Source organism: Diceros bicornis, chromosome 16, assembly GCF_020826845.1.
Source record: "Diceros bicornis minor isolate mBicDic1 chromosome 16, mDicBic1.mat.cur, whole genome shotgun sequence".
NCBI lineage: Eukaryota > Metazoa > Chordata > Mammalia > Perissodactyla > Rhinocerotidae > Diceros > Diceros bicornis.
This window is the reverse complement of record NC_080755.1, coordinates 19,857,225-19,929,313: the sequence shown is the minus strand read 5'-3', so window position 1 is coordinate 19,929,313 and position 72,089 is coordinate 19,857,225. Positions and strand designations below refer to the sequence as shown.

Below are 72,089 nucleotides of genomic sequence, written 5' to 3'. Positions count from 1 at the left end.
CCTCAATTCACAAAGGATCTCAGGCAACTTACAAATGTGTATACGTTACTAAAGAATAAAATAGATGAAGGAATTGGGGCAAAGGTAAATGAGGGTAGAAAGTTAGAAAAAGCCAGAATTATGATCAAAATGCAGACGTGCATAGCATGGGACACTGTCTGGTTGCAAGAAGTGAGCCCAGAGTGTGACTTCAAGCTTCCTAGTGACCACATCAAGGACAGAAAGACGATCAGTTGTGAGATTGAAAGCAAACTGTTCAAGAGTGGCTTTGTTGGATGTCAAGTCCTGAGAGTAATCCCTCTGAGGACCCCTCCTAAGGAGGCCATATCAGCCTGAGACCTCAACGGCTCCCGAATTCATTTTTTTCATCTTCTTAACTTTTATCAGGGCAACACCTAAGCCCTTCCAAGTAGGACGTTGGTGGTTCTCATTGTTAAAAATAATTGCTAGGGAGGGAAACTTGGAGACACTATCTAGTGACTCATAGCTCTGTTAACATTTTTCCTTCTTACTCCTTGTGTCTTATAGTTTTATTACATGCCTTCTTGTCTCCTTTCTGCAGCCTGCTCCCTAACTCCCCCATCATATAGATGAAGACATAACCACCCTACAGACCCACCCTTTGAAAGTTGTCTATGTATATTATGTCAGAGCACCAGCCTCCAAAATGAATAAGGCTTTATATGAATCAGGACTCTCAATGTTATAAAAACACATTTTGCTCTAAAATACACCCTACTAATTTCCATGGAAAATCTGGATTGTTTTTACTTATAACTTCCTATTACACCTATGTCCAACCTAAACTAATTTGCCTTCAGTAAAACCATTTTTTTAAGGGGGGAGGTATATCATGGGAAAAAGCAGGCAGCATAGAGTAATAATGAATATTACATGCTCTTGTAAAGAATGTCTTCAAAGGAGAGGAGGCTTGCTAGCGTTACTGAGTAACGATCTTTGAACAAGGCATTAAAGTCGGAGCATGAAGGAAGGGAGATAAAATATTTAGTGACATCTTAATATTCCCAGCTCTTGCAAAAAGCCAAGAACTGGTCACAGTTTATCAGTGGCTGTACATTTTAATACCATTAGACAACAATTTTTTCCAATCAGAGTTGTAGAGTTACCAAAATCATGGGGTGGTAGAAAGGAAGGGAAATAAAGTGGGCTATAAACTGCTTGGAAATCCTGTCTTTTCCAACCGACTTTTAATACGATGTGGAAACTGGGCTTGACAATCAATTGGCTCACTTGGTTAACAGCTTGGCCAGAGCCTCAATAAATATTGAGGATGTTTCTACAAAATAACCTTTGACTAACATATTCAGGACAAGTCCTCCAAAACCCCACTTGCCTCCTGAGGCACAAGTGTGGTCAGAAGTCATTTTGGGGTCTAGTATGTCATTGCCCCCAAATCTTCCAAGCCTTCCTATGTGCTTCAGTTCAAGGAGAATTATACATCTAGAACTTTGCACCAGGCAAACAGGTGCTTAATGGGGGTGGGGTGGAGGAGAAGATAAGGCAAGGAAACTCATTCCATCATAAGGAGAAAAACAGGCAGGAGTGAAAAAACTAAGGTGGGGAAACAGAAAGCAGACTATAGAAGGATAATTTCCTGAGATATCAATTTGCCAGAGTTCTCACCACATCTTCCTCTCCTCCTCCACTCTACCACTCCTTCCAAAAGCAAGATCCTTACTATTTTCTTGCCACAGAAATTTGAGAGAAAAAACAGAAGCAACTTAAAGCCTATGGTTCTTCATTCTTTTGTAAAAGCCTTAGTGGATTGAAAAAAGGATACCAAGTGTATTAGTCAGCTCGGGAAACCATAACAAAGGACCACAGACTGGGAGGTGGGGAGGGAGGTGCTTAAACGACAGAAATTTATTTTCTCACAGTTCTGGAGGCTTGAAAACCAAATTCGGTGTCAGCAGGCAGGGTTGGTTTCTTCTGAGGCCTCTCTCCTTGGCTTGTAAATGGCAGCCTTCTCCTCCCTGTGTCTTCACACGGTCTTCCCTCTGGGTGTGTCTGTGTCCTAATCTCATCTTCTTACAAGGACACCAGTCACATTGGATTAGGACCCACCTTATTTTAACTTAATTACCTCTTTAAAGGCCCTATCTCCAAATGCAGTCACCTTGTCACATGCTGGAGGTTAGGACTTCAACATACAAATTTTGAGGGGGACACAACTCAGCCCGTAACACAGAGAAATATATTTTTGGAAATGGAAAGAGAGGTGTGTGAGTTGTATGGGCAAGAAGGTGATAAGACCTAGGAGGAGTCACTCTGAGGGACACCTAGGGAGGACAGACCTAAGTCCAGGGGTCCCTCAGGCTCCTCCAGGATTCCTCTGCTGTAAGCACTGCACTCGAGTAACAGAGCCTCTCAGTCTGAAGACCAGGACACTAAGAGTTTCTGCGGTCAGAGGAACAGACGGGTGGCCAACGACCAGATGGTCTTCCCTGATGTCCAGGCTCTAAGGCCCAAAGCCCTTGCACAATTCAGAGCAGGGAGCCCACAGAGAGACTTAGTAGTGACTGATATTGAATTTCCAGACACCTTGTGGAATAGGGGCTCAGCGGTGGATTTATATTGATTTAAAAGAAATATAGAATGTGATATTTCATGTTGTTTGTGGACTGAGTTCATGCCTACTGGAATTAGGTCAGGCTGTATATAAAGTTCGGGAAAGAATAAAACAAAACAGAAACCAGCTCCACATCTATATGGTACAGAAGCAGAGCAGAGCTCCAACTAAGAGGTCTTGAGTTACAAAGCAATTTATTTGGACATCAGAGGCAAGAGCAAGTCAAGTCTCCTACCCTACTCCAACAATACAGTGGTTTCCTCCATGAATGATAGTAATAGTAGTTAATGGGAACTATCTACCCCATCCAATCATGCCAGCATTCCCATTTCAACTTGAAATCCTTCCTGTAGATCTCCCACATATCTTGATATTTTAGCATTGTTTGTGATTTTGTGTATCTTTTGTTTACTCAGTCATCTTACTTAAATGATAAATTTCATGACAGCAAGATCTCTGTTTTCTATGTCCTTTGGACTGCCTCACAGCACCTAGAGAAAATTTGCCTAGTTCATCATGGGTCACGTTCATGACTGAGAAGTCTTTCTATTCCTCCCTCCACAAGCATTAAAAGAACCATGTGCATCTTTGTGCTCTTGAGACAGAATGGGAAAACGGATGAGATCTCTCTGTTTTTCCATTAACACAGGTTAAGAATATTTTCAGAAAAAAATTTCTTGCAGGTAGCTAAGTTCTAGAAAGGCCACTGGGAGAAAAAAGAGGTCTGGCATTGAGAAAGACAAAAGAAACCAGACGAGAGGCAAATTCCAGAGAAAAAACACGGAAACAAGATGAACTAAGCTTGGGGTAATACTAGTACTTGAAAGTCCTAACCCTACCCCCCCAACCCTAGCCAAATACACACCTTTCCCAAGACTGGAGTTCTGAACCAATTAAGAAATAAAACGGAGGAGTAAAGTAAAGAAGAGATCAAAACGTCCCCACTGTTTCAAATAAGATTGATATTATAGAACATGGTGCAGACCTGTGGGCAAGTGGAATTTCTAATATGGAGCCTCTGAATTAGAGCCTCCTCCCCACCTTGGGAGGACTGGGTGCCCTTTGGCCGCTCTGAGAGGTGGCAGGCCTTTGCCATTAAGCTGCCTGCAGGTCAAGAGTGATCGGGAGCACATGCTGTCTGAGAACTGCTCACCGGTCAGGGGCGTTTCTCCCTCCAAAGTAGAGAGGGAGTGGAGAGAGGCTAGAAGTGTTATGCTGATGGGAATGACTGCCCGTGGAAGAAAACATCAGGAGCAAAGAATAAGTGTTCTCCCTCTAGTGGATACATTGAGCATAAGGTTCCATAGATCTCAGTGGACCATCCCACAGGGGGCTACAGAGAAAAAGGAAGGGGATGTTCAGGAGAGAGGTCTGGGCTGGAATGTGCATTTGGATGTCACCTATGTATGGGAGTGGTTGAAATCATGAACAGAGATGAGATTCCTCAGAAAGAGGATGCAGAGCATGAGGAAAGGGGAGTAGGAATAGAGCCCTTGGGAAGACAAGCATTTAAGGGTAGAGCAGACAAAGAGAAGCCAGGGAAGAAGTGACAAAGGAAACGTCCAAGAATGGTGTCACAAAAGTCAGGAAAATGAGAGCAGCAAGAAGAAAAGAGTGGGCGATAACATCAAATGCCACTAAGCTGTCAAGTAGCTGAGGATCGGATACGGATACGGGGTATGGCAGTTAGGTGGCCTTTGGGGCATGTCTGCCCTTCTGCAGAGTAGTTTCCAGGAGTTGGTGGTGAGAAGCCACATTGCAGTGGGTTGAGAAATGAATAGGAGTTGTGAAAGACCTGTTCTCTGCCCTCAAGGAAGCGGCTATTGATAATTAAATAGGCAATTGCAAAAGGCCGGGTTGTTATCTTGGATCCATAAATGTGCTTCCAAAAGGTCCAACAAAGTCATGTGCCAAACTGTGTGTGCTTTATGTGTCTGTGCATTTTTCTGGGGAGAGATTTATATAGCTTTCATAAAATCCAATTGCCCAGCGTTAGGAGCCAAGAAAACAGATTATTAAATGGAGAAGGGTCAGGGTTCCAAACCCTCATAAGGCCAAGTGTGTAGTTAAAGCGATAGGCCTTGGGGTCCAAGTGGGGTAGGAAAAGAACTAAACCAAGAAGGGAAGGCTTCCAGAAGTGTTTCACCTGGGAGACACTTGAGGGGTCAGTTGAGGAGATCTTGGTAAAGAACAGGAGAAACAAAAGCAAGCATGAGAGAGCTGGAAGGCCAGAATTGCCATCCATTCATTTCACAAATATTCAATAAGTGCCTGCTATGTCCCAGGTGCACTGCTAGGGTCTGGGGACACCCCCTAAGGGAATTTGTGTTTAGAAAGTGAGAGACTGAAACTTGAGATTTTGTGGGTGAAAACTGTTCTTTCACTACCTCAGGGTAGGTTTGCTCAGTTATTTCATTCTTAAGTCACAATGTTCACATTTGGAGATAAAAAGAAAGAAAGCAAAACCTTGCATGGTGAACTAACCCACCAAGCTGCCAAGAGCAATCTCCTGTTCACGCAACTGGGTCATGGGGGAAGAAGGAAAAATCAGGATGACAATAACAAAAGAGAGAGAATTAATATGTTAAAACTTTGCCTTTCAACTTTGAGCTGACATTGTGGTGAGGCTCTTTCCTGCTGCTCTGTCTGGCCATGTCAAAAAGTGACCATGATTTATGGTGCCACCTCCCCAATTTCAATGCTCTTGATCTCCCACTGGAAGCAGTGACAAGCAAGGTTAACTGCTGTGTACAGAGACAGTATGAGTAATGCGGCATGCACAGAGTCGGCCCGGATCTGCAGCACGAGCTGGGGGAAACGGAGATGTTAGCCACTGGTTAAATCCCTTCCAAACTGCAACCTCTCAAATGCCCTCTCACCTTTTGGAACAATCAGTGCTTGTATGGAAAAACGCCCTGAATTGTGTTAGAAACTGTTTCCTTGTCCTTGTTCACAAACATGCAAACAGCCAAATTTGCTCACATTTGCATTTTGTAATAGCTAACATTAAGCGTCCATATACCATGCCAGCCCTGTCTACATGCTTTATATTTGTTATTTCCACTAAGCTTCGTCTTTTCATCCCCTAATATCATCCTCCTATACAGACAAGAAGAATGAGGCACAGAAGGTTAAACCGCTCATCAAAGAGTAGGAAGCGAAGCCAGGATGTGAGCCCAGGTCATCTAACTACACAGCCCTGCTATACTACTCCTCTGTTAGCCCATTCTTGTTCATCTAATTCGATCAACTTATTCTAACTTGTATTTTTTCTTTAACCAGCTTATACACATTTCTAAAGGACTACTTGCTCTGGACTATTTGCTACTGCCACTCAGTAAAGCAGAGTGTGCATCACCATAGAAACTTTTTTTTAATCTTCCAAAATCATAGCTAGTCTAGGTAAAAAGAGTCTACATCAGAAGTTTTTGTATCTGCAAATATTCTATTAATGTTAATCACTTTTTCATATGTTTATATCTCATTTCCCCCAAATAAAGGAAAAAGAGGAAAGAAAAACCAGCATTGATCAAACACCTACTTCATTCTAAACATTATGTCAGGTGCATTAAGCTTTACAATGACCCCATGAGGTAAATATAATTACGCCCATTTTATAAATTGGCAAATGGAAGCTCAAGAAAGTCAAGGACATTTCTCCAGGTCTAACTGTGTGAGAGGTAGAAGTGGGCTCAAAGGCCTCTGCAGATCCACTGCACCAGGACTGGACACATGCTGGACACATGTGTTTGTCTTGGTAATTCGGTGTCTTATATTCTATTATTCATACAGATAAGGAGAAATCAAAGGGGAAAGAGAAAGGCAGGAAGGGAGAAGATTGAGGAGTACAGTGAGAATTGGCTTCAGAGCTTCGATATCCCTGAAACACTGGAGAAATGGCTTCTCTGCATCCCAGATTTCCTCAAGGTCTGTCTAAACTATTGTCAAAGACTTTAGATTACAGTTGTCTGGACGGCAACCTTGAGATGCTGCACTCAAAGTTTCTTCTCTGGCAAAAAGCCAACTCCCTCCATCTTCTGGCAAATGCACAGTACCTGTGTGAAGTCTTCTGCTTTCCAAAATGCCTGAGGACAAGGTCAAGGATGCGCTGCTATTGGGATCTCATCCCCCACAGTGACTCGGCTGGTAGATACTGGGTTCTGGGAAAAGGAGATAGGGGCCTAGCCTCCTCTCATCACACGAATATCATCTTAATCTCATCTTCTCAACTGTTTCCCTTCACTGAAGAGTTCTTGAAAGTCAGTTCAAATCTCACTTCAAAGTTTTCACCTAAAGAAAAAAAAATGCCGTTGTTTTTGTCTGATGGAAGTACTGTGCTGTGACTGGATTTATAACAGCAGTGTGTCAAAATGTCAAAAAAGTGTGTCAAAAATAACATTTAAAAAAAACTCAGGGGAGACATGTTACAATCCTAAATGAGCATCTTTATTTCTCTGTGTTGAAATTTGTTAGTCTCCTCTCAAGGGTCTTAATAAACCTCAAAGAAACACACAACCCTTAATGAACACAATTTAAGGGCCAATTCAGCCCTTGATACTCCCATTACTGTCAAAACATCTCTCACTTGTATTTGTGAGTTCTCCTCTTCCAAGTTTTACTATTCAATTTCTTCTTCAATGGATGTTTATTTTCCCAAGATCCTTAACCTCCAAAGTATATGCATATTTCCATGAAGTTAATCAACAAAAAAGAATTAATTTCTATTTATTTTCTTTATCATTGTTGAGGAAAACATCACAAAGTATTTCCTGACACATAACAGTCAAATTCATGGCAATCCCATGTTACCGAGGGTCTATGTATTTAATTTAGCGGGCTTTTAAATAATATTCAAGTACATCGATAGGCAGGATGCTAGCCTCCCATGACCTGGCTGAGAGAAGATAAGCATGTTAAAATTTCAGAGCCTATTCAGATAATGCAAACTATTACAGTGTCTTTTTGCATAACTTGAAAAGGAAATATTTATTTCCATCAAGACACAGGGTGAAGATCTGATCTAATGCCAGAAAGCTCTTTGAATTTCCTGTCTCCACCACCCCAACAGCCATCTACTGCTTTGCTTCCCTACTGCAGAGGCAAATGCATCACCCAGACAGACAACTCAAAATCAAAATGTCCCCATTTCCTGGGCAAAGTGACTGGAAAACATGTGGATCTATGACATAACAGGGCCATAGTTATTTTGCAAGAATTATTTTGATACTAGGAGGGAAAATGTGTCTCTTCTTGGTTCAAGAACAGTAAAGGGTCATGTAAGGCTAGAACAGCAGTGACCATTTTTGCTGTCATGTGGAAAATGTCTTTTTAAGCATGAAGTCAACAAAGGTAGCCAAGAGCCAAGAAGTGAACCATCTCAATAATAGTGTTTGAACCCTTGGATCCAGCTATACCTAAAGTCAGATCCACCCTCTTAGATTTCCAAGTTACATGAGGCAATGTATTTCTTTTTGTGCTCATGTTAGCTGGATTTTGTTTCCCTGCATTCCTGAATAATATACCTGATTCTTCCCATAGGTACCCAAAACAGCGTTTCATAAGCCAGAGGCATCATGGTTCAACGTGGGTGGGTTTTGAACATTTCTGTTGCTATAGCTGTGTACTGCAAAGATGTGGGGGGCTTATACCCAGATAGATTTTCCCCAGAAAAGGACTAAGGTTGAACATCTGCTCACACCTCATCTCTTTAGTGGGAACTTTTCACTGCAGACTACTGATCACCTTGCCAACACTGTTTGCTAGGTGCTGGGATACATCTATGGTGGGATTATAACTCAGTACAATCTTTCTACACTGCAGTTCAGCAGTGGGGATCAAGATCTTTGAGTGGTTGCCAGAGTGGGGGAAGGGGGGTGGATGAAATGGGTTAAGGAAGTCAAAAGGTACAAAATTCCAGTTATGAAATAAATAAGTCAGGGGATGTAATGTACAGCATGGTGACTATAGTTAATAATATGGTATTGCATATTTGAAAGTTGCTAAGAAAATACATCTTAAAAGTTCTCATCACAAGAAAAAAAATATTTGTAACTATGTATGGCAATGGACGTTAACTAGATTTATTTTGGTGATCATTTTGCAGTATATACAAATATTGAATCATGTTGTATACCTGAAACTAATATAATGTTATATGTCACTTATACCTCAATAAAAAATAAATCAAAAAGAGCCTTAGATATCCTTATCATTTGGATTATTCCAAAAACACTAAGAAATTCATTAATTGATCAAAAGTGAAGATTCTTACAATTGTCTCTATACATGTTGAAAGGATAATTCAAATTTTCACTATCTACTTTTTATTTTTTTAATCTTAACAAATAGGGAAAGATGAATACTTCCTTAGTGAGATAAAATATGTCTATCTCAACCCACAAACCCCCATCATACTTAATAGGGAAAAACTACACATAGTCTCAGTAAAAGTGAAACAAGACAGGGGCAGCCCCGGTGGCCTAGTGGTTAAGATCCGCGCGCTCTGCTTCGGCGGCCTGGGCTCAGACCCACTCTGCTCTGTTAGCGGCCATGCTATGCTGGCAGCCCACATACTAGAAAATAGAGGAAGATTGGCAAGGATGTTAGCTCAGGGCAAACCTTCCTCAGCTAAAAAAAATAAAAAGTAAAATAATAATAAAAGAGAAACAAGACAAAGACATTCATTATATCAACTACTAGTTAACATTATTTTGGAAGTATCAGCCAATATAACAAAACAAGAAAAAGAAATGAGGCATAAAAATGAGAAAAGAAGAGGTAAAATTATCATTATTTGAAGTAGTCTAATAGTTTATCAAGAAAAGCCAAAAGAATCAATTGCAAAACTGTTGTTAATACTAACAACGAGTCATAGTATGACTAGCAAAAAAATTACTGCATAAATTTAATAGTCATCATACATTTGGTGTAGAAACAACTACCAATTATTGTAAAATATAAAAAGTTTCATTTGCAATAGCAAAAAAAAAAAGATTTTAAAATATTTAGGAATTCACTTAGCAAGAAATGTGCAAAATCTATATAAATTAAACTTTAAAATGCTACTAAAGGGCAAAAAGACAATAAACAAATGGAATGACAACTCTTTTCCAAACAGAGAAAATCAAATTGTAAAGATGTCATTTCTCCCCAAATTAATCAATGAATTTTAAACAATCCTAATGAAAAAATTTATAGAATTAAGAAAAAAAAAAGCAAGTGAAGCAATTCTAATCTTCCCACAGAAAAAATAAATGGACAAGAGAGTCCAAAAAAAAAAAAATCTGAAGAAGAATAGTAAAGAAAGGAGACTAGCTATGCTAGATATTGAAATACATTATAAAGCTAGACTAATTTTTAAAGTATAGTACAGTTCATGAAAAAAAACACATCAATAGAATAAAATAGAAAAACTGAGAAATAGACCCAATATATGGGAATTTAATATATGATAATGCTAGCATTTTAAAATAGTGGGGAAAAGATAGATTATACAACAAATGGTATTAGTTAGCAATACAAAAACTATTAAGTTATATCCCTATCTCACATGTTACACAAAAATAAATTTTAGGTTGAGCAAAAATGTGTCTAAAATATAGGCTCATAAAAGTACCAAAGGAAAATAGAATAATATATTTAGAATGCCCAAGAGGAGAAAGGCTTTCTATGTGACAAAATTCAGGATCCATAAAATAAAAATATTGATAAATACAACCATATGTATAAAAAATTTCTGAATAGCAAACAAACATAGACAACTGAAAAGATAATCTGGACCAAAAATACTTGCAAATGATATCACAACCAAAGAGCTAAAATTTCATCAATGTAAAAAGATTGCCTACAAATTAATAAGGGAAAAACTAAGAACTCAAAAGAAAACACCTCCCAAAAAATGAAATAATAAGTGGCTACTAAAAAATGCCCAACCTCACTCAAAAGAAAAGAAGTTAACATTATAACAAAATAAAATTTCAACCTCTTAAATTGGCAGAAATCAAAATATTTTGTAATATTTTGCATAGATGGGGGGAATAAGAAAACAAACTCTCCTCTCCCATATTACTGATAGAAATATAAATTGATATAACCTCTATGGAAATAAATTTTGTAATACCTATCAAAATGTTAGATGTTCATATCTTTTAACCCAATAATTCCACTCCTAGGATGTTATACTGTGGGAAATACTAAGATCTATACAGTGATGGTCAGTACAGTACTGTTTATAGCAGGAAAAGATGAGGATCTATGTAAGTGTCCATTAACAAGAGACATGCACTCAAATATCACACAGCTATTAAAAATAAAAATCTCCTTATGTAGGGACAAGGAATGATCTCCTGGATATATGTGCTCATAATATAAAGGATTTCTCTGAAAGGAAAAGCAAGAAACTGAGGCTGAACTGAGATGGCTGGGAGACAGAAATGGGAAGACTTGATCTTACTGCACAACCTTTTGTATCTTTTGAATTTGTATCTTATACGTATTTGTATTACTTATTAAAAATTACTAAAATAATTAAAAAATTTTAAACTATTTTTAATATGATAAAAATAGCATATCCATACTTTAATACAGTAAGATCATTTCTAAAACTCTATTTTAAGAAAATAATCTGAAATGCAGACCAAAGTACATGCACAAATATATTTGTGAAGAGGGTTTTTTGTTTGTTTGTTTGTCTTGTTTTGTTTTAATAATTAGGAAATAGGAACAACCTAACTAACCAATTTTAAGGGAACAGTTAAGGAAATAATATTACATTCATAAAATGGAATATTATGCAGCCATTAAAATGATGTTTATGAAGAGCTTTTAACAACATGAGAATATGCTTATATGATATGGTTTAATGAAAAAGGCAAGCCAGAGAATTTTTACACACTGTGATCTCAACTAAGTAAAAACACAGAAAACATGTTAAAATATTAATAATTCTCTCTGAGCAATGGGATTATAGGAAATCCTTTTTCCTTTGTACATTTCATAGTTTCCAATTTTTCCAAAATAGTAATGTATTTTTACTATAGTAATCAGAAAAATGTTTAATAAAAATGAAAATCTGTGTGCCCTTGTTCACAATCTCTGGTCCCCTTACTTACTAATGACTGACTCAGAGACACATGCCTTCTGGGACTTCATCTTACACTGCATGTAATATTGTTTTCTGCTTTCCAGTAGGAGCCTAGCATAAGTGATTTCATTTTATGCCTGCACTGCAGAGATCAGTGCCCACCTCTTCATCATCACACCCTCTGCATGAGACTGGGAGTCCAGCAGCATGACGGTGTCTGGAGTCAGTTTCTTTGGATACACATCCCAATTCCATCACTTTCTATTTAATTTACCTGTGCCTCCATGGCGATGCAAGAGATTCACCAAGTAATGGTGCTGTGGGGATTAAATGAGATAATTCACACGGAGTGCATAGCTCACAGTGCCTGGCACACAGTCAATTCTTAATCAATATTAGACATTTTGCACAAGAGAAATCTGCTTTTCGATTCAACACTATAACTTTAAAATGTGAAGATAAACTCTTCTAGTAACACCCATCAGTTTATCTGTTTTTGTTGTTTCCCAACAGTTTGAGGTTCTGTCACGTGCCTTGAGGTTTTCTTTCTCACTCTCCCTGCATTAATTTCACATTGACTCTGCTGCCTTTGAAACCCACACCAGCAGGAAGCCTCAGGGACTTCACAAAGACTTTAGTGCTGATGCCCTAGGAGGGCTGTCTGTCTTAGGAACGTGGGAATGAGTTGGGGGAGGGAAGGGTCAGAGGGAGCCCACGACCAACAGGCCTCCACCAGATTTGTATATATTCCTGAAGCCAGGGTGATGGTTTGAATTCTTTATGCAGAGCAAGAATTCAAGATTTCTCATTGACCAGAAGTAGATTGATTGCATGGCCACACCAAAAAGAAAGTTTGGAACCAAGATCGTGATTTCTGAACACTCTTCTCCACTAAAAGGAACCAAGAGCTCCTTAAAAGAAAGTCTGGTTCCAGGACTTGGGCAGGGCAAGTAAAAGATGCTCCTGGAATATTTTTTTGTACCAGAAAGTAAGGAAGTGCTCAAAGAATGATGAGGATATGTCAAATGAACACAGAATCCTACTCGAAAGGGTTTCCACTGGTCAAATCTGGGACAATTTGAGCATCAAAATAAATAATGATGGTAATAGATGATAACTCTTTAAATAAAATAAAATTCCAAAAGTACATATTGATGAAGGAAGGAAGGGAGGAGGGGAGGAAGGGAGGAAGGGAGAAAGGGAGAAAGGGAGGAAGGAAGATAGGAGAAAAGTCTCATCCTTATGGAAGAAGGCCAGCTAATAAATATAGAAGAAATAATGGGGTTAGGAAAGCATCAACGATGCAGGGAATAGGGGCATTAGCAAGGGTGGGTGAAAATCCTGCACGGAGGGTTTCAGGAGGGGACATCGGGTCACAGTGGTGATGGCAGCGTGGAGCAGCAGGCCGTCTCCCTGCAGCTGCAAGCACAGCCCAGAGCTGAGGAGCAGCCAGCAACAGAAACAGCAGACCAGACAGTCACCGAAACAAGCCAATTGCAACCTGCCTCTGGATATGAGATAATTTTGCTTATTGGAAGATAATTATGAAAGGGCAGAGTTAGTTTCTGGTACTGAGGACACCAGAACCTTCCTGTACACTCTTTTTTTGTTCTTTTTTAATTATGGTAAAAACACATAACATAAAATTTACCATTTTAACCACTTTTAAGTGTACAATTCAGTGGCATTAGGTACATTCATGTTGTTGTGCAACCGTCACCACCATCCATCTCCAGAACATTTTCATCTTCCAAAACTGAAACTCTGTACCCATTAAACACCAACTCCCCATTCCTCCATCCCCTCAGCCCCTGGCAACAGAACTACTTTCTGTCTCTATGAATTTATCTACTCTAGGTACCTTATGTAAGTGGAATTATACAGTATTTTTCTTTTTGTGACTGGCTTATTTCACTTAGCATGTTTTCAAGGTTCATCCATGTTGTAGCATGTGTCAGAATTTCATTTCTTTTTAAGTCTGAATAATATTCCATTGTATGTATATACATTTTACCCATTCATCTGTTGATGGACATTTGGGTTGTTTCCACCTTTGGCTATTGTGAATAATGCTGCAATGAACATGAGTGTGCAAATATCTGTTCAAAGCCCTGCTTTCAATTCCTTTGGGTGTATACTCAGAGGTGAAATTGCTGGATCATATGGTATTTCTATTTTTAATTTCTTAACAAACTACCATACTGTTTTCCTTTGTGTCTGCACCATTTTGCATTCCCACCAGCAGTATACAAAGGTTCCATTTTTTCCACATCCTCGTCAACACTTGTTATTTTCTGTGTGTGTGTGTATGTGTGTTTTATAATAGCCATCCTAATGGGTATGAGGTGGTATCTCATTGTAGTTTTGATTTGCCTTTCCCTAATGATTAGTGATAGTGAGGTTTTTTTCATGTGTTTTCTGACCATTTGTATATCTTCTTTGGAGAATAGTCAAGCTCTTTGCCAGTTTTTGAATTAGATTGCTTTCTTGTAATTGAGTTACAGGAGTTCTTTATATATTCTGGATATTAACCCGTTATCAGCTATATAATTTGCAAATATTTTCCCCTAGTCTGAGAATTGCCTTGTCATTTTGTTGATAGTATCTTTTGAGGCACAAAAGTTTTTAATTTTGATGTAATCCAATTTATCTATTTTTGTTGTTCTTGCCTGTGCTTTTCACATCATATCCATCCCACACACTCCAAAGTTGTGTCACAATTCAGAGATCATTAAAGGGGCACTTATTTGACTTAGTTGATGTTCTTGCCCTATCACTTACTACTCAACCACAGGCAGTGATGTGGAACTCCTCAACACCCACAGCAGTGGCAGTATCTCCACTATAGGGTGGAAAAGGGGTGAAGACCAACCCCCCAGATTATCAGCTTGTGACTACAAACTCATCTGGGAGAAGAAGGCTAAATTTATTTTATCAGTGATTCACATCCTCATGAGGTCCTGTCATCAACCAATAACCAGCTGATAAGCTCAGAAGAGATAAAGCCTGCACCAGGGACACTCATCCTTATCCTACCTCGGTCTTTGCTAGGGGAGGGAAACTCTAAAGGCAGCCTGATAGCCTGGTGACATAGGATAGATAAACATTTTGAACTCTATTTCCTAGGCAGCATATGATTCTGTGATATGCTAGACACAATTTTAAAGCACATATTATCACATTTAATCCTCCCGAAAACTCTATGGGGTAGATACTGTTATTATCATCCCCATTTTATCCATGAGGAAACTAAGTCACAGAGAGTTTTAGTAACTCATCCCAGGTCACAAAGCTTAGAGGGGAAAGCTAGAATTTGCACGTCGGCTGTCCAGTTTCAGGACTGTGATCTTAATCATGACAATCTACTGTCTCTGGATTTACAATTACATACACACTTATATTTTTATACATATAAATATCTTCATCGATAATTACCCAAAACACTCCTCTTTCAAGAAATTTCAGTAGGTGGGAAGACTAAATAAATTGGCAGGTCATCTGTCATTCTCTGTAGTCTGAGCAGTATGTGCCACGCCTGTGAGATTCCCCAACACAGACTCAGTTTATGATGGAATGTCAATATCCCCTCCAAACTGGCTGGGATCTAAGTCTTTGGTTCAATGAACAAAATTTCTATTGTGGAATTTTAGGCAGACTCAAGTATCTTGGAAAATCTAAAGAGGGAGAAGGCTCTAGTCAAGAAAGCTTTGCTGGCACTCCAAATTGCTCTGGTTGGCAGCCGTCTTTGCTCTGGATGTGTTGGGCTGGCCCCACCTGAGATCTCCTGCCACCCAAAGCCCCCCTTCCAGTTATTTCAGTGGGTTTTTTCCCTCAATTCCACATTTGCTTCTTTATGCCTCAATTTCTTTATCTATAAAATAGGCTAATTAAAGAACCTATATAATAGGCTCATAGTGAGAATTAAATAAGATAACATATGTAAATCTCTTAGAATGGCTAGTGTAGAGTGTTTGATAAGTGTCCATTGTTATTCTCATTATCAACCCTACTCAAGATCTATTTTCTCCCTTGTTTTGTATTTTGTGTGATGATTCCAAGCTTCCGTTCTCTTCCTGTGGGCTATTCTACCCATCTCATGACAGCTTCATAGACAACTTCAGTCACTGATTATTGTGAATTGATTCTGTCCCCCAAAAAGATATGTTGAAGTCCCCCAGAACCTGTGAATGTGGCCTTGTTTGGAAATAGGGTCTCTGCAGAGGTAATCAAGTTAAGATGAGGCCATGCTGAATTAGGAAGGACCCTAATCCAATATAATTAGTGTCCTAATTAAAAGAAAAGACACACATACAGGGAGAATGACACGTGACAACGGAGGCAGAGATTGGAGGGATGTGTCCCCAGCAAAAGAATGCCAAGGATTGCCAGCAACCACCAGAAGCTGGGAAGAAGCAAGGAAGAATCCTCTCCTAGAGCCTTCAGAGAGAGCATGGCCCTGCAGACACCTTGATCTCAGACTTCTAGCCTCCAGAGCTGTGAAAGAATAAATTTCTGTTGTGCAATAAATTTCTAAGCCACTCAGTTTGTGGTAATTTGTCACATCAGCCCTAGGAAGCCAATATACTGATCTTTGCTTTTCACATTCATTCTATAGGTTTTCCTTCTCTGATTTCCCTCCCCAACCCGTGTCTTTCATAGGATTCCCATTCATGTTTGTGTGCATGAACTTCCTCTCATCTTATGGAATCTCTGAGGAAATGTTCAGTCACAGTTGCCTGTGTCAGCAACTGCCCTGTTCTCTAGGGTTGTTTTCTTTTTAATTTGTTATACATTAATTCTTTCCCTATCACAAAATATGACAGTGCATCAAAAGGATATGACACAGAACACTAAATTTCTTTTATTTAACTCTGTCAGAGTTGGGAACAATCTGTTATCATTGGAATCAGAAGCCAATCTTGTCCTGCTGGGTTACCATGAATCTTCATTTGGCTCTGGCCATTCGTAATCTTGATGTCCTAATATTCTTTCAACTGGGAGATTGACAGAAAAACCACTGTCATTTCACCGACTGATTATTCAATTCCATATTCCTAAATCTCATTTTTTTTCCAGCTTCTCTGAGTTAAACATTACATTTTATTTCAGCTAAATCACCCCTTGTAATAGGCTGAATCTTATTCTGTTAGAGATTTTGATGACTTCTCCATTGATGGAACATAAAACAGTGTCTAGCATATATACATTTTTACAGTTTAATTCTAGGCTCCCAAAAGATAAATTGTGAACCAAATGGGGAAAGAGACATGAATAAATAATACTAGCTGAACAGACTAAAACATGTAGGAAAAGTTAAGCCCCTCTCAGTAAATGTCAAGTATGAAATTGTTTTATATAATTTTATTCATTGGACCTAAGCTTCTCCCACAAGGTTTCATCTGATTTTCAGAGATTGATACCGTTATGTTCTGCATTCCAAGTATGAGATCAAAACATTTCCGGCGCCAGACTACAGTTCCCTGCACTGTGATGCAGAACTTGCTCTAACAATGGTGCATTCCCTGGATCACAGTGAAGTCTATGGGTCAGCTAGACTCTACTCAACTACCCACTGCGGACTGGTACGCGTGGGTAAGCACTGAGTGAGCACAGGGCTGAAAAATGAGTCTCCTCTACTACAGCTGATCAGAGCAAGGAAGCTTAGTGCAAGCACAGAGGAATCATCCCAATTTTCAACTGCTACTGCCCCACCTGGGGCTGATTGGAGAGAGCACAGCAGCCGAGCTGACCACACAAGTAGACAGATGCGGCAGAAACTGTTCACCAAATCATTTGCCTTTTCCTCCTAGACACACAGCTAGACTACGTATCCTAGCCTACCTCGTGCTGAGCTGTGGCCAGGTGACTGAGTTCTGGACAGCGGAATGTGGATCAATGCGGCATACTCCACCTTCAGGAATGGGCTACCAAACCTCCCAGGCAATTCTCTCTGTTCTTTCTCTTCCTTCACCTGCCAGCCAGACTTAGAAAATTCAGGAGAAAACTCCAGGCCCTGGGGCAGAAGCTAACACACCTTTTCTATAAAAGGCCAGAGAGCAAATATTTTGGGTTTTGTGGGCTGTCCAGTCTCTGTCGTGACTACAAAACTCTGCTCTTACAGCAGGACAGCAGCCATCGACAATATGTAGATGAATGAATGCACCTGTGTTCCAACAAAACTTTATTTATAAAAACAGATTGGATTTGGCCCACAGGCCATAGTTTTCTAAACCCTGCTCCAGGGGGACCCCGTGGTGGAAGGACCTTGGGTTCCTGAATAACTGTGTGGATTAGACCACCCCCTCCCATGTGTTGATCTCATTGACTGGGACATGAGTTACAGGTTCACATGGGGGTTCTGCCCATGATAGTCACACAGGAATCCAGGCCAACAGAGGCATCATCTTAGCACGCACTTGCACAGTCCCTCTACTGTTGAAAGGGAGTACAGATCTTGCTTGACTTACAATGAGGTTACGTCCCAACAAACCCTTCATAAGCTGAAAATGCGTTTAATACACCTAACCTACCAAACATCATAGCTTAACCTAGCCAACCTTAAATGTGCTCAGAACACTTACACTAGACTACAGTTGGGCAAAATAATTTAACACGAAGTGTTGAATATCTCATGTAATTTATTGAAAACTGTACTGAAAGTGAAAAATAGAATGGTTGTAGGCGTATTGGTTGTTCACCCTCACGATCACGTGGCTGACTTGGGGCTGCGGCTCACTGCTGCTGCCAAGCATCACGAGAGAATATTGTACCCCATATCACTAACACAGGAAAAGATCGAAATTCAAAATTCAAAGTATAGTTTCTACTGAATGCGTATCGCTTTCGCACCATCGTAAAGTAAAAAAAATCGTAAGTCAAACCATCATAAATCGAGACCGCCTGTACTGAAAATTGTACCCTTCATAAAGCTTCCTCCTAGAAGTGGCATGTGCCATTTCCATTCACATTTTATTGGCTAAGTTAATGCATATGACTACATCTAACTTGAAAAGGAGAGCCAAAAAGAACAAAATGGAGAGGTAACCCAACCATATGCCCAAGAGAATCTGATTATTTGTGAATGGCACTAATGATACTACAGAATGTTAAAGTTATCAGTCATTCACATCCTAAGTGCAAGAAAAGCTTAATCAGACTGCTGTCCCTAAGGCTGAAGATTGACCTACTAAGAAGTGAAAGGTGATTTTAGAACTCGGGCCTCTATTGTGGAGCAGGCTTGAATTAGATGACAGGGTCAGGATTTTCAGAAAGCAGCACGATGAAACAGGCAAGTGGTAATGGGGGATCTATGGATAGAGGAAGGGGAGACTAGACTAGGGGCGTAAATCAGCAACCTAGATACAATGGTGCTTCCAATCCATCCTGTTCTCTTCCCTTAACAGTTATGGCAGAATTAAACTGGCTCATTTTCAAATGATTCTCACTTAGGTTGAGCCATATGAGATTACCAAAACTTGACCATTTTTTCGCTATGAAAACAAGTTTCATATGGTCAAACCTAATATCTTATATATTAAATATCACTAACATTTACTTTGAAAATAGAATAGCATAAAATAGTTACATTATGTTCATAGAGTTGGAGGGTTCGATCCAAAAATGTGCTCAGAAAATAAAATAGTCCCTAGACTGTGTAACCAGAGCTCATCCTTGAACATACTCATAAAAGGAGCAAGGCTGACTATATTCCTATCTTGACACCATTTCTTCTAAAGTATCAATCATCTCACTTCTAAACCAAGGAAGGGAGAACTAATATACATTGAGCTCCAACTATGTGAGGGGCTTAGAGCCAAGGTCACAATTGAGCTGAAATGGGGATTAAGCGTCTGGCTGGCCCCCAAGCAGCCCCCAGGATCTCTTTGCCTAGAGGAATAGAGCCTGTAGCCAAGCAGAAGTGGAGAGAAGCTGAAATGAATGTGGCAATATAGGGTTGGCTCTGAGCCCAACCTGTGGGACCAGGTCTGGGCCCTACTACACTAAGAGGCTTAGGCAGAAGCTGTTTTCTTGAGGGATTTTGTGAGATATAAGACTTACATGAGGAGTCTTCAGGGCTATTGGGACTTTGTGCCTTCTAGGCAGTGGAAACAGGGCAAGAGCCCCTGCAGTACAGTCTTGGTGTGCCAGACAGCAGACAGTAACAAGTAGGGGCTGTGAGGAGATTGTTCATAAGTACAATGAGATAACCCCCTCGGGAAGCTCAAAAATAATGGAGAAAGGCTAAGGAAATGTGGGAAGGCTGATGTCCCAGAGTTGTGCAGATGGGGGTAATTGATCATAGAAATTTGTGCATTTCTTACAAAGTGTGTTAGTTGGGGTTCTCCAGAGAAACAGAACCAATAGGGTGTGTGTGTGTGTGTGTGTGTGTGTGTGTGTGTATAAAGAGATTTATTATAAGGACTTGCCTCACACAATTATGGAGGCTGGCAAGTCCCAAGATCTGCAGGGTGAGTCAGCAAGCTAATGACCCAAGAAGGTCATTGGTGTAGTTCTAGCCCAAAGGCAGGCAGGCTTGAGATGCAGGAAGAGCCAATGCTTCAATTCCAGTCCTAAGGAAGCAAAAAACCAATGTCCCAGTTCAAAGGCCATCACGCAGGAAGAATTCTCTCTTACTCGGTGGAAGGTCAGCCTTTTTGTTCTATTCAGGCCTTCAACTGATTGGTCAAGACCCACCCACATTAGGGAGGGCAATCTGCTTTACTCAGTCTACAAATTTAAATGTTAATCTCATCCAAAATACCCTCACAGAAACAGCCAGGATAATGTTTGACCAAATATCTGGGCACCATGTGGCCCAATTAAGTTGACACATAAAATTAATTATCACACAAAATAACCTCATTATTCACACAGACTGATGATTTTGCATTTCACAGAATCTTCCCAACAACTTCTTCTTAAGTATTACTAAGGCAAGTGAAAACATTAAATGAATTGTTTGAGGTCACAGCTAGTGAAGGAGCCAGGATTTGAACCCATCACTTCCTGCATCAGTTGTTTCTAATAGTTTCCAGCATAAAGATTCCTTTTTAATAGCAACAAAATACCATAACTTCTTTTAGATCTTGATTCAAAATAACAAACTATTAATAAAAAATTCTTACACAAGTAGAAAAAACTGAATATGATCTAGGTTTTAGATGATATTAAGAAATTATTGTAAATATTTTTAGGAGCAATATGACAAGGTTATGTAAAAATAAAAATCGTGGATATACCGTTACATGATAGTGTTTTTGTTTGAGATGATATATCATAAATAAAGCTTTTTTTTTTAAAGCTGTGAGTTCCTCCAGGCAGAACCCCAGTACAGCATACAAGCTGCTGTCTTTTCTGATTGATTGGTGTCCATGGCATACCCTCACCAGATACTGAATATTGACCCCCAATGTGTTGACTTCATTCTGAGCCAGGCTTTCCCCACATGATGACAAGATGGCTGCAGAAGCCATAGCCCTCACAGTTTCTCGGCTTTATGAGCAGCAGGGAAGAAAATGTTCTACTTCCTTTACAATTTCCCCAAAGCCCTGGGCCTTCCTCTCATTGGGCCTAAGTAGGTCACTTGCCTTTATCCAAACCAATCAACTATAGTGAAGAGGTTTAACCCTGGAGCTAAAAATAGAGCCAATCCCATGCTATATTACACAGGCTAATATTGGGGAAGAGGTGTTTGCCCAAATAAATGTGGGGTGCTGTTAGGAAGGCAGAATAGATGATGAATAGCCAAAATTCAGCAATTTTTCCCTCCCACATCCTCCTAAATAGGATTGACTCTGGGTGTGCTAGTGTTGAGTTTTCAGGTGACAAGGAAAATTAGCCCTTCATGGATGGAATGTTTCCTACGGACATGGGCGTCTTCTAAGAAATTGGCTCAGGACAGTTGTCCAATCTTATATTCCACTACTCTCTTACTCTAGACAATTTACTGTTTCCTTTACAGGCCTGAGACTTTCTTGTCTTTTCTTTTATTAAGTCCCCCACCTGAAATGCCCTCCCTCCCACCCTCTCTCATCTTGTAAAATCCCTACTTACCTTTGATATCCAGCTCAGATGCCACTTTCTTCACAGAGGTTTCTCTGAGCTTCTCCTCTCACAGCCCTCCTTATCCAGACTGATCTAACATTTTCGGAACCTCCACAGTGCTGCCTACCTCTCTTATGACACCTCTACTCTTCCTGTGAATCCATGGGATGCAGAGCTAATTGTGTTGTCATTTTATTCTCCCTTCCAGACTATAAACTCTCTGAGGCGAGCCTGTTTGTATTCATCTTTATATGACCCAGCACCAACTCACTGTCAGCACAACATTTATTAAATTCCATTCCACTCAGCATCCAGAGAGATGTCAATTCTCACAATGATTTCAAGCACCATTAAAACAAATCAAGATGTTCTATTTCCTCATCTGGGCAGTGGGTGCAAGAGTGTCATTTTTCTATAATTATTATTATTGTTATTCACTCTTTAATATGTGTGATATACAATTTTTTTTAAAAGCAAATAAGAAAAATAGAGCCTGAGTTCTCATGGAGTCTCCATCATCTACACATCACTTGCATACATGACGAGCTGCTGAAATTGTAGAGGGCTCTAGGTAGACCATGCCCTGGCTTTAATTCTACTCTCGATCCCTCGTATGCTTCTTAGAGCTCGGTCACTGCTACCTTAAGAAAGCATTAGTTGAAACTTGATGCCTATAATTCCTAATTACAATTGCATTGCTGGCTTTATGTGCATCTCTGCTCATTTAAACTCAATGCTGACCGACAAATTGTACTCATCCGCCTATTCGACAGTAATTTAGTCAGGCAAGCTGCAGCTTGCACCAGATTGATGAGCAGCTGTTTGATCTGTTTGGGGCTGTATTGTTGTTTTCTTGGTGTAGGCTGCTTTGTGCTGCTGCTGAATGGATGGATGGTTTTGTCTCCTCCAGTGACATTGTGGACACTCTGGATGGCCTCTCCTGTAACTCCAAATGCACATTTCAAAAACCTCTAGCACCCTCCATCTCAGACATAGCACCACACAGAACAGCAACACGAAATGGCTCACCAGACTCACATTGCTGCTTTTCAGGCCAGGGAAAGCTCAGGTTGATAACCAAAAGGTAGCTGTCCTTCAACCACAAACGAAAACCCATTTAATTGTTACACATGGTGACTTCTCTCTAAAGAGCTTGATGCTTGTAAAAGTTGTCTTTTATAGAATAACCCTACCCACAACAATACAAAATACAATATAATACAGATACCATTCTGAATCACGCACTCTTCCTCTCCCATATCCCCTGGCCTTGAGCTTCTTAAGCATGGCAAGTTTCTGAGTTAATTATCTGAATCTCCTCAAGCTGTGAAGTGATCTCCCTCCCCCATGAGTCTCATTTTATTATTTTTCCAATTCAGGTTTTTCATGGTCCCTGTGGCCTGAGTGCAGTTAAGAAAAAGTGTCCCAAAGGTATAAGCAACTACTTTATTGAGGTATAACTCACATACCAGGCAGTTCACCCATTTTAAGTGTACAAGCCAATGGTTTGTGGTATATTACCGTATTAATTTCTTAAAGTTGTAGTAAAATACATATATAATGTAAAACGTGCTATTTTAACCATTTTTTAGTATACAGTGGCATTAATTACATTTATAATGTTATGCAACCATCAACACTATTTCCAAAACTTTTTCATCATCCCAACAGAAACTCCGTAACCGTTAAGCAATAACACCCCATTCCCCACCCCTCTCGCACCTCAGTCTCTGGTAACCACTATTCTAGTTTCTGTCTCTATGAATTTGCCTATTCTAGGTACCTCATATAAGTGAAATCATAACCATAATGTTTTCAAGGTTCATTCATGCTGTAGCATGTATCAGAATTTCTGAGGCTGAATAATACTCCATTGTATGCATATACCACATTTTATTTATCCATTTATCTGTTGGTAGACATTTGGGTTGTTTCCACTTTTTAGCTGTTGTGAATAATGCTGCAGTGAACACTGGTGTACAAGAACCTGTTTGAGTCCCTGCTTTCAATTCCTTTGGGTAGACACCCGGGAATGGAATTGCTGAGTCATAAGGTAATTCTACGTTTAGCTTTTTGAGGAACCACCAAACTGTTTTCACAAGGTGTGCACCATTTTACATTCCCACCAGTGGTGCACGAGAGTTCCAATTTCTTCACATCCTCACCAACACTTATTTCCCGCTTTTTGTTTTTATAGTGATCCTAGTAGGTGTGCCCAGCACCATTTTGATCCTTAGAGTCAGGGGTAGCAGTTTTCACAAGTAGTAGTAGAAAAGAAGAAAGAGATTGTCTAATTTGGGTTTGAACATATGCTGACACCGCCACACTTTAAGAAACGTAATCTAGCTCAGCTTTAATTACAGATATTTTCTGGTGGTCACATTTTATGTCCTGTGATATTGAGGGAGGGCACTAAGGGCACATAGGTCCTCCCTACTCCCAAACATGCTAATCGGTTCCTGTTAAGGGACAACATCAAGTGAGCTGGGAGTCACCCATGGGTGACAATAAAGCATATGCACATAATATATCTTATATCCATGTGTAAGGAAGTCTCCAAAAGTTGAAGGCAGCTATCAGGGGAAAAAAATTCAACCTCTGAAACTGAAGCTAGTAAGAATCAAATATATGTACTTTTTCAAACTCCCAATCTGCATACCAACCTAACATCATAGCCAATAATGTTGATTCCCACTTTACTGAGAAAATTAAAGCAATTAATCTGGGCTCCTCAAATCTCTCTTCCCACGAAAATGTGTCTTTATCTACACTTACCATCTTTGTCTCCTTTCCTGTTGTCTCCTCTTCAAGACTGTTTCCCCTCACTGCTTGCCTCCATCCCCTCAGTTGTACCAGGATCTTTTCTTATAACGCCCCCATCAGCTTTGTTATCCTTTTTCTGCTCTCGTCCCTCTGAAGTCACAAATATATTTAAGCATATTTACCCTGCTCCTCTCCTCAACCTACTATCCGTTATCTTCACCACACAAGTTCTTGACACAGTGGTTTAAATTCACCCTTTCCAGTTGCCCATCTCAGACTTCTTCAACCCTTGCAGTCCGGTGTTTCCACTACCTGTCCCCTGACATGGCAAACATGGATCGAAAGAGGACCGCCCAGGGCTGAAGAATGTCTGGAATCCAAGAAGGAAGACCAGTGAAGCAGCAAATTCAAAGGGGGCAGGCAGAAAGGCGATGATGGAGCTGGAGGCGAAGACGCAACAAAATGGAGAAGGGAATTTAGGCAGGTACACGGGAAACAGAACCTGGAGCCCTTTTCGTAACAGAGCCTTTTATAGGGCTCCTGTCGTCTTGCTCAGGAGTGAAAAGGGGGCTAAGAGCACTGAGCTCTTTGGGATGCTGCAGTGAGTTCACTAATGACATCCTTCCATTCGGGTCATTTTAGAGTTGTCAGAGTTAGCAAACAAAAATACAAGATGTCCAGTTAAATTTAATTTCAGGTAAACAATTTTTATTCATTATTCTATTTCGTTTGTAAGCATTTATTCATAAGTATGTCCAGTGCAATATTTGGATGCCCCTAATATAAGTATGTCCCCAACACTGCACGGATACACTTATACTAGAAATTTTTTCATTGTTTACCCGAAATTCAAATTTAACTGTACATCCTGTATTTTACCTGGCAATCCTAGACATACTTCACCTCCGTGGAGGATTTTGACCGACCTCTTCCTGAAGCCTCCTCCTCACTTGGTTCCAGAGCACTATTCCCTCTCAGTTTCTGGCAGTGGGTTCTCTTCCTCACCCTGATCCTTGAGTTTAGAGATTTCCCAGAGTTTGAGCTGCAAGCCAGTTCCTGCCTCACTCTGTGTCTCTCCCCACTTAGTCTACTCCCCTCCTATTTCTTCCTTATACTGAACTTATGGCTGATGAATCCTCAGTCTATATCATCAGCCCTCACTCATCAGAATTCTCTGAATTACTTCTACCTTTCTTTAAACATCTTCACTTAGAATTTCCAACCCTTACCTTAAATCCATCACATATAAAACTGAACACACCGTCTACCTCCAAAACCTGCCTCCACTTTCCTTATCTAAGGATGATGTCAACATCCTCCTCACCATCCATTCAAGAAATGTCAGACCTAAATTCCCGATCCTTTCTATTTCATTGCTTGCATCCAGTCACCAAATCCTTTCCATTCTATCTCGAACACCTGTCATCTCTGTCACCAGAGCCTCACCTTTTGTCATCTCTTTCCTGAACGTTGTAAATGTTCTCCCAGACGCCCATCCCTCATCTCTCCAGTTCTTTCTTCACACTACTGCCACACAATATCTATTTCCATACTTTCCGATCACATCATTCCCCTCCTTGAAGGTCTGCATGGTTTCCACTGGCTAAGAATAAACTGTGCTTGGGCCTCACTTCCATCCCTGAAGGAGCCTTCTCTAGTGTTCTGAACAAAAGTCTAAGGGCATTATGAGAGTTGGCCTTTTCTCAATTACACTGTAAACATACATTTCTTTTTTTTTTCTGTGACTTGCAGATAATTTGAAAATACAGAAGAGCATAGTAACAAAATTAAATCATATTTTTTAAAAGAATGAACTTTTAACCCCATAGTATGTTGTTGAAAGTTTAAATAATCTGACCCAAATAATACCTACAGGCCCATCTCCCAGCATATCCTTCCCAATATCTGAAACTAAGCCTTGGGGTTTACTCATTATTTCCCAAATACATCAGCCCCTTTCATGTCCATGTGACGTTTTCAAGCTTGAAATTCCCTTTTGCTCATTCCCTACCTACTCAACTTTCAAAAACAACTCTTCTGTGAGACCATCCCTGACACCTCACCTTTCCCCCCATCAGAATTCATTCCTTTCTTCTAAATTCTCACGACATCTTGTACCTTTTTTTAGCACTTATTTATTCTATTCACCCTTCCACTAATTTCTTGAACAAACATGCATTGACTGGCTCAGTTACCGTGACAGGCACTGGGAAGGGCAAGATCTGGTAAAGACAGCAAGACAAATGTGACTTGGGTGGGTATGTGGGCTCAGGCAGCGAGTAGTGAAGTTAGAACACCTGGGTTCACAGGGGGCTTCCCCACTTACTGGCTGCAGGGTGCCCCGCCCAGATCCCCTTGGTAGGAGCACCACCTGTGGCCTTCTCTGAAGTCTTGGCTGACAGCAGCTGTCTTGGCCTAAGAGCTGGGAAAGTGACACTTTCCACGGCCCCTCCCCCTTTGTTAGTGACTGATTCCGGGGTAAAAAGCTGGACTCCCTTACCTCACTGGGACAACTTTCCAGTCAAATTTAGGCTCCGGAAGACCTCTCCTCAGCTCTCTACCCTCCGCAGGCCAAGGCTATATTTGACCTGAGACCACACTTCGTTCGGCTCCTTCTGGTCTCTCTCCTGCTTCCTTCACTCTCTTCGGTTTTCCTAAAGAGCTCGCTCCCAATAAATCACACTCACTCAAAGGCCTGGCTCATAATTTGGCCTTGTGTCAAGTGTGTGTTCTCTCTGGGACCTGTTCTCCTCATCTCTGAAATGGGGATGAAGTTACCTCCCAGGGCTGTGAAGGAAGACTTGTGGCAGCACTTAGCTGGCTGCCTGGGAATTAGCAAGCACCCCTTAAATGTTGTTGGAATCTGAACTTTATCCCTTAAGGAACACAGTCCCCAGGGACAGACAGGAAATAATCACTGTGGTGAATGCTCTGGTGGGGGCAAGGGTGAGGTGCTCTGCCTGGAAGGGTGGGGAGAGTTTCACAGTGATAGCGACTCAATCTCAGACAGCCCTGTTCCACTCTGCCTGACCTCAGTGACTAATCATTATTCTACCCTTACTATTTCTTGTGAATGTATATCTCTTGATTCACTCATAAATTATTTCTAGTTATTCCTATGTGACCCCCAAGAAACTAGGACTGGTAGGCACCCCATGGTTGGCCAATAAGCGATGATTTAATCAACATTAAAATAAATCATCTGGTAAGGGAAACACCGGCCTAGTTTCAACGTGCATGGTCATGCAAGAGGAAGACGGTGTGCAGTCTGATAAAACAGACGCAGTGCAGAGGAGAAGGGGGTGCTACCCTGGGCATTTAGGGCCCAGGAGGAGAGAGTCAGGGGATGGCTCACATAAGGTGATGGAGTACATTTTCCCGTTTGTTTCATGGTATACTAACTGTTCTCCAGCCCTGCACGTGCAGCTGTGACTTATGGGTCCACCCAGTCTTTGTCTACTTTATGTTGTAGTCCTTAAGCACTGAGGATTCTGCTCACTTAGAATTAAAAGTCCTGCCCAGAATGTTTCAATTTGAAAGTAGGTAAAACATCTTCTTATAGATCTACCAAGAGCATTTCGTCTTTCCTTCCTGTGACCTCCACCCTGAAGTATATGGATGATTCAAGAAGAGACATAATAGTTGTGAAGTCAAACATTACCAGATGGTTTTTCATCCCGGCTGTCTAAATACCATGTCATCTGTGTTACATAATTCTTACAGCAAGCACGCTGCTTTAGTTGTGCAGCACAGATCATGACAGATTGCTCAGTTTTTTGACATCATTTCTTTGGTGTTTTCCCTGCTCTGAGTGCAGGGAAACTAATTATGTCCAGGTGGGGTCCAGGTGCAAGTATGTGTGCTAACTCCAGAGGGCCTGCTTACATATAAAATGGTTTTGTTGGAGTGTTCTAGCTTTGAAAACTTGCTCTCTTGGCCCTGTTTAATAAGTGCTCATTTCTCTCTAAATGTTCCTCCTTCCCCATGCTGACTTGCGACTAATTGAAGTTCTATGAGGATGGAACAGGCCCTGGGAAGGAAGAGAGCATTCCCGGGCTCCATTGCAGATCGTGGGCTGTCATTCTTTACAGTCTCTCCAGAAACCTATCTTTACAGCACAGTTTAATTCCTTAAATTATCGTCATCAAATACAGTGCTAAGATGATTTAGCTTCACTTCAAATTTGGAATAGAAAATTGTACTTGTTAAGAAGATATATTTCCTGTTATCAAAAGTAACTGGAATTCTGAAGATGGATGGTGGTGATAGTTAAACAACAATGTGAATGTACTTAATGTCGCTGAACTGTACACTTAAAAATGGATAAAATGGTACATTTTCTATAATGTATATTTTATTACAATAAAAAAAAGCAACTGGTACTGTTTCTATCTTCAGGAGGCGGGCTGAGTAGAAATGAGAACAATACGCCAACTTCACATCAGTAATCTTTACAGAATCCTTCCATTCTATTGGTTACTTCAGAGACTATCACCTTACATCGGCATAGAATTGCTTTCTAGTCTTCAAAGCACTTTTATACCCTATCCTATTTGACTCTCTCCATGTATGGAAGAAAAGTGGGTTTATCACCGTATTGTAAATGAGGATTGTTGCAATTATCTTTGCTTAATAACAAACTACTCCAAAACCTAGTGGCTTATTTATTTTACTCACCAATCTGCAATTATGGGCAGTGCTTGGTGGGAATGGCCATCTCTGCTCTATGGATCATCACTTTGAGTAACTCAAATGAAGACTAGAGGATCCACTTCCAAGAATGGCTCTCTCACATGGCTGGCAAGTTGGTGCTGGCAGTCAGCTGGGAGCTCAGTCGGGATGTCAGCTAAGGGTTCTTCTCTACATGGGCTCTTCCACAGGACTGCTTGGGCTTCCTACAGCATCGTGGCTAGGTTAAAAAAGTGGGTGTCCCAAAAGACAGGAAGTGGTAGCTCCCAGTCTCTTAAGGCTTGGGTCCAGAAAGCGGCACATCATCACTTGAGCTGTATTCTATTGGTCAAAGCAGTCACAGGGCCTACCAAAATTCAAGGGGAGCAGACATGGACCCAACCTCTCGAAGGGAGGAACATCAACCAGTTCACGGCCATCTTTAATCTGCCACAAGGATGTCAAGGCTTAGAGTGGGTTGGCCGTGGTTACTCAGCTAGGAAGTGAGCCTTGACCCTTGGCTTTCATCACTAAACTATTCTGGATTGGTGTGATGACTATTGCAACAAAATCCATCTAGGTCACTTGAAATTATTTTTTTCCCGTGAAGCCAATGGATAATCATGCTTAAACCACTTTTCTTTCTTTAAGTTAGAGTACAAAAGTGAATCCTCAAGAGTAATTTTTTAAACTACAAAATGCTTTGAAACACATCTGTTCTGGGTCTAAGATCCAGGTGTATACATGAAATCTTTAATTTAGTTTCTACCAATGATTTAAACACTACCTCCCATAATATTTATCACCATCAAAATACACACAAATGCAGTATAATGTGTTCTAAATCTAAGCAACTTTAATATCCAAAATTTCATGTTTATCAAATTATCTCAAGTAGGAAGAAAATTCATTTTATGTTACCTAAAGAATCTCAAAGATTAGAAATGTTCTACTACAGTTAAGATGTGTTTTTTATGGTATGAAGCTCCCATTTTAGGGTGATGCTTTGTAAGTTAAATAATCATTTTGCTGTGAACAATTTTACCTTGCAGCCAAATTTGCAGGGAAGAAACTATTCCATCAAGTGGGAGATACTGACCTATGAGTGCTTCATGTTGACAAATGAGGTTGTTAAGCCATGGAGACTTGGGAAAACATCCTTTACAATGGAGAGACCTGGCTGTCACTCTGTTAACCAAGTGATCAAACTCTGCATCCACATCACTAATAGTGGAATAACCTGACATTAAGTGCCCCTCTGTGTGATACAGTAGGAAGTACACAGTACCACCTATAAAATATTCTTGCCAAAAATGTTTAATGACTCTCATCAGCGTTAAGACCTAACTTTCAGTAAGACTTTCTCAACTGGGGTTCCTCAACTGAACCACAGATCACAGAAAATGAGTTGAGTAATGATTTACTCAATTCTCACAAGAATGAAATGTAATTAGTACCATTCTAGATGCATGGGATAGAAGTTAATTCATAACATAAAATGGCTGCCTTTGGACATTACAGCTCAATTCTCTCATGGATCTTCAGTTGTGAAGGATTGAGTTAAATGAGGAAATGATCAGACAAATCCAGAATGTGAGACATTCTACAAAAAAACTCACCTAATCTCTTTGAAAAGAAAAAGTCATGATAAAAAGTGGTGATTGTTAATTAAAGGAGACTAATGACGTCTCTCACAATAGATGATTTTTGCCTATTTTTGACCTTTATCTACAAGGATTCATATAGTATGTTCTCTCTTTGTACCAAGATTGTTTCACTCAATATAATGTCTGAGATTCACCAAAGCTATTGCATGATTCAGTCTCTCTCCTTTTTACTGCTGTGTAGTATTCCTTTGTATAAATATACCACAATTTATCCATTTTCTTGTTGATTGACATTTGGAGCATTTCCAGTGTGGAGAAATTATGAATAAAGCTGCTATGAGCATCCTTGCACAGGCCTTTATTGGCATATTCAATCATTTCTCTTGACTATATACTAAGGAATGGAATTGCTGGGTCATAGAGTCAGTAGATGATGAAATTTATTAAATACTGGAAAACAATTTTCCTAAGTAGCTGAACCGATTTACTTTCTCAGCCAAAATATCTGAGAACTCCATTTGTTTCATGCCCTCACCCCTTCTGGGGTTGGAGAGGAGAACATATTGACCAGGAGAGGCTATGAGGAAACCTTCTGGGGCGATGGAAATATTCTATTTATCAATGTGGCTAGTGGTCACATAGGGGTATACTTAATAAAAATTCATCAAGGTCTAAAACTGCTCGAAAAAGTAAAGTCTATTTTTTAAAAATTCATCAAGGTATATGTTTAAGATTTGTATACTTTGTGTGTAGGTTTTACCTAAACAAGAGAAGAGAGAGCAAGAGACTAAAAGAACCTAACCAAATTTATGAGTGAGTATTGAATGGTTTCTAGTTCAAAAAAAAACTAGTTATAAAAGATAGTTTGGAGTCAACTGGAGAAGTTTTAATATGGACTGAATATTAAACGTTATTAGGGAATTATTTTAAATTTTCTTAGGTGTGATAACTGTGTTGTGGCTACGTAGGAGAATGTCCTTATTAGGAAATGCATGCTGGAGTCCTTGGGGTAAAGTGTCATGATGATTGTAATTTACTCTCAAATGGTTCAGCAAATATGGGGGGTGGGGGGGCAAGGAGAATGTATACACATAGAGATAAAGATAAAAATGTTAACCGTTGTTGAATCTAGGTAGTAGGTATAAAGGTATTTGTTATATTATTTGTTCAACTTTCCTGAATATTTTTAAATTTCTATAGCAAAAAAATGTGTTTGGGGGAGGATACAGAAACCTGAAGTGACCAGCTTAAAATGACAAAGTAATAAAGGAGAAAACCCTAGAACAGAATCTAGGAATCTTGACTCCTAATTCTGTGCCATCCCGTGCATTGTTGCTTCCTGGTGTTACAAACCGATTGTTAAATTTGAATATGCTTTTTTAAAATTAATTTCCTTCTGCTAAAGCACACCCAATAGTCTAACCAGACAGCACAAAGACACCCCAGGTCTCTCTTTCTCTTATAAATAAATTGAACTTGCATCTGCTGCAAACTCACACCTGCCTCTGCAAATCTCTCTCTCTCTCTCTCTCTCTCTCTCTCTCTCTCTCTCTCTCTCTCTCTCTCTCGGCTATCCCCTCTCTCCACCTCTCTGTCTGGTTGCACAGCCACTTTCAAAATCTCTCCACAACCTCCTTACCCATGTCCACAATCCCTCCTTCTAACGCCAAAGCTAAATGGAAAGTTGAGTGGCCCTGGCAGCCCACAAAGCCCCTTGTCTTGCCCGCGCCCCCTCCACCCCCAGGGCAGGAAGGGGACAGGGTGAAATGCAGCACTTCTGTTTGAGGCTCCCCAGCCCAACTGCAGCGCTCAGCGGAGCTTCTCAGGTGGCTGGGCCACTTTGAAGATTTACTTTCAGTTAAAAAAAATAAGAAAGAAGCCAAATCAGCAGCTGTCAGGGATGCAGGGAACATTTATTCAGGGTGGTCAAAGGGGAGCATAGCCAGCAGTAAAGGCCTGAAGGAAGACAGGAAGGAAATTCAAGCTGGGGGCAGAAATTCCTCCTGGCAAGGTCAGGCCGGCCCTGGGCTAGTCCTTCTGGGCAGGGCTGCACTCGGAGTCCTGTTTCTGGTCTTGGTCACAAGGGAAGAGACCCTTGGAGGGTGGGTCTGGGGAAGGGAGCTGCCCAGGGGAAGCAATCGGGTAGCTTATTAATCAGATGAAACCAGGCCTGCGGGATCAAAACGCGAGTGATTTTAAAATTGCTTCCTGATTCAAAAGCTGGTGTTGCCCACCTCAAAATGTGACGAGGAGTAAGAGGCCAGGTCCCTGGGCAGTTCTGCAGGCACAGAGCCTCCATTGTAGTCGGGCTGTCAGGAGCAGCAGCGCAGATGTGCAGAGAAGAGCGGCGGCTGGGGGCTGAGGCTTTATCACCTTCCATTTCCTGGCTCTGTTCTTCTATGGCTTTAGACGTTGGACGTGCTATTGGGAAAACTAATGTGTGCTTTTCAGAAGGAAAGAGCCAAGTCCCACGTTAACCCTGATCAATGCCCAGCTAACTTCTAGAAGTAAGCAGTTAAGCTACAGACAGGAGTTTGAAAAAATTCCCCTCAGCCCCCCTCCCCATGTTCATACCTCTCCTCCTTCCCCCCAAGTCTTGGATGCAATTGGAATATAGAAGCAAGAATGGGTTCCATGCCCTCTCCCTTTCCTCAGAAGTGATAATTATCCAAATTACACCTGCTTCCACTGTACCGTGGTAACAAGGGCCACCATTGAAGCTGCTGGTTGTGCTGGTAGATGTTGCCGAAATACCCCAGACCTCGTTAGCCTGTGACTACTTTAAACACAGACCTATATGTATATATACACATATACATATAGATCATGATTTTATCCATTATATATACATATAATTTTATCCTAATATATATTCAGAGTAAGAGAGAGACATTTAACTTTAAAAAAAACAAAATTGTGATAGATTAAGCCCACATTTGTCTGATTTCCAGACACCAGCCTTTTTGTCCCTGTCCTGTCATTTCTGACAGTCCCCAAAGAGATGCCCTCGCACGTGCCCACAGACCAGTCTGCCAGCTGCAGGCAGCATGAGGCAGCCAACCTCTCTTCCGTTTCTGGCAGTAGCTCTCCTTTGCCCTCGTCCCCTGCACAGGAAGCCCCCTGCGTGGGGGAGGCCCGGCGCTGCCACTGCCTGTCAGGAGAAGCCTGTGGCCATACTGGACTCCAGGTGGTGTGCTGCCTCAGGTGAGGGTTCTCAGAACTGGGCTGGGTTCCTTGCAGGGTGGAGGAGAATGGCTTCCTTCAGCACTCTGTGTCGCATTTTGACATCTGGTCACCATGGCAGCTCTGTCCTGCCAAAAGAATCACAAAGTCTCTCTTGAAACGTTTAATCAACTTCTGGGATCACTCCTTGGAAGGGAGTCAAGTAAAATAACTCTATCAACTTTTGGTCCTCATTCCGCTCTCCAGATGAGTTCAAATATAAACCAGGAAGATAAATATACATCATTATCCACATCTCTCTTCTCTTTCTTCCCAGCTTTTCTTCCCCAAAATAAATTTCCTTCTCTTTCCCACGTTACAGAACAAAACCTCACAGGATTTTAATAAATGAAACAGATGTTGATTGATAGAAATGGAACAAAAGTATTATCTGCATCAACACTATCTGAGACTCTCCTTAGTCAAAATTTTGTGTAAATCTAAAAAGCTTATCATCACTGCCAACACTTAGCTTTTTTTAACATCTGAGATTTTCAGAAAGAAGTTTATCTTCTTTAATAATGCCCACATTATGAAATAGATTTATTCCTGAAATTATCTTCTTTAAATAATGCCCACATTATGAAATAGATTTATTCCTGAAAAGTTGATCAGGAAGCAATTTTCACCAAAATGTACATCCATTTTGTATGTATAGATGTATATGTACATCCATATAATGTACAACCATTTTTCCCATTAACATCCGTTATAATATCAAAGACATAGTCTCATAAGAGCAAAAAGTTTGGGAGTGAGGGACATCCCAGTTAAATGATAAGGAAAATTTTTGACAAGATAAAGATTTTAAATGTGGCTTAAATTCACGGCACCCAGTGTAATATGAAATTAGAAATTATTTTATTTTATTTTGGTGAGGAAGATTGGCCCTGAGCTAACATCTGTTGCCAATCTTCCTCTTTTTGCTTGAGGAAGATTGTTCCTGAGCTAACATCTGTGCCAATCTTCATCTATTTTGTATGTGGGATGCTGCCACAGCATGGCTTGATGAGCGGTGTGTAGGTCCACACCTGGGATCCAAACCCATGAACTCTGGGCCGCTGAAGTGGAGCACACAAACTTTAACCACTACACCACTGGGCCAGCCCCTAGAAATTATTTTTTAATGAACATAATTTTCCTTTTTACATCCTAATCATATAAGCCTCTTTGGGGGCTGGGCATTAACTAAAACTGAGCTGCAATACCAAATTTAGCCAGTGGGTGGTGCTTTCTTAAATGGAGAAAATGAAGTTGAAAATTCTGTTTTTATGGAGATATTGGAAGTTAGGAGGGTCATGAATATACAGCTGCCTCTGACCGTTAAAGTTTTGCATATTTTGGCATACGGCTTTGACAATGAGAAATAGCCAGCTACTTTGGGGGATCACTGAGAAATGTAGAGTAGATGAAAAAGAAATGCCAATAAAATGATGGTTTAGGAAAGATGGGCATAGGTTTGTGAGTGTGTAAAACAATAAGAGAATTACTCTTTTTTAGTGAATTTTGGAGAAAGATTTTTATAGGCTTTGGGGGTCCTGAAATGCATTAATACTTTTAAAGCCAATAATTTGTAATATTTTTACAAAGGAAAGACTAGCAAAATGACACTAATGAAATACGGACAGAAAAGCTTTTATACTTTCCTTATAGTCTTAAGGGATTTTTAAGGGATTCCTTGAGAAGAGATTCCTATCCTTGGAAGGTTTGTGTGTGTGTCTGTGTGTATGTGTGTGTTGATGTATGTGTGTCTGTGTGTGGATACGGGGGGAGTAGATGTGTGTGGGTGTGTGGACATGTGTATGGGTTGATGTGGGTGTGTAGATGTCTCTGTGGGTGTGGGGGGATGGATGTGGGAGGATGTGTGTGAGGAGGTGGATGTGTGTGTGGGTGTATGTATGCGCGCACACGTGCCCTTCTGTGAGCACTTTGGGCCGTCTTACCTTCTAGTGGGGGAAAAGGAGAAGCCATTGTTTTGGTTTTTTATAGAGTTTATGTAGCCTTAACTGATTTTATGAGTTTAATTCAATACAAAATATCGACAAGTGAGAGGGCTGTTATCAGATTTCTTTAAATTGTAGCACAAAACAGTATTACCCATTTATTTATTCAGCGGCTGCTCAAACAGAAACAAAAAGGGAAAAACTATGTGGAATTACTGCCATCTGGTGGAGAAAATAGAGACTGCTGTTGTGAAAGGGAAAAAAAAGATCCTTAGATTTGGGTTTTGTTGACTTGGATTTGTTTTGTTTTGATTTGATTTGATTCGGGGATTTTGTTTAGTTCACTTAAATTCACCTCCTTCTAAAAGCTCTGACTCACAACCTTCCCTGTGCAGAAGAAGAAGTGGGCAGAGATCTCAGAAGTGTTGAGAGGCAGTGTGAGCTGGGGCTTACTCGTCTCATCTCTGGGTTCAGACTCCTTGAGTTCAAGTTCTGGCTTCATTACCTGCTGATCGTACCACTGGGGCAAGTCATCTACTCTTTTTGTCCTTTAGTTGCCTCGTCTGTGGACTAGGAATAACCATGGTATCTGTTTTACACAGGTGTTCTAAGCAATAATGTAATTAATTATCTGGCACCAAACATAAGTTTCTACATTATCATTATCCATGCAAATCCTATTCTAACCTTCTCCAGTCAAAGTCTTGTCTATCCTAGTCCAGGAGAACAGCTACACAGCCTTGCTGTGGAAGCACTGGCTTGCCTGGAAAGATAAAGAGCAGAGCAAGGCAGTTCTGCAGCGGTGCAGCTGTAGGGGCCTGGCCCTCTCTTGCATCTCTACAAACATCACTATGAAAGAAACAATTCATCATGCTGTGTCACTCCCCTGCAGTCCACATTTGGGTGCATGTCCCTGTTGGTTTCAAGCTAGATGATATATAACTCCTTAAAGGCAGGGACTCTGCCTAATCTGGCCCCTGGTACCCACAGCGTGGTATGGAGTTATTGTCGGGGGAAGAGGGAGAATCTCCCTCTGCCCTTTCCCTTAAGGTTCTTATGGCTGGCCAAATAATTAACAAGACAGGTTAGCAGGAGAAAATAATACCAAGTTTAATAACATGTATACATGGGAGAAACTCAGAAATGAGCAACTCGCCCCTCTGTCTAAGCTGCTTGCTTAAGTATTGCAGCTAAAGGCGAGGAACGTGTTAGGGGTGGGTAGTGGCCTGGGACTTCAGAGGGCAGGAGGACAATTCTTTTCAGGGTCATCTATAGATAATGTGGTCAGGGAGAGAGAGTTTTTGATAAAAGAGGCTTGGTGCCTTTGCTATTGTAACCTCTATCCTACATTATCTTTATAGCCATCATGATAGAAGATCTGTTCCAGGAAGGAGCCACCATGTCAAATTCTTTAGGCAGTTAGTGGGGGAGGTCAAATGTCCCTCAGAGAAAACAATCAAGGTAAAGAGATATATTTCAGGGTGGCCAAATCTTGATCTCCCACACTATCATCTCAAAGCCCCAGACATTTTCCTCAGTCCCAAGAATATTGGAGAGGAATACGGCCTTCAGATTCCAGACCACCCTTTTCTTGGTCCTCATGAATGCCTAGAGGGTGAAGAATACTGGGGAGAAGACCACGGTGTCCAACTCCATACCTGCGGGATTGCAGCCCCTCAAGAGCTATTCTTAGCTCAGTAATAATTTAGCCCAGCCTGAACCACATGAAGCCAGAGGAACAAAACCCAAAAATAAGGATTGAACTCAAAACAGTTGCATTCCAGAAATGAGAAGCCAGGAAAGGCAGAACATCCGACCAGTTACCCAACCACCACCTCGGTCGTGACACAGATGCTGCAGATGGGGACGAGAGCACAGGAAGCATGAAGTAATCATTTTAAACCACTTGTCTTCCAGTTTCTAAGAAGTAACTGATAAGTGCCTTTCTATGGAGGAAAAAGCATCTTTATCTTGACTATTAGAAATTTAGGTAAGGGTGAGCATCAGAAAAATTTTTCAACAGTTACCTAAGCTTTTCTTTGGATTTCCATCTCTCTGCTTATATTGCCCATCTGTTCTTGCATGCTCTCTACTTTACCCATCAGAGCCCTCAGCAGATTCATCATAGTTGTTTTAAATTTCCAGTGTGATAATTCCAACATCCCTGCCATGTTTGGTTTTGATCCTTGCTCTATCTCTTCAAATTGTGTTTTTGCCTTTCAGTATGTCTTGTAATTTTTTCTCGATAGCTGGACATGATGTACTGTGTAGAAGGAACTGCTATAAATGGGCCTTTACTAATGTGGTGGTGAGGTGTGGGGGAGGGGAAGAGTTCTGTAGTCCTGTGATTAGATCAGTCTTTCAGTGAGCCCACGCCTCTGAACTGTGAACTTCACAAGTGTTTCTGGCTTTTTCCCTGCTTATGTGGGTCAGGTTGGCTAAAGTGGGAGGGGGTTGGGTTTTTCCCTTCCCCTCGGGTCAGCTGGCTCTGATAAAACCCCAGCGGATTAGGCTCTGGTTCACTAACAGTTCCCTGAAATTTTCTTGTGGGATATTTTCTTTTATGGTCAACTCCTTGTGATCTGTCATAAGAGAGCAGAGAAAGGCAGTGTCAAAACCTGAAATGAGAAATAAATCCGGCTTCTTCCACTAATCTGTTAACAGAGCTACTCATCATGGACCATACTGGCTGGTTCTATTTAGAGTCCTCTTCCTTCTCCTCTTATTACCTAGCAGAAGTTTAAGCACATAAGGAAATGACTACAGGCATGAGCAAGGAGAAAAGCATCCAAAAAAGAGTTTAATACAAAGAGCATAACCAGTCCTTAGGCTGCAGTATCTGACTTAAGATGGAAACTTTAAGAGACTGAAGGAGGCAATTAAGGGAGAGATGCACAGAGCTCACAACAGCCTGCTGTCACCTGTGATGCCCTTTCTCTTCCATCCCCACGGTGCAACTTTACCCACATGGGTGCGTCCATCCTACTATTGTTATGTTGTATAGTTTATGATATTTCAAAATCAATTATCCTACTACTAAGTCATTTTGCAATGACTATGTTCCTGTAGAGAAGTAGCTGTGACCTTAAATAAGATCTGTCGCATTGAGTAATAATGTTTATGTCTTTTGTCTCAGCTCCCACAAAAGAACAAGTGCTGTAAATATCTACATCTCTCTTGTCCCGGACTTTCAGAGGCTGTGTTTAATACACGGTAGGGTAGGTGCTTGCCATGTCTGTTAGCTCTTGCTGAACAACAAACCACTCCCAAAATGCAGTGTCTTATCATTGCTCAGCAGTCTCTGGGTCAGCTGAGTGGTTATTCTGGTCTGGGCCAGACTAGGCTGCCTTGTTTAGCCTGCATTTGCCCATGCATCTCCAATCAGCTGCTGAGTCAGCTGGCGGCTGGCTGCTCTAAGATGGGCTCAGCTATGACAGCTTGATTCTGGTCCACGTGGTCTCTCATCCTCTAGCAGGCTAGCCTGGGTGTGTTCACCTGGCAGCTGAGCGAGGTTCTAAGAGATAGCACAGATGTGCATGGGCCTCTTGAGGCCTAGGCTTGAGACTGACATGGTGTCACCTTTGCTGCCTATTGGCAGCAGTTTATTGGCCAAAGCAAGTCCCTCTTGATGAGAAGAGCTACAAAGTCACATTTCAAAGGAAGGGGTAGAGAATTATGGCCATTTGAGCAGTCTTATACAATGTTTGAAGAAGACAATTAGATCTTCATGATGTGCCCAGTTTTTGAATACCCCTTGGAGTACATATTTATTATCTCTACCCACTTCTTCTGGTAATCTTACCTCGTTTCATTTAAAGAAACTGTTCCTTCCTCTTCTGGTCACATGGTTTGAATGCGGCTGACCCTACCTCCCTGCCACAGAGACTGCTCTGAAAGGGAACTGACCCCAGTGGGCACGAGTATCCAATCTCCCCTGTAGGGATTGGTCCCAAGATATCCACACAAGATACCCATTGGGGACTCAATTTGTCTTTTCCGGGATTTCTTTTTTTCTCACTGTTACTAGGAGAGGCCCTGTTCCTATCTGATCAGGAAGGACATGAGCATCCACCATCCCAGCCTTGTCACAGAATAAAATAAAGTTGTCACAAAATCTCTGATTTCAGTCATCCCTGGGGCATCTCCCATCATTGTCTAAGCACTTTGGCAACGGGAATCAATACATTCACTTTTGCCAAGGTGATTCAAATTATGTCACTTGTAACCAAAGGAATCCTAACTGAAAGAGCCTCTGAACATAAAATTTCCCACAGAAAACGCAATGTTTGTACTTTCTAGGGGACTCACTAAGATGGTTTCGTGAATCACTTTCTTTTTGCATATAGAGCAGGGATTGCAATTCAGATGCCTAAAGGGAACAGACAGGTAAATAAAAGTGACTAAATGAAGGGAAGTGGAACTGTGGAGGACTGAAGGGTGTCTCCCCGTCTACAGGAGGCAGCCACTACTCAAATTCAGCACATTACTTTTTTGAGGGAATGTGGGCCCAATGTAGCTGGATCTTCCAATTTCTTTAAAAAACCCTGAAAATCTCAATTTAATGTTAAATTCCCCAATTTGTAAGTAATAACAACAAAATCAACTCATCTTATAGACGAGATACATCCATGAACCACCAGCTTGGAATCTCTGTTATGAAATTTACAGTGAATTCACCAACTATAGGGCTGACCGCCTGCTGTGTTCCTTACATCCTTGGGCTTCATTCCTCCCTCACTTCCATCACCAACACAAAAATGTTGAACGGTTACAAGCTTGTAGTCCATGTGACAAGAATAGAGGTCAAGAAAACTTTGTTGGAATGAGGATGTTGGGCTTAGCAGCCAAATCACTCAGCATACCAGCCTAAAGGTACATGATTTGAATCTGTGCCTTAAGAAAATTACAAATTACAGTGTTATAGACTAGCAGGCTGCTTATATACAGTTGAAAGTGTAAATCCCTGAAGATCCAAGTTCTACTTTATTTTGCTTAAACATAAGATACTTTTGCCACTTATCTGTTGCCTGTTAGCTCCAAGCCTACCTATTTAAACACTGCCCTGTAGGCTGGGACTAGGAGTCATATCTGTCCCAGGCTCCCTTGCCAACTGGTTTTCCATTAGGTACCACTAGTGAAAGGCACTGGCCAGAGACTGGAAGGTGGGAGGTACTAAGAAGAAAACTTAGTTAATACTTCCAGCTTGAGTTGGCATCTCTCCAGCAGCAGTGCACAGTAATGCTTCTGTTTTGCTGTACCCCATCAGAGCTGGCAGCAGCAGCCATGGGTGCCCTGCCCCACCCCCCATGGTAGTCTGAGCACCAGCTGTTTCCACCCCTTTGGCTATCCCAGCCCTAACCATGGGCTTCATGCATCAACCAGAGCTCCAAGCATCAGTCCTCCAGAGACTTCTCCAAGATCCTAGGTTCCGATAATACCGCTTCTTCTCTTTTATTCTCTCCAACCTTAAATATGGTAGTTGTTCTTTATGTCAACATCCACTTCTTGCTCTTTCAGCCTTCCAATATCCTGTACTAACCAATTTTGTATTAAATTCCTTCTGTTTGAAATAATTAACATAGTTTCTGTTTTCTTGACTCAACCCTGACTGATGACAATTTTTAGAACAAAAAGTTTACTTTGTATGATAGAATTTCTCTTTTTCTGAAATCATAATTTGAAAAATCATTTATGCAAATGCCAAGATCCTTGCTACAAGGAAGTAATTACCAATAAACCACAAAAAGTAATTCTGTAAAATACTTATTATGATTGCTCAGTTATTTATATTTAAAGCTCTCATTACTCATAAAAAGACTATTGCTAAAGTGTCATTCATAATTGACATTTATATTCTAAATCTGTCTTTACTCTTCTTGAATCGATTTCTATACAGGCCAACCGAAGTCAACACTTAGGAACCAACGTTCTTAGGACTGTTCTGCCAATTACACCAGTGGAGTTGGGTTTGGGTTTAAGAAGAGCTAATAAGTATTTAAAATTTAATAAGTATTTATAAACCAGATATATTTGGGGCAGGGGAATGGTAATTACTCATACTGGAATGTGAGCCTTCATTTTATGAAAGGATTCGTCTGAGGATGAGGTGAGAAGTTTAGATAGACGTTTAGATACACAAATATGTTTTTCTAGAAGATGAGATTACCTTATTTTTTTCCTCAAGAAACATCTACACCAAAAGGGTATAGGAATTGTTTTGTTATTGTCTTTTCTTTTCCTCAAAAGTACATATTATTTTTATTATAATGAAAATCATATTTTAAAGTTTCTCCAGCACAAATTTAAAAGTTTATATTGGAAAACTAGGATTTACATTCCATTTTTAAGGAAAATGCCTAATGTGTGCCTTTTCAATAAGAATCTACTGAGCACTTATGGGGTGCATTGTACTAAAAGAACACCAAAATAAAATTCCTGCCTCGGGGAATCTAAATCTTATTGGCAAGGTTCACAGACATCTTTACAATAAGTAGCTAATACATGACAGACTCTTAATAAACATTTGTTTAATGAATACATGAATATACCATCAAAAGTATTTATTTATTCAAACTCTCATTCCATCGAGGATTAGCCTTGTTCTGTTGATTTGTCATACATGTATTATATTTTATCACTTCTAAGACACACATTGCTCACTTTTCAACAACTCTGAAATCAGAATGGGATTACTATCAATGTGATTTTTTTTTTTTTTTTTGCTGAGGAAGATTCACCCTGAGCTAACATCCATTGCCAATCCTCTTCTTTTATTGCTTGAGGAAGATTAGCCCTGAGCTAACATCCTTGCCAATATTCCTCTATTTTGTATGTGGTTCACCACCATAGCATGGCTGACGAGTGCTGTAGGTCCACACCCAGGATCCAAACCTGGGCCACAGAAGCAGAGTGTGCTGAACTTAACCACTACACCACAGGGCCGGCCCCTCAATGTGATTTTTTAAATTATTGCTTCATAGATAATCTGCAGCATTTTCTTTTTTATAGTGGCAAATAAAATTACGGTATATATTCCATTGACAGCATCTTAGATTGAATGAAATACAATATGTATTGTATTTTCTGTATTTTAGAAAATACATATGACTTTGTAGGCATGTTTCCCCCAAGGTTCAACTGGGAAAAGTTTTCATGAGGCCACTCCATTCAATGAACATTCGAGCCTCCAGTGATCAGATAAAATCTACAATGAATAATTTATGTGTTAAAACCGACAGCTGACAAGTAACAACTTTATAAAAACTTGTGCATTTATGAGGGTTTATTTCTCAAATTTTTCAAATTACTATTGAATGTTGAACATGTATTTCCTATTTTGAACTTAATGTAAGACATAAGCATATATAAAAATCATGTGCATTTCTAAGCACTTATGATATACTTAAAAGATTTTCATATTTTAGTGTTTGAAATTCATCAAAGGTTTAAAAGGCCTAGGACATATGAAAATGACTAAACTGTATAAGAACTTTGAGAAGTTATAGAAGAAACACCAATAAAACCTTATAGAAGAAATGAAATTAACTAAGAGACCAAAATGAAATGTTATGACAAAGACAGGCAAAGAACACTGGGGAAAAAGAACAATTAACAATGACGAAAAGAATAAAATGTCATCACACTAACAAAATGTGACTCGTCAGTAAGGTATAATCTACACTAACTGCATAGTAAAGAATCACTCAGCATTGCAGTGTAAATGATTGGGCACACGAGTTAGAGACATCAAGTAAACACACCAATATTTTACTAATAATTATTGACACCTACTGGTTATGAGAATGTTACACCAGGTACATCAGGTTTAATCATATAGTCCTCTCTCCATTTCTTAGCCTTTCTCTTTCTTCTGTATTTTCTCACAGAGGAGTTTTAGCCGATGTGGAAGTTGGGAGAAGGGAAGGAGGCAGGAAGGAATAGAGAAAGCCATCCTTTCAACCCACTGGTGACTGTTGCCTGTCCTTCACCCTCCCGTCCTAGATTGCTGGGCCTCCAACATGACTTCACTGAGGAACTCTGAGAACTGTGGTTACCTGCTCTTTCCTCCACCATCCCACACTTCCTTCTCTTCCTGGATCAGGAATATGGAGTCTGGAAGTACACACGCACTCTGCTCTTCCTGGGCACCATAACTCGCTGCTCCTGCCAACTCAAAGGCCAACTCGCCTGCCCACTGATCATTACAGAGTTGTCCACTCCCAGCAAAGAGGGCAATATAGCTCTTTTTTCTATTGTATACTTTAGGGAATGAGTTTAAAACTTGACAACTTTGCATCACTATAAAATAAAAAGGGAAATTCGCTTAAAACTGTAGCAAACACTGAACATAGAAAGAAAACAAAAACTTTTGACTTTCACAATCATTGTTGTATAAAGATCTACAGGAGAAGGAAGAGGTGATGACTAAGAAAAATACAGTGCTTTCGTGGCTATGAGGTTACAAAGATGTTATTGCCAATTTGTAATTATGCTGTTATTTTGGCTATGAGTTTACAAAAATGTAATTGTCAATTTATAATTATACTATTATTATTCACTGGAATAATTTTCCACTGACTTCCAGGTTCCGTGTTCTTTTTAAGTTTTCAAGTCTTATGATTTTATGAACTTTTCTGGTAGAATGGAAAGGGCAAGATGAATGCCAGATCAAATTCATTTCGGTGAGATTAAGACTAAAATTTATGTAAGCAATAAAATTATCTTTAAGAGGACATTGACTGATTGTGTGATGATATGGGTTGCTTTTTCCTACAAAGTATTTTCCAGAAAGCCTTCTGAAAACTCTTGTGACACAATGGATACAAAATAGGATTGACAACGGAATTGAACCACTGAAGCCAAAATGTGATTTCATACACAGTTGTTTCAGGACGCTGACCTGGGGGATAAATTGAACGAACAATTGTGAACAGAGAATAGGGAGCCCAGCAAATGACAAAAACACCTAAGAGAATGGCCAGTGACTTGGCTAATTTCCTGGCTCTGAGCAGTTCAAGATGTTCCCTTCGGTGAAGAACTAGGGAATCTGATTGGGAGAGGGAACCCGTTTTGGAAGCATTTATGCTGCTATTCTTCTGAGTTCTTAAAGAAAACGGGAGACTGCTCTGTCTCTTGGAACGAAAGGATGCCGCTGCTTCCTCCCCTTCCTTCGGTTCAGGAAGAGACGTTCTTGAAAACAGTCTAGAACTGAATGAGCGTCCCCAGTTACTGGAAGAGACGGAAGCAGTGAGTCCAGCACCGCTTTGCCACCTGCTTAGATTACTACGCTTCCATAGTCTCCAGTAAATATATATATTGAAATAAGCCACTGAGAAGACAGGAAGGAGGAATTCCAAGAATGACATGATGGCAAGGATATACCATTCTGAAAAGAATCCAGGTTCACAATCTTTCTCCTCATTCTTCCAAGACTCTGAAACTAGAATTATTGGCCCATGCACTAAAAAGGCCAACACCCAGACAGCCACCATCAGAGCCACGATCTTCAAGATCCCAGTGTGTTGAGCTCTGTAAGATATCTAAAAGAGACCAAATAAATTATTTTCAAGATAATGAACATGTGTTGACTGTACAAACCATACAATAAGCCCTCAGGAATTTCGACCATATGTAAGAGGTGGGGATGTTTAACTGGACCTGGGTAACATGATGTGGGCCAGGACAGAGGGTTCAATTTCAGTGGAGCCTGGGCCAAGATGTAGACCTTCTTGGTGCTTTTCAAGGGGAAGACTGTAACCTTCAAGGTTAAACCTCTGACACTATAGAAAATGTCAAGGTCAATATCTAAAATAAGAAAGCAATTTTTCCTAGACCACGGACACTAATCTGAACTATTAAGCAACCGAAACTGGGTGCGCCTTTTCACAGTGTTTCTTAATCTGCTGGCTGGATCATGAGCAGCATTTTTTTTTTAATGAAATGGAATAGTCAATGTCAGAATGCATCGCACATCGCAAATGTATATATTGTTTGATGAAACTTTTGCTTTGGGAGTATAGATATACATAGAAAGAAACACGTATACTGAATCACAGTGTAAAAAGCATTTCTCACTGTAGTCACAGTCAAAAAAGTTTTAAAGCCACTGGCTTTTCTGATTCCAATATTCAGGAAGAATCTACTCTGTAGTTTATGCTGAGACTTCAAGGTGAGGTCAAAAAGAGAACGAAGAACTCTTACATTACTCCCGGAAGATGAAACACAAAAAGAAAGAAGTTTAAACCAACTATGGAGAGATACCACAGTGTTATTGAACATTACCAAATCCTTTCTTTCTATAAATGTTTCCACCAGACAAAAATGGTGCAAAGCCAGCCACTTTGAGAGAGGTGGCTATGGCGAGTGCCACAGTCTTTTTTAAGAGTGAAGAATGTTCTAGGTCTGCTTGGTCACAAGGATAGTCTTCTATAAGGGAAAATGAAGTTTTATAAGTGAGGATTGCTCTCGTATCACACGACCCATGATCTTTGATAGATCCTGAAATCTTTAAGACTATCTTCAATAAGAAATCTAAAGATGCCCAAGACCAACCACCCTATATGCAGGACAAGTGTATAAACTAAGAATTTTTTAAGGGGACCTGGAACAGACAACCTCTCTGAACCTCTTTTTGATCAACAAGGTTCCTTCCAGCTCAGATGTTCCATATTTCTCTGATTTCCTTACTTGAGGGAAAGGAAATGATCTACCCATGAAATGGAATATGCCTCCTTTTTTACCATCTCTCATGTACTATTTTCTCTGTGAGTTTTTAAGTCTTGCTCTAGAGTGCTTTCTCATTTTTATTAAAAGGGTGTAACATTACCCAGCACTCTCTTTCTTTGATGGATTGTACATAATGGGAAGGGCTCACCAATTGGCTAGAGGTTGGTTTAGAAAAACTAAGTTATTTTTAAAACTTCAGGGAAATGGATTTTTTTTTCAAAATTACTGGTATTTCTGAGGCTAAGCTAAAATGCATATGGTGCTGACCACAAGCTTCCCTATACAATAAGCTTTTTTGCCTTCTGCTTCTCATACCATTAATTAATACATCTCTTGCACTAAATCTAATTATTATGAAGATGGTAACAATACCCAGATGGTCATAAAACTGCATTTAGTTTTTTAATTGTTCTGTTCAATCTTTGTAATGACATGATGCAATATGCTGAAAAGTGATCTCTTTTCTATTATGCATAAGGTCAAATGGGATGATGGACATCCAAGGGAATTGAGAAGATGATGCCAATCTCTTCTTCTCTGGGTAGCACTTTTGACAGATAGACAGCTCAAGCATCGCTTGCATCCAGGCCCAGGACCAGGCCAGTTGGAGTGGCCTCCCTGAAATCAATCAGTGGCCCAGGTCCCACCCACTACAGAATATGTCTATGGTTCAGGATATTGCCTCTTACCTTGCTTCCTTCCCTGCCCCAATAAGATATCCAAACATTCTGTCAATCAAGTTTCTTTTGTGAGACAGAGCAGGTCCTGGAACTTGCTGGTGTTAAAAATGACATGAGATTGCAGAGCCATTCTATGTGCCTGGTGTGGGTAGAATTGTGTCCTCCAAAAAGATACGTTGAAGTCCTAATACCTAGTACCTATGAATGTGACCTCATTTGCAAATAAAGTCTTTGCAGATGTAATCAAGGTAAGATGAGGTCATATTCAATTAGAGTGAGCCCTAATCCAATATGACTGGTGTCCTTATGAGAAAAGACAGAGACACACAGGGAGAACACCATGTGACGATGGAGGCAGAGACTGGAGTGATGCATGGCTGCAATACCAGAAGCTGAGAGAAAAGCATGGAACAGAACCCCCTAAAGTCCTCAGAGAGAGCAGGCCCCTGTCTACACCTTGATTTTGGACTTCTAGCCTCCAGAACTGAAATGTATTCAAATTTCTGTTGTTTTAATCCACCCCATTTGTGGTACTTTGTACAGCAGTCCTAGGAAACTAGCTAGTCCTCCCTCAACAATATTTTTCATCCTCTTGATTTTACTGTCAAACTTCTTCCATCATCTTCAGGTGAAAAAATCCTCTCCACTTACTATCTTAATTCTGAGAACATTTCAATTCCCTTCTCTCCAGCTATGCTGTTCTGCTTTCCCCTTCCCACTTTTGCTTCAGCCACGTGGAATTTACCTGTCCAGAAAACTTGTCTAAACACTGTAGTCATGCACTGCCAGCTGCACTGAGCCTTCCTTTTCCAAATTATTGTCAGATTTCTATTTCCCAGGCCCAGCCCACCACCCTGCCCTATCACACTCTCCTCTGCTTTCAGCTACAGCAAGAGCCCAGCTTCCCCAGGACCACCTCCTCCGAGCTCCGGGTCTTCGAAGGCTTCCTTCTGGCTTACACAGCTCTGTTGGACCTCTTAGCCAGCAGAGCTGCGAGTGCAGCCCGAGTGCCCCCTTCGAGCACTCATGCACTCGTGTGGAGCGCTTCTCACACACTTAACTCTGTGCTAGGTACTGGGGACCTGGGATCCAGCTGACACAGCTCTCATCAACTCTGCAGCCTGCATTGCCGGGGAAATTCCTCAGGACAAGACCAGGCAATAAACCCACCCATTTTCTCCCTGGACATCACTCCTCATCTCTCTGCAATTCCTAAGCACTTTTTCTAACTGGGCAAGCTGTCTCTTACCTTCCCAGAAACCTCAGGTAGACGCAAGAGCTTGGACATTCAGTGAAGGAAGTCCTGGGAACATCCAGTGGAGATTAAAAAGAAATATTAACCCAGAAAGAAAGGAAAATTTTAAAGGATAAATGGGAAAGATTATGAATTAGAGCACTGTTTTTCAAACATTTTGACTGTGACCTAAAGTAAGAAATACCTTTTACAGGTATACAGACAAAAGTATTCATAAAACAATACTTATCTTTATTATGTGCATGGTACTCTGATATTTTATACTTTAATTTTTTTATTCTATTCTATTATGCTCCTTTCTATGTTTTTTTATGAAAAAAAAAAGCAACTGGTCACAAATTCTGATTTCATGGCTCAATAATGGGTCAAGACCTACAGTTTGAAAAACATGAGATTATAAGCATCTGAATTGCTAATCCAAACTGATCTGTACTCTCTCCATAGTTTGTCCAGTATGAACTACAGTGGACTCTGGTGCCAATGAAGCATCCAATGCCAAGTGGTGGAGATGGCTGGCTGTCCTGCTACATCCATTCTCCCCTTCTTCCTGGCTATATGGTGGCTCAGCTAAAGACCACATTTCCCAGCTTCCCTCGTGGCAAGGTGGGACCATGTGACTAAGTTTCACCAATAAAATGTGAGTAGGAATCATGGTGTGATTCTGCACTACTTGGTTAAAAGAAAATCCCTTGCCCTGGACTTCCCCCCTTTGCCCTTCCAGTCTAAAACTTGGAGTGATAACAACCTGACTTTAACCTTGCAGATGAGGATAATGACCTAGAGCAGAGGTCAGCAAACTACTGTCCATGGAACTAATGTGGCCTGCATGGCTGGATGAATAAAGTTTTATTAGAACACAATGAAGTTCTTTTTTTTTTTTTCAGCCTGGAGTGAGAAATACCATTTTAGTATAAGCATTTCTTTCTTTTTATTTTTTGCAGGGAAGGATTCACCCTGCGCTAACATCTGTTGCCAAACTTCGTCTTTTTTTTTTCCTCTCCCCAAAGCCCCACTGCATGGTTGTATACCCTAGTTGTAAGTCCTTCTAGTTCTTCTATGTGAACCGCCACCACAGCATGGCAACTGACAGGTGGTGTGGTTCCACTACCAGGAAGAGAATCCAGGCTGCTGAAGCAGTGAGAGCACTGAACTTGAGCCACTAGACAATCAGGGCTGGCTCGCTTTTGTTTTTTTTAACAAATTATCTATGGCTGTTTTTGTGCTATAACAGCAGATTTAAGCATTTGCAATTGAGACCATAAGCCCTGCAAAGCCAAAAATATTTACTATCTGGCCCCTGATAGTAAAAGTTTGCTGATCTCTGCCCTAGAGGATGCAGAACCACCCCGTTAGCTTGGGTCCCTGGATGAGTTCCTGGAGCACAGCCTTCCACCTTTCCTGGACTGTTCTTTGAGAGAAAAATAAACTTCTATCTTGTTTGAGCCTCGGCATTTTGGAGTCTCTTTGTTACAGCAGTTTATCCTTGCCTTATCTAATATATCCTCCCAATCCTGTCTGCCTCCAGGCAGCACAGCCCTCCCAGGCCAGAGCTGTCACCATCCTCTCGCAACTCCAGCACTGCACTTAGTCCGTTGTACTGGACCCATTTGTTTATGGATCTGTCTCCACATCAGACTATTGTGCTCCTCAAAAATGGAAACTCTGCTGATTCATTCCTGTATCTTAGCACTTAGCAAAATCTCTATGACACAGAAGTCTCCCAAAGATTTGGGTCCCTGGGACTCAGAGGTGAAGGAAGTTTGCCATCTAGATCTCAAGAATTTCAGATCACTGCCCCATATATCTACGGCCCCTTTTCACCCTTATCCTTACTTACATCAACCTGGCTTTTTCTTTTGTTCTAATGTTGATAAATTTAGCTTGCGTCGGAATTGTCACTAACTTGTTGAGAGGCTATTCCAAATCTTGGGTAAGTTCAGACTTTCTTGGAGTAGGTCCTAAACTCGTACGGGGACTTGATTTTTCTGGTTGGTCACGCCGTATAACCTGTATCTTCCCTGTATATTGTCTTTTCCTTTGGCCATTCAAAATTGATTTTCTCATGGCATTCAAAAGTCTGGGAGTCTTTCTACTTGCCCACCAAGTTTCATCCTGAGGAAAAAATTCAGGTCTCAATTTGTCTGAGGAGTGGAACTGATAAACCCACTGTGAACCTCACGTATATCCGACCTATTACAGACTCAGTGCACCACTTCTGACAACTTTCCTTGGATTTTCTCTGACGCCTTCCCATTTTAGTGGCACATAGGGGAGTGACTTATCCAAATTACACACAGAAAATGCTCACTAAGGGCCAATAAGAACTTTGTGCCAGATAACAAAAGGATAATCAGGATCCTCTAAGGTTTGTTGATAAAACAACAAATTATACTTAAAAAAATTTTTGCTTGAAGACCCAAAATCTACAAGTACATTATCTTCTAAGGAAGATAAATTAATGTTTTGACTTACAGCATTCGAGACTGACTGGTATCGATCATAGCTGATGAGCACAATGTTATACACAGATGCTGTGCACAAAACATAGTCAATAACAAGCCAAAATGCACAGATTTTATTCCCAAAGTTCCAGTCAAACATCGTGTGAGGGATGTACAAAGGAATGGAGATCACACCTGTACAGAGAAAAATTAAGGGTAAAAAAATAGCACATATTAATGAATACCAAGAGGTATAGGTACACAAAACAATGATGTATCTGAAGTGATCACAAATGGCCTGATTATAATTTAGATATTCATGATATTTCATCAACAAACTCAGGATTCCCTACACACTTTTTAAATACCATTTTTATGATAGCTGTCATGAACATAGTACCTTCAATGGCTCTTTATTACTTTCCAAATTAAGTTCAAGTCCCAACCTGTATTTCCAGCCATATACAGCACAAATCATCTTTATGTTCATGATCCAACCCAAACAGGATGGGCCATCCTTCCCCAAATACATCCCACATTTTCACTTCTCTTTGCCTTTGCCAACGTCATTCTTTCTTTCTAGAATGTCCTCCCCTCTTCTACAGAAAGGTTTATTTACTTCCTTCTCACTCTGCACTCAGCTCAAAAAATGACTTCCTCCTTGTCATCTTTCTTGGAACTTCCTTGGCAGAAGTCACCCCTCTGTCACCTGCACTCTCCTGGCACTTTTCTCCTCTCTCCCTCTCTCATGTACAAACACATTCTACTTGATACCTTCATCATCTTTTAACTTGTGTCTCCTGAGGACTGGGACCACGTTGTAAGTCAATCTTTGTATTTCTCACAACATCTAGAGTTGACCAATGGCTTGCACCTTCAACTTAAATAAATTCATAACAGCTGATATGTATTGTGCAATTACCATATGCCCGGTGTTGTGCTATGCACGTTACATATTTGTCGTTAGTGCTGTCAAGTGGATTCCAACTCCCAGCGACCCTGTGTACAGCAGAGCAGAACCCTACCCTTTTTGGGCCATCTTCTCACCTTCCAGCACTATAGCAGAAAATGCTCTGCTGCTGTTCATAGGGTTTTCATGGCCAATTTTTTCAGAAGTGGGTGGGCAGGTCCTTCTTCCTAGTCTGTCTTAGTCGGGGAGCTCCAGGGAAACCTGTCCATCATGGGTGACCCTGCTCATATTTGAAATGCTGGAGGCATTTCTTTTAGCATCACAACAACACACAGCTGCCACAGTACGACAGCCCACAGACGAGTCGTGTGGTTCCCTGACCAGAAACGAACCCCAGGCCGGGGCAGCGAATCTTAAACACTAGACCACCAAGGCTGGCCACATTATACTCAATTGTAAAATGCATCACATATCTCATCTCATTTGACCTCATAGAAACTTTGTGAGGTAGGGACCATGCTGAGTTAGCAGATAAAGAACCCAAAGCTCAAAAAGGAGACATAATTAGTCCAAGGTCCACTCGGCTAGTAAGTGAAAGATTGGATTTGAAACCAGACAATGTGATTTCAGAACTCCTGACTTTAATAACCACTACCCTTCACTGAATGAGCAAATACATAAGTGATTTAGCTCAGCACAGAAACTGCTTAACTGTGAAAAACAACTAAATGGGGCACGTTTCCTTCAGCTTTGCAGGAGTTTTTAATTGTATTGACATTTCAGACAGGTGGCACTACTCACTGAGAACATAATCTATTAAGTGGAAGCTTAAATGAAATCTTATTTTGTCGAGTATCTTTGTATTTTATCAGGCACTTGTCAGGAATTCCCAATTTTCATATGACAACCAAGTTAGTCTATCATGAAGAACAATAATAAAGGTAAAAGAAAGGGAAAGGAAGGACGGAGGGAACCCTGCATTCTCCCCACACCTGACGACATGAGGATTTAATGGTGTGGCTTGAGGACCAGCGAAAGGGAATGCAGAACTTAGTATCTAGGCTTACATACAAACACAAGAGGCAAGTCACCATAGAGACGATGTGGTCAGTTCTTACATGCAGTTCAAATTGCCTACTTGTTTTATGTTTCAATTTTTTTTTCTTTTTTTTGGTGAGGAAGATTAGCCCTGGGCTAACATCCACGCCCAACTTCCTCTACTTTATATGTGGGACACCTGCCTCAGCATGGCTTCATAAGCAGTGCACAAGTCCACACCTGGGATCTGAACCTGCGAACCCTGGGCCGTTGAAGTGGATCACATGAGCCAAACCACTACACTACTGAGCTGGCCCCTCAATTTTATTTTTAATAATAAGTAAGATTTCTTATGGTGCCCTCCATCTCAAAGTTGCATGCGCGCATGTGTGCACACCCCCAGTATAAAATAGGCCTGAGATAAATCAAAGTATCTTAAACACAGACACATTTATTATATTTTGGCTGAGATTTGTGGCTTCCAAAGTTCCCAATATGAGTATTTTTCCACACACACACTCATTTCCTCCACAGAATGAGAAATGAGAGTGCAATGACAATAATCATTTGCATTATGGACACCACTGACTTAAAGGTTAAAGGGAGGGAAGAGAGTAAAATCATCTTTCCCAGTTACTTTCTGAATTAGACGAAAAAGGAAGGGTGTCTTTGAAACCTTAAGAGCTGCTTAAAATAGCAGTTAGCTTAAAACAGGCTCTAGTCTATCCCTTGGGCTTTAACGAAACCCTCCTGTCGCCTTGTGCTCTACATGACATATTAGTACAAACGTCATGCTCAGTTTTTCTGTCTTGAGTGGTAGAGATGTTTGTCGCTCATTCCAAAGGAGTTTCAAAAACCACGCATCTGAAATATTTCTAGGCTATACCCACACCTAGGTGTTTCTACAACTTCCACCCTGGAGTCATGCTTCTGGAGCAAAGGGACTTGATGAGTAAAACTAAGAGCCAGTTCCTTGAAAAGAACAATAAGCCTTTGGCAGGACTGATCAAGGAGGGGAAAACCTGAGAGAAAACAGACTATATTAAAAGGTAGTGAAGGGAAAAAAAGGAGGCGAAGGAACAGGGGGAGGAGAGAAAGAAGGGAAGGAGGAAGAGAAGCGCCCTGTGAGAGCCTAGGCAACTTGCCCACCCCAGCCCGACCCCTACCTCTCGGGTCTCACCTCTTGCTACTCCCTCCACTCCTCATTCACTCCACTCCAGTCCCTCCAGCCTCAAATACACCACCCACCCTCCCCCCTCAGATCCTTGCCTTTGTTCCTGGGCATAAAATGCTCTTCCCCCAGAAAGTGCCTTATGTTTGCTCAAATGAATCTTTCTCAGTGAGCCTCATCCCCAAAGTTTAAAATTGCAACCGCCACCTCCAACACACTTCCTCTCCCTCATCTCTGCTATGTTTTTCTCAATAGCAACAATCACTTTCTAAAATACCATGTAATTTTGTTTATTTTTATTGTTTATTGTCTCTCTCCCCTCCCCTGCTCCCAGTAGAAAGAGAAGCACCATGAGGGCTGGGATTTTTGTCTGTACTGCCATATCCCCAGCACCTCAAAGAGTGCCTGGTTCAGAATAAACCATTGTTGGATGAATGAATAGTTGAGGACACGGAAACCCAGCTTGCTTTAAAATTGCCACCAGTCTGGTAAAAATTGCCACCAGTCTGGTATCACCTCTTCTTTCTGAAGCCCCACCAGGAAGTTGTACCTTCCATGATAAAATGGCAATCAAAAGGTGGGGAGAGCTAAAAGTCCCAGTGAATTCTTTGGGCCAAGAGAGGGATGTGTGGATGACAGTGAGTGTATAGAGAATGTATAGAGAATGTTTGTGTCCCCCCAAAATTCATATGTTGAAGTCCTAACCCTCAGTGTGGCTGTATTTGGAGATAGTGCCTATAAGGAGGTAACTAAGTTAAAAGAGGTCATAAGGATGGGGCCCTGATCCAATAGAATTAGTGTCCTTATAAGAAGAGACACCAGAGAGCTCACTGGCTCTCTCTCTCTCCATGCACACTCAGAGGAAAGGCCATGTGAGAACTCAGCAAGAAGGCGGCCATCTACAAACCAGGGAGAGGGCCCTTCCCAGGAACCAAATCATCCAGCACCTTGATCTGGGACTTCCCAGCCTCCAGAACTGTGAGAAAGTAAATTGCTGTTGTTTAAATCACCCAGTCAGTGGTATTTTATTGTGGCAACCTGAGCTGACTAATACAAAGGGAAAGAGAAAAGTCCTGAACTGGGTCATGCAGGTACTAAAGATAAACGTTGCCATCCTGAAAACGTGGTTCAGGCTCTGTCGGCAGCAACCATCTTCAGCCCTTGGAGATCCTGTCTGGACCCTCTATCACAAGGTCATGTAGGCCATAAATGCCCACACAGCATGTGGATGTGAAGAAGGTACCCAGAGATGGAAACATTGGTCACATAATACCAATTTTATAGATATCAATATAGATATAGACAGTATATTTTTTTCCTGAAATGTGTACAAATCAGATATTAGGTGGCTCTGGAATTTTTCCTCAATTTTTGCTTTTCAACACTAAATTCATCCCGGGAAGCTACTCAGGTGCCACAAATCTAGATTCTCTACAAGAGGCCAGTTCTGAAACCTGTGAGAAGAGGGCATTTGGCCAGAAAGCCCACAGTACGGAGCACATGTGATGCTCCTATCTGCCCGGCCATCATCACGTGGTTCTGGACCTCTAGGTCTCATGATCTCAAATATTGAGAATCGCTGGCTTACGGCTACAGAAAACCTCTCATGAGCTCTGCTCTGGCCCACCACCACCACCAGGAGGTCTCCAGCCTCAGAGGTGGAAGGGACACTTCCGAGCATGGCAAAGGAGAAAGAAAACTGTTGACGCAAAACTCAGACCTTCTTACAAAAAACTCTCAGAGACCGTCATAATTCCTGTGTTGTTGTGGTAAATATTGTGTTAAATAAGTGGTCCTCTGGATGAAGCTGGCAGGGGGCAGGGGAAATGTGAAGGATGAGACTGGCAGATTAACAGGGATCCTGACCTGTGTCTGACTGCCCTTATCTGGAGCAAACTCGTTTCTTTTCCCATCGACCTGTGATGAAGGGGGACCACCAGGACTCCTGAATAACGACATCTACAGGGCCATTTCTCAAAGATGAGCCACATCTGTATGTTGTGGTGCTGAAGCCCATGATGATGTGGCTGCCATGATGCTGACATCGGGCCATACATGGAAACAATTCATTCTTATCTGGAACCATCCTGGTTCAAGAGCTTCAGGCCTCAGGCTCTCTCAGTTGGATAGTTTTACCCCATAACTCCCTACCACCAGGTATTCAGGGCCTCACTCTCTTTGGTTAGTCAAAATACATGATCGACTTTAAGTGCTGAGTGTCATGTAAAAGTTGTACAGTTCTGTGAAGAAGAAGGAGAGGGATAAGCATGTTATCAGCAGAATAGTCTCAACGTTCACATAAATGTACTCATATGTTTATATGTGTTTATGTGAGCTCAGAGAATGATGTGGGAAGATGTACATCGAGTTGTTAATGTTGGTTACCTGGAGGGGTAGCGTTGAGGAGAGAGATGGGAAGATTGTTGCTTTTTTAAATACTTCTATATTGGTTAGCTGCCTTTATCTGTGACCCTGTAATTTCTATACCATGACTCCAATGCTGTGACTTCTATGCTGGACTCATTCTCTCCAGCTAGAAGTTTCCTTTCCTCCAGAACTTTTTATCAATGCAACATCAAAAGCATAAGCTGCCCTCCCAAAATGCTCCCTATTTCTATTAATAGTGCCATACTTTACTTAGTCCCCAGAACCCAAACTCTAACTCATCTTTTCTCTCTCTCCCGCCCAACTCCACTCTTGCAGCTCTACCTCCCGAACTTCCTTTCCACCCTCACCCTAGCTCAGAGCCTTACTACATGACTTCTGCTTCCATTGCTGCAGGATTGTCTCTGAAACAATGTTCCTGCTCCTCCCACCTACTACATCACTTCTGACGTCTCTAAGGTAAAGCTTCTATCCATCCAATCACTCGCCTACATTAAAAATCTTTAAGTCTCCACATTGCCTGCTGAATAAACTCCAAGCCATACTCACACTAGTATTCAAGGGCCTTCATGATATAGATTCTCACCACTCCAACTCCATCCCCGACTGTTCCCATACAACCACCTGCACACCAGCCAGCCTGGAGCTCACACTTGGGAAGACATGCACAATGATTTTCTACCACTATGTCTTTGCTGATTCTCGCAATACTCCTCTCCTCTCAATCTCTGCCTATGGAAATTCTACCCATCCTTGGAAGTTCATTTCAGATGCCAGAACCCACTAACCAAACATGCTTTCTCCCTCCTCTGAGTGCCATAGCATTTGGTAGGTCTGTGTGGGTTCTCACATCACTTTATTCTGTTACAGTCACTTGTGAACTTCTCTCACCCACTCTGCTATATTGGAACTTTATTGAAGAAAGAGATTAACCTAGTCTTCCATATATCTCCTCATTATCTAATCATACTTGAGTACCTAACAAGACTTACATTACACATGGTAGGTACTCCACTAACATTTGTGATTTTGGTTTGAGTTGACACATATCTGTAGAGAAATCAAAAGAGAAGGGGACTAACATTTGTTGAGCAACCATTGTGTTCCAGGCAATAAACTAAGTATTATATGAGTTTCGTTTCATTTTAACATAAATGCAAGCATTTATGTAGCTATAGACAATGACAGATTAAATTATACTAGAAGCTCCTATAAAACAATATCATCAGCTGACATATCTGCACATTTACTTATTATGATAAGCATTCTTTAAAAAAAGATGATCATGAAGCAGTAAAAATTACAAAGTATATGTTTTCAAAGAAAGACTAATTTGATTTCTATGATCTCTTACAATCATATAATGCTATGATACCATATTATATGCAAGGTAGTTTAGTGTTGGGTGTATTTTACAATATTCTGTAGCATATCATAAAATAATACTATTCACCATACTGTTTAATTGACCTGAATATCCCATTTTCTGATTGTGCTGGTTGCCAGCATATATATCATTTCCTACTACCCCAACACTGTGATACCAAGGAAACTATGCTTACTTAAAGAGAAATACTTATAGACCCTAACATACAAGCAAAATAGCTCCAGAAACAAATAATGCTTAGACTAAAACAACTTTAGAATATCCTAGACTGATTTTTAGTCTATAAAAAGAAAGCAAATTGTTTTCAGATGAAAATTCCCCTACAAACCTGATTTCTATATATATAACATTCCCCTAAAGTGCCATATGGCCTCCCCTGAACTTTTTGTTCTTAATCATCCCCAACTGCATATAGTCCCTTGAAATAACAAAAGCTCATTTTAAGGTTTTAGAAATAAATTATAATTGCAAAAGATTATCTTAAGTAAAGATGTGTAACTTACCAACAAAGAAGTCAGAAATGGCCAAGTTAAGAAAAAAATAATTACTTCGGTGTCTAAGGTTTTTGTCCACCACGAAAGCTAAAATGACCACAGCATTTCCTAGCATTATAGCAAAAGCTAATAAGCTCATAAAAAATGCCAAAGTGATGCGAGTGCTTAGTGGCAAAATAATTGTGCTATTAGTAGCTGACATCACATCAAATGATGAAGAAGCTCAATATAGCAAATTAATCCAGCAAGAAAATTCTGACAAGTATGTTTTCCAATTGGATACCTAAAATATATAGTCTCCTACTCATGACATTTTTCAAAGTCTAATGCTTATCTCATAGGACTTCCTGATTCTTGATAAAGCAAACTTGTGGTAACAGTTTCTCTTTAACTGATACTGACAAAGTAATTCCAAAATACAGTGAAATGCTTTATCTTAAACATTTTAATGTGATTTATCCATCTCCCATTAATAGAGCAATATTATATAATATATATAAAATATAATTGATACATTGTACAGTTGTGTGCTGAGCACTGCTTAAAGACAAGGATGAGTTCCGAGAAATGCATCATTGAGCAATTTCTTCATTGTGAGAACATTATAGCGCGTACTAAAGAGGAACAAAACTTGCAATCCTAAAATATGTCTCTTTAACATGAGGACTATTTTAAGCTGATTATTTCTAAGAAACAAAAGACTCAGAAAGTTTCTCTTGTTACCTCCCCTTTAACTTCCTAAAGTAATTCAGATAAAAAAAAACCTGTCTCAGGAAGCAAGCCACCACCTTAGCATAACATGAACTAGGTGGTAGAAAGAGAAGAACCTAACAAAAAGCCTGTTTGTTGGGATCTCTTCTGTGTTCTTCTGTTTCTGTGTGGCCAAACACTTGTTTTTCAAATGTTTGCTCCTTTTCACCTACGTGTGCATTGCCTTCCTTCCCTTTGAAGTCCCTGACTCTCCCCACATCCAACATCTTCTCCTGTCTTTAGCTGAGGATGGTATTTAAGGTGAGGCCTTTGGCCCTTTTGGTGAGTTACTCGGTTTTCCTGGGATTCTCTCATGTACACCTGTTATTAAACTTTTATTTGTTTTTCTCCTATTAATCTGTCTCACATCAATTTAATTCTTAGACCAGCCAGAAGAACCTAGAAGGGTAGAGGAAAATTTCTTCCTCCCCTGCAGTACTTACACAAACCTAGATGGTATAGCAAGTACACACCTAGGCTCTATGGTGCTAATTTTACGGGACCACTGTCATACACGCAGTCCACCACTAATCATGTTATTATGTGGTACATGGCTGTATAGGCAAGAAATTGGACTCAAATAAGATTCATTTTTAAAACTAATATAGATCCAGTTAAATATTCCCTTCTGACCATGATGGACTAACAGGGACTGAATTCACCATCCCATCTGAAACAACCAAAAAACTGGACAAAACATATGAAACAATGGTTTTCAAGGCACTGGACCTCAGGCAACGAAGGACAGTGACCCTGAGAGAGGGGATAAAATGAGGTGAGCTCTGCAGTTGCCCCAGCTTACTGTCTTGAGAGAGTTTCCAGGGCACAGAGCAGAGAGGAGACTTCCAGGAGGAGCCAGCAGAATCCCTGAGATGGGGAGATGGAGCTGAGAGTTGAGGAGTACTGGCAGGACTCTGCTGCAGAGATCCACTAAGAGAGAAGTCCAAAGATCTGCAAAGGACTCTCTTCAAGTATTCACCAGAGTTATTGATCAGAACAGTATGTGAGGAAACATACTCAGGCAGGAAGAAGAACCACTCAGAAAGATTAGAGGGAACAGTACCCACTGCTCACACGAGTCCAGTTACAGAGCATTTTCCCACCAGCCAGACTGACAAACTCATAATTCATGGGGCATTGGGTAGTATATTCAGAAGGGTCTTGCCCCCACAGTCAGGAATAATTAGCCCTATACTAAATACTGCTTGGATCTTGCCTCACAAATCTTAAAAACAAAATCTTAAAGGATAAACCTGTTTCCAAGTAACTTAACTGCAGCTCTGAACACAGCTCAAGAATATTTAAGAACATAAAAATATCCAGTCCCCAACAAGGTAAAATTTATGTCTAGAATCCAATTAAAAATTATCAGGCATGCCAAGAAGCAGGCAAATATGACCCATAATGCACAGAAAAATTAATCAATTGAAACCATCCAGAATTGACACAGATATTAGAATTAACAGACAAGGACATTAAAGCAGTTATTATAGATATATTCCATATTTTCAAACAGATATATATAGAGAGAGAAGATATTTTTTAAAAAGCCAAACAAATTTCTGGAAATGAAAACTAGAATATCTGAACTAAAAATATGTTAGAAAGGATTAATGGTAGATCAGAAATTGCAGAAGAAAAGATTAGTGAACTTGAACATATAGCAATATAAACTACCCAAAATAAAACACAGAGATAAAAAAGAATTTTAAAAAATTAACAGAGCATCACTATGCTGTAGGACAACTTCAAGTGACCTAATGTATGTCTAATAGGAGTCCCTGAAGGAAAGGAGAGAGGAGAGAACATAAAAAATATTTGAAGAAATAATGGCCAAAAGCTTCCAAAATTTAATGAAAACTATAAACTAAGAAGCTCAAGAACCTCAAACACAAGAAATGTGAAGAAAATTAACAAAGCACATCTAATCAAATTGCTCAAAACCAGTGTTAAAAAACGAAAATCTTCAGAGCAGCCAGATGGGGGATAATTACATACAAAATAAAAAGGATATGAATGACAGCAGATTTCTCATCAGAAGCAATGTAAGCAGAAGGATAGATAGTGGTCCAACATTATTCAAGTGCTGAAAGAAAAAAACTGCCAATCTAGAATTCTGTACCTAGTAAAAATAACTTCCAAAAACAAAGACAAAATAAAGGAATTTTCAGATATTTGAAAAGTGGAAGAATTCATTGCCAGCAAGGTAGCACTACAAGAAATGTGAAAGGAAGTTCTTCAGGCAGAGGAAAGTGATACCAAATGGAAATATGTATCTATACAAAGGAATGAAGAGTGATAGAAATGGAGGTTTTCTTGCTTGTCTCTCCAAATAGAAGTAAGTTGCTAGAGGGCAAAGACTGTATTCTGTTTCATTTCATTTTGTTACTTTTTGTTTAAGTATGATACACACTTCAAAAATATACAAATCAAAAATGTATAATTGATTAATTTTTACAAATTGAACATACCCATGTAACTACCACCAAATTAAGAAATAAGCACCTCAAAATTTCTTTATACAGTCACTTGACCTTCACGGGTAAGCATTATCATGACACCTATAATCATAAATTAACTTTGCCCATTTTTGTACTTTATAAATGAAATTTTATATTCAAAAATTATATAAAAATACTTTGTATATATTTACTCTACATATTATTAAATTATAAAGAAATTTTTTATATTCCACTATAATTTATTAATTTCATTTGCAATACTTTTAAATCGATTAAAGTGAAGAGAAAAAGGAATTGGTTACATTTCCCTTTTTCTTATAATTTCACTGGAAGGAAAAGCTATTCTTTGTCACTTGCTAAACATAACCTGAGCCTGGAGCTCCCTTATTGGACAATCCCAGTTAGTATGTACTCATTAGGTATCCACTTCAAACCAAGAAGAGGAATGGGTAATTAAAGGGCAAATATCTCTGTGTTTGGAACCTACGTCTCTTTCAGAATGCTGTAGTTTCCCAAAGGAGAAAGACTGATGAAGCAGGAGGCAAGTTGAGACCTCTCCCCACTCTATCCCATTCCCCTTACCTCAGACTTGATGGAAATTTACAGTAACTCTGGCCTTCCTACCTACACGTCTTCAGGTCAAGGTGCTCATGTCCTGCTGGTGCAGGCAAAAGAAAGTGAAATGATATCACACTGAATGGACTTATTTTATTTACCATTTTCAAAGCAGTTGGTTAACAGAAAATTGGAATGGATAACTAATACACCTGCTTAAGAAGCTGGGCAAGACAAAGAATCAAATGGCTGATCTGCAAACCGCCAGCATTGTGTTTTGCAACTTGAGGTGAGGGGGACTAAAAATAGGTTTCCATTAGATAGACGATTACACTTTCGTGGTGGAACTAGGGAGAAAGGGGTAAGAGATGCTACAAGAATTTACATACAAGTGTTCCCTACTTCACCACAATTTTCTCTCTAAATGGTGAATCTGATAGTCCCTAAAACTAGAGCTACCATTAAGGATTGCAGAGTCTGGTAATCTAGACAACGTAACGTGTATATTACATGATGGAATGAATTATCTCTTGCCTGCACCTTGCCAAGTTGGGGCTGACTGTGCAAACGTTTGTTGCCTCATGGAAGGAATATTCCCTTTTCTCTCTATTTATCCACACTGGCCCCCTACAATTGGAAATGGACCAAAGGGGAAGCACTGGAATATCTCCTCTTGCTACCAGCCACATAGACCAGCCCAGTGACTTAACCGGAGGGACCTACATTAGGGGGAAAGGTTTGGGTTGAAATTAAGGATAAATGGAAGAAACGTGAAATTGTTGCTGAGAGGAGGATAGCTATTAATAGGTATTACAAAAGGGAAAATCTAACATAATTTTAGTGCCTTAAGAGAAGTGTATAGCAAGAGAATATTATTCTCTCTTAGCTCTGATTCAGATGCCCCTCGGATGAAGGACTCAATTTGCCAAAATCTCCTTTTTTGAGTAATCAAGAAGTAAGTAGAACAATAGCAAACCCAGTGAATATACATATACTTCTGAGAGTGGTCTGCATGCTCAAAATGGATGAACAGGTGAAAGCTCTGACTAGAACTACATGGAACAATACTAATATGGCTATATCTTCTGGTACCCGTTTCACAGGATAGAGCTGTTACTGAAGGCCCGAGTTAGGAAGAAAATTATGGGAATGTATATCCAGTCGAATCTGGAGAACACTGATTAATAATAATCTAAATGAAAATTGCATGGCCATTAATTTTGATGATGAAGGTTTAAGGATGGTATTGAGATATGACAGTAGAAGTTCATCTTCTGCATATTCCATCTATCAAAATATTATGTGTAAAAAAAAGCTATTTGCCCTACTATTGTGGGTGGAAAGCTGTAAAGAGGTGGAGGGACAGTTGGATCACTGAGAAAGGAAAAGAATTTAGTCTAACTTGGTGGGCCTACATTCTTGAGGATGAAAAGTCAGAAATTCTATGTGGATGGCTACGGGAGCACTATGGCAAACCCAAACCTAAGTCCATTTAGCAGTGACGACTACTCCTAGGACCTTAGCCTGAGGGAATCAACATTGTTGAGTCCAAGTTTATTTCCTAATTGTAAGAAAGAAGTTAGTACTCAGCATCAACAACAGGTCTGGTAGATCAAACAGCTTTTGCCTGCTTGGAAAAAGAGCCTTAGGAAAATTAGGAGCTGGGCTAGGAGTAATTGATGAAGAGGAATTCACTCTTGAGGAGGACAGATCACTTGGAAAAAAAAAAAAAAGAGAGAGAGACTTCTGGTGCAGATGGGGAACCTCCAAGGCTTCCTCCTCCAGGAGGAAAAACAAAGATGACAACTAGAACAGCAACACAGCGCTGGAAACATGGGCCTTGCAGTTAGAGCAGACACCAAGACCACATGCCCAAACTCGGTGATGGGGATGTGCTTGCATATTAACACAGCTGGGTTCTTATATATCTTCATTCAAATGGAGTCTGAGCTGTCCCAGGCCCACAGCATGGGATTCTTACAGCATGGGAGAGGGAGACTTAGGGGCTACACAGTCTGTGGAAATTTGTAACTGGACAATTCAACCTACTGAGGTGCTCTTTAAACAACTTCAGTGCCATGACTGAGTGCTAACCTTTCCTTTCTTTTTTTTTTTTTTGTGAGGAAGATCAGTCCTGAGCTAACATCCATGCTAATCCTCCTCTTTTTGCTGAGGAAGACCGGCTCTGAGCTAACATCTATTGCCAATCCTCCTCCTTTTCTTTTTCTCCCCCCCAAAGCCCCAGTAGATACTTGTATGTCATAGTTGCACATCCTTCTAGTTGCTGTATGTGGGACACGGCCTCAGCATGGCCGGATAAGCGGTGCGTCGGTGCGCGCCCGGGATCCCAACCCGGGGCCGCCAGTAGCGGAGCGCACGCACTTAACCGCTAAGCCACAGGGCTGGCCCAACCTTTCCTTTCCTACAACGTAACTCATAGGTATTAGACAATGTAACTCATGGGTATTAGACAAACTTTAAGCAGGACTAGAGGGCTCCCCATGGGGAATAGATGGACCCGGTTGTGGGACACATCTCACTGGGGAACACTGTCTCTCAAACCATGTAATAAGAGAAAAGGAACTTGGCTGTGTTTTCAAGAGCGTTGGAATCCTGAATTAACAGAGACATGGTCTCTAACATACACTCTTATGAGAAAAGGTAGATTTTGTTGGGAGGGACAAAATAATGGTATATAACTATGTCTGATTTATACTATACCATCTATCCATGATACAACTGTATGGTGTAATACAGAAATCACAGGTAAATTTAATATTATAGAAGCTAGCAAAATTTATGATATTACTGCGGTGGTTGATCAAATGTGTTGTGAGACTGAATTAAAACTCCTTCATGATGTTATCCCTATGGAGGAGAATTGGCTTGAAGAAGATTTAGACTTGATGAATGGTAGTATTCTCACTCACTCAATAGATGTATACCTTGAAGTGCAGATACCTGTAAGTCAGAGAGACAAAAGAATTATAAAGTTAGTCCAAAATATGAGAAAGTTTGTGTTATTCTGATTGTTCAGCTGTCTGTTTAAATCCATACCAACTCCTTATTAGTTATTACAATTGTTTGGAATTTGGTGCACTTTGATTGTTTTTGTGATTATATTATGCTTTAAGGCAAGTAATTGCTGTCAAACCAAGAATTATCATTAGGCCTTAAAAAGGCATTGATCACAGGCCAGGGGGTGGACTATGCTATGAGGGATAATTCCAGAATACCTGGAATTGACCTGAGTTGTTTTGCTAAAGTACCTGCAAGGTACTGACCCCCTCATCAAGACATGAAATGTACTGATTAACAGTGGTGCTTTGTAACCATGAGCCTGAGGAGTTTCAGGCCAGTTTGTTGCAGCTTTCAGCATTGTTTATTGATAACAGTGATATTGACAATTTGCACCTGGTCTCCATGAGACCTCAGAGGGCTATGCTTTGGGGCCTGATTATGTGACAAGAACATGCCTATCTGACCAGCAAGGTATAAGAAACCTCAGCTGAACTTCAGTTCTGGCTCCCTGGTTTCAAGGTGTTCCCTGCACCTGGTAGTTGGTCTTGGTCCTAGAGAGCAAGCACATATGCACGGCCCTGACAAAGAGAAGACATCTGGGGCTCAGGCCTGACTTCTCCAGACCCCTTGTTGTAAGGCAGCCTGGGGCTGGGATGCATATCTGCCAATCCAGCACCAGATGGATACTTTTCCTGAAATAAACCACAGATTTGTAAGCATTGTCATTTTGATTCCTGTGAGTTTTCCTTAGCGATCGAATCCTGTCTAACTGTTACAGGTTAGATTCCAGATACTCAGGAAAACAGCAGTTACAGCCAGAATTTCTCACCCTCATCTCCTCCTTACCTTCCCTCCACCACACATACATATTTTTCTAGGACAAGAGCTCACATCTCTTGCCCAGCGGAAAGCAGACAGCCTAATGACATACAGTGGAAACTTGAGGCTGTCAAAATTGCAAGATACAAGAAGACTTGGGGACTTGATCTTTTCGATAGGGGGGTAAAAAATAATCCCGGGAAGTGGAGAGGCAAAGGCTTTGGTAAGAAAGGTGGTGAAATCAAAGAAAGAAGACTTCAAGGATGAAGTAGAAGAAAAAATGAAAATGAAGGCTGAGTGAGCATTCACTTGTGGCACTTCTGAAGGCTTATGCAGTGAAGTTTCGCTCCTCGAGTAACCCAAAAGGGCAGAGTGGCAAGACCAGTGGCGTAATACCCACACTACTGCCAGACTATACTGAAGGTTTATAATGAAGATTTGCCTAAACCTTCATCAGGGATCAGTGTGTGTTCAGGACCAACAAAGAGAAGAAGAGCCCAGAGCAGGTAAGCAGCAGCAGACAAGTTGACAGGTGTCTTAGTTCACGTTATCCCAGAAGCAGTACAAGGATCTGTACAAGTAGTTTATTTGAGAGATGATGCCAGGAGTACTAGGAGAAGAGTGGGGAAAGGAAGAGAGCCAATAAGGGTGCATTGTCAAGTTACCACTTTGGCCAACTAAAGTTTAACGCCACTGGGACACTCTGGAAGCCAGTGTAGAGCACACCCCTCAGAGTTATTCCTGTAGTTGTGAGGAAGCCATAAATCATTGGCTGAAGATTGCTGGGGTTTGAGGATGGCATTAATTCTCCAGTATTTCCAGCCTGAGGTGCACATGCAGAGCAGGCTCAAGCCACCAGAGAAAGCCTTCTGGCAAAGAAATGCAGATGCTGGCAGGTGGGAAGTCATGAGGACTGAGCTATGGCAATAAGCCAAAGGAGATAACAGGCTGGGCACCAACATCAGTTACAATCCCAAGGGTTTTTCTACAGCAAAGAGTAATAGCAACTATCTTCTCAACTCTTACCTTTCTTAGATGGTAGCTAGGGACTCAATTTGTAGACAAAAAATGGCTCTGCCTCTTGTGTTACATTGGGAGCTCCCTTATGGGATTTTTGGATTTGGGTGCTATGTCCAGCTGTATCATATTTTATGTTCATATCCTGGAACTGAGCCACCCAAGAAGTTACATGCCACCCCCCACCCAGAGCTATAATGGACACAAATCTATTAGCAGAAAGACACCAGGAGGCAATATTGGCCTAATTCAAGGGGTAAAGGTGTTCAGAACATCCTCATAGAGTAAGTGGGATGTGACAGAGGTCATTGCAACCTCAGTGCTGGAGTTGATGAAGTGGTAAACCATCTGCGAGCGAAGGTTCCGGACAGAAGGTCAAACTTTGTTGAGAAAGCTTATTATGCAGCTTCTCTGTTACAACAGAGACTGAATGGCCTGCAAAGCCTGATTCGTTCACAGAAAAAATTTGCCAACCCCTTGGTTGAACTCTTGGTACAAGTTCTGAAGGCTAAGGGGACTGGGAATCCCCAAAGCCCATACACTATAGTTAGAAGCCCCAGGTCCAGCTCACATGCTAACAAATATGTTCCAGTTTTTGGAAATATTTTGTGCAAAGAAGATATTTAATGGCAAGAGCACGCTTCTGGAAAATCACTCTCTAGTGTTGGAGAAAACATGAAATGGGTTTGGGGTCATAAACAAGGGCCATCTAGCCTTGTTAGGCTCAACACCCCCAGCAATCTTAGGGCCCCACAGGCGGGACCACAGACAGAGGGACTAGGCCAGGCCAAACTGAATCAGACACTGGGAACCTAGTAATTAATTTTTCAGTCAGTCTAAATCAGTATCACATACATGTTTGATTGCAAAACCTTCAGTCTAACTATAGCTAAGGTAAATTATTGTGAACCTAGCATTTCTGATAGAGGTTATTGGGGTAAAAGAAAGGTTGCCCATACCCTAAGTTCTGGCAGGAATAGCAATCAATAGGGTTGATTAAGGGTTGATAGTAATCAATAGGGTTGATTAAGTAATCAATAGGGTTGATTAAGGGTTGGCCAGTCTTGGGGCCAGCCCAACTGGCCTAGTGGTTAACTTCAGCATGCTCCACTCTGGTGGCCTGGGTTCAGTTCCTGGATGTGGACCTACACCACTCGTCAGTGGCCATGCGATGGCAGCAACCCACATACAAAATAGAGGAAGATTGGCACAGATGTCAGCTCAGGGCGAATCTTCCTTAGCAAAAAATAAAAAAGACTAACTGCATCTTCACAGTGTTAACCCAGCAACAAGTGAGTGCACAGGCCCTAGTCAGGCTCCTGCTACCTTACCCCAGCAGATAGGATCTCAAGAGGGAACAAGAGGGACTGACTGGGCTGCCTTACTATTGTCAGGGGTCCCCAAGACCACCTTCAGGTTCAATGATTTGCTAGAAAGACTCACAGAACTCAGAAAAGCTGTTATACTCACAGTTATGGCTTATTACAGTAAAAGGATACAGATTAAAATCAGCAAAGGCACATAGGGCAGAGTCCAGGAGAGACCAGTGACTCTCTCAGTGAAGTCACATGGATAGTGCTTAATTTTCTCTACATGGTCTTTCAAAAGCTCTCCACCAGGTTGAGGGCCATGAGGCAGAGGCAACGAGACAGAGCTATGGCAGTTGTAAAACCTGATGTCACTAAACAATAAAAAAAGCTTTCGCAACTGCTCCTTTAGACATGCAAAAAGAATTAAACGCACAAACTGAAAAGCATACAGAAAATCTAAGGCAGCATAAAGAAGCAAAAAAGGAGGCAAAAGATCAATATTCGAAAAAGACTGAAAGAAGGAAAAAGCTATAAAGAAAATGTAAAAGAGTCTCAGGAAGAAGAAAGCCTGGTCCGTCTACTTCCTCTTCATCCCTAATGCAAACCTGCTAGAAGCCTCTGCATGGTGATTGATGGTTTTAGTCTCTTGTTTGTTGAAGGAGGTGGAACATATTGGAGAGCACGATGCAGAGTCCATCATCTGCTGGATGAGGTTAAGGCTCTTGCTGTGTCCCTCTTGATTAGCAAGATGAATCTTTAACTCAATGTTTAATTGCCTTATGTGTTTTTTTTCACAGTGACTAGATAAAGCCAGCTGAGATTTATTTCTGTTCTTAACTATATAAGCATAGCTAATGGATTAAATTAAAGGATCTAAACAATGCCAATGGGCCTTGGATCACTGGTCACAGTCCACTAAAAGAAAATTATTTAATTCATTACTTAACAGCAAATTGTTAATTGGTATATAAAAGCCTCTAGATGTTTAACAATCTTGATTAAAATGGTTTAATCATGACCTTTTGAACATTAAAGTTTATGATTATAAAACTGTCTCTGTGAATAGGTTGTATTGAATGGCGAACCCACCTATGAAGATTACTGATAATAGACAGTTGATGGGATTTAGTTATATGTATTGATTTTTATTTACAGAACTCGAATTTTTAAAAGTATCATAAATATTTAAAAAGAATAGTTAGACATACATCAGGTGTGATAGAAAAGGAAGAGGCCTATCACAGAAGTTGCAAACAGACTTGACACGTCAATAAATTTAAATAAATTCAGATAGAGTACCTCGAATGAAATTCTGACCTTTACACCCAACCAACCTCATGTTCACACAAGGCAAGAGACTGAAATGTAGCCCGACATGATTCATCAATATTCTTTTTCCAGAATGTTATCTATGTGGCAGCCTACTGCCACGCAGGCAATTCACCAGAACCAAAGACCACAAGACAAGATCCCCAAGGCGGTCGCATTGCTTTCTCTTCCCACATGAAATTACAAAAAATAGTGCAGATTATCATGCATAGTTCATAAAATAAATCCCGGTTTATTTTCTGGGCCCACCCACTCAGTGCCCCTTCACAATCTTATCTACAGTGGTTACAGTCATCTTGTTCATTTTCGTACCTTATCTTACACTGCAGAGGAAGTCAGCAAGGTATTTATCAGCCTTTCTTTCCTTCCCTCTTCACACTGAATGCTCTCTAGAGTCTCCAGTTTAGAGACTGGAATTAAGAAATTACACAGAACAAGTGCTTTGTTGCTTTTTTAGTAGCAAGGCCTCGAAAGTTGAATAGGCATAAATATTGGCTATTTTTGAACAGGACTTTGTAATTGTGAAAGAATATAAAAAAATCCTAGTGCCTCTTGGCAGTGAATTAATAATGAATGAATGGAAAGAAGAGTAAAGGTTAAGGAGAGGGACAAATGGAGAAAATCATTCAGATTTTTTAAAAAGCTAATGATAGCATTAATTTGCATGCCATGAATGGAAAAATAATCAAACCAACTCTATTTTAAATCACATCTCTCTAGGTAATATGTATTTTATCTTTCTCAGATAGATTTTAAAAATCACAAGTACTATCTTGCACACAAGACTTCCAGCTTTTATGCAGTTAAAATATGTATCTACAAAAGGATGTCCAGCAGAATTTTGAAACAAATGGTTAAAACCTATAATGACCAATTATTGTAAATTATCTGTTATCATACACACTCATATATTATTAAAATTGAATTTGCTAGTGTTCATTCACTAACAACTACTTCACAAATATCAAAACCCTGTGATCTTTCTCCAATATTAGTTGATTGATTAAATTTTCATAACTTTTTTACAGAATAGATTATACTCGTTAATGTCTGGGTGACACAACTTGGTACTTTTATTGAAACAAATGAAAAACATTACATATTATGATATAATCCTACAGTAGACCCATAACATCCTGGTTCATGTTATAATCTGTTCTTTACTTCTACTCACCTGAAATTTGTAAATGCCCATACTTGTCTTTTGTTTTCAAAATACTAAAATAAAACTAGAGTAATTCCCAGCATGATTTTAAGAAATAAATTCTTCATTGGGATGTGAATTTAATCATTTTTTCCTCTTACATATGAAATTGTAAAACTAGACATATATAAGCTAAACTTTTGAATCATTTTAAAAAGGAAACCTTTGAGAAATTCATAATGTTTCAAATATCAGATAATTTCTCTATGCTCTTCAATATGTTTTGGTGATTGATTTACAATTTAATCAAAAATGTGCTCTACAAATAATTATTTTCGAACATATGACACCAGAAGTTTCATATCTATATTTTATAAAACTATTGTCCAAGATGGTGACAATCACATACATCATTCTTTTTATTTTTAATTTTTTATAGAGATATAATTCATATACCATAAATTAACCCTTTTACAGTATACAATACAGTGGTTTTTAGTATATTCACAGAGTTGTGCAATTGAATTCCAGAACATTTTCATCACCACCAAAAGAAATCCCATACCATTAGTAGTTGCTTCCCATTCCCTCACCATCAACCTCCTCCCACCCACCCATGGTAACCACAAATGTACTTTCTGTCTCTATAGTTTTGTCTATCTGGACATTTTATATAAATAGAATTGTACACTACGTGGTCTTTTGTGACTGGTTCCTTTCACATAGCATAATGTTTTCAAGGTTCCTCCATGTTACAGCTTAAATCAGTACTTCATTTCTTTTTATGGCTGAATAATATTCCCTTATATGGATATGCTACATTTGTCCATACATGGGCATTTGGATTGTTTCTGCTTTGGGACTATTATGAACAATGTTGAATGTACGAATAATATTTGTATATAAGTTTTTGTGTGGACATATATTTCCAATTCTCTTGAGTATATGCCTAAGAATGGAATTGCTGGGTGAATGGTAACTCTATTTTCAACTTCTTTTTGAGGAACTGCCAAATTTTTTTCCAAAGCAGCTACACCATTTCACATTCCCATTAGCAATGTACAAGGATTCCAATTTCTCCACATCCTTGCCAACCCTAGTTATTTTGCATTTAAAAAAAATTATTATTATACCCATCCTCGTGAGCATAAAGTGATATCTCATTGTGGTTTTAATTTACATTTTCCTAATGTCTAATGGTGTAAAACATCTTTTCATGTGCTTCTTGACCATTTGTATATTTTCTTTGGAAAAATATCTATTCAAGTCCTTTGCTT

The 72,089-nt window shown here is 40.3% G+C and overlaps 1 protein-coding gene across 1 annotated transcript; it reads right to left on the bottom strand.

The window, feature by feature from the left end:
* Positions 1 to 43,713: 43,713 nt before the first annotated feature.
* Positions 43,714 to 58,672, bottom strand: HRH4 (histamine receptor H4). The gene is made up of 3 exons (XM_058556559.1): positions 58,415 to 58,672; positions 51,052 to 51,215; positions 43,714 to 45,458 (listed from the first exon to the last, which is right to left on the bottom strand). The coding sequence occupies exons 1-3, from the start codon at positions 58,605 to 58,607 to the stop codon at positions 44,643 to 44,645; spliced, it is 1,173 nt and encodes a 390-aa protein (XP_058412542.1). The 5' UTR covers positions 58,608 to 58,672; the 3' UTR covers positions 43,714 to 44,642.
* Between the last annotated feature and the right edge of the window lie 13,417 nt (positions 58,673 to 72,089).

Excerpts from the sequence above, each read along its gene's own strand:
- HRH4 (XM_058556559.1), bottom strand. The coding sequence starts at position 58,607 with ATGTCAGCTACTAATAGCACAATTATTTTGCCACTAAGCACTCGCATC. Across the intron at positions 51,216-58,414 it reads CATTTCTGACTTCTTTGTTG|GTGTGATCTCCATTCCTTTG; the intron begins GTAAGTTACACA and ends TTCTCTGTACAG. Across the intron at positions 45,459-51,051 it reads ACCAGTCAGTCTCGAATGCT|ATATCTTACAGAGCTCAACA; the intron begins GTAAGTCAAAAC and ends GGTCTCTTTTAG.